We start from the raw sequence: 72089 nt of genomic DNA on the forward strand, positions 1-72089 counted from the left end.
TAATCTTTCAAAACATGGAAATGAAGAGTGATAAGATCAAAGGGAGTGATGTGAAAGATAGTGAAGGAAATTGTGCATATATATAAAAAAAAATAGAAGTGTAGATGGTTACACATAAAGGGCAATTTTTGGAGGGCCTCATCTTATGCGACCTTTATCATTTTCACCCAATCATAAATAATGCTTCCCAAAGTTCTTGTTTTTATAAAACTAGTATTTAACAAAATCCTCAAATGACTATTGGTAGTACTAACTCTACTTTTGGATTGGCACCCAAACATATTACTAAACCAATGAGTAACCAAAGTGGGCCAAAAAATGATAATGGAAAATTGCCTATTGCCATTCCTAATCTCTTGCCTTTGCTTGTTAAAAATTAGTATCTCATGCCTACACCAATGAAAATGGCTCCAAATCAATTAGTAGGAAGTTATGATCCCAATGGTAAATTGCTTATCACATAGGGGCAATTGGCCATTCAACAAAAAAATGTGGATAGTTGAAGGAAAAGATTGATGATCTCATCAAGAATGATATTTTGACTTTGGAAATCATGGAGCAATGAAGGTCAATTTTATTTAGTAAGAGTTAATGGCTATGATAGTTGGATAATGAAAGAGTTAAGGATCAAAGTTCTAAGGATTGGAACATCAAATAAGACTTTTTTTTATGATTGTTAAAATGGGTTTGAATGTTTGCATTAAATGAATAGACTTTAAGTTTCAGTTATTGTGCATCATATTATCTTAAGAATTTATGAATATTGTCATTGGCAGTTTTTAATTTCTTTTAAGTTTTGGATTTTTAAAATTTTTCTTGAAAGAAAAAAAAGTAAAACATAAAATTGTTGGATTTGAATAAAATCCCACATAATTAATTTTCAAAGTCATAAAAAGAAAAATGTTTGGAAAGAAGAAAGAAAGAAAGAAAAAAGAAAAAGAGAGAAGAGAAAATGAAAAAGAAAAATGGAAGAAAAGAGAAAAAAAAGAAAAAAAGAGAAAAAGAAAGGTTTCTTTTGTAATAAAGGGTAAAAAGAGTTGAAAAAAAATCAGCAATCTTTATTAGAAGTAAACTCATTAAATGCCTTCACACCTTTTTCAAATTACTCAAATGATTTCACTTACCAGCCATAACCCTTTAAGAGCTATGAACTTGAATCCATGAAACCTTGCCTTCGTTTGATAATATTATGGTATCAAAGCGTGATAATATTTTTCTAGGCAATGAATAATGAGACAACCAATTTCAAAATGAAAAAATAAAATTTGGGATTCTTAGAATATCAAGCAAAAATGACATTTTTTTTTAGAATTTGGTTGTGATAATTTAATAAGTTAAGGCTATGCTATAGCTCTAAAAAAATTTCAAAAATCAAAGCCATTCAAATCCTTTAAACTAACCACAAACATACAAGTCTTTTAGTTTTTTACCCCAAAATTATCTTTGTCCAATATCTGGGGGCACATTGACAAAGAAAGACCTCATTGCCTTTAAGTTAACTTGGGTTATAGGAACCCATTTTTTTTTTTTTTTTTGGAATTACATGAACCATTTGACACCTTAAACGATTTCATTCCATTGATCCTTTTTTCACACTAACCTTTATTAAGGGTAGTTTGCCAAAATAATGCTTCTTTTTTGAATTATGGTGAGATCATGTAAAAAAAAAGAAAAAACAAAGCGAAGTGAAATAAAAAGAAATGAAAAGAAAGAGAAAGAAAAATTTTGATTTTGACATCATATACTAAGGATATTCTAATGAATGCAATAATATAAAGATGTCAATAAATTTACAAAGAAACCAATAAGAGAAAATTAGAGAGTTCAAGGAGAGATGAAGTCTAGGGAAATCTCAAATAAAGGAAATTTTAAAAGAAAAAGAGAGAGAAAGAGAAAAACTTTTCTTTAAACCTTTTTTTCGTAAAGAATTGCTCTTCAAAATTGAATAACTATGCTTGAGATTATAAATGATCATATTTCATCATCCTTTCACAAATATAAAAATATATCCTTTGTTACCCTTTTGAGCTTGATAAATTTTTTTCAAAATAAACCTTGACTAAGGATTAAAAAGCCTTCACTCTGGTGGGGCAAAAAGGGATGCATTTGGAAGTTAAGTCTAGTAATGTCTAAGAGGGAACTTTATATGTCAAGAGCAAAATGTCCAATAAGAAGTTGCCAAAAATTTTAAATCCACTTAAAGAAAAGGAAAAAAAAGTAAAAAAAAATAAAATGTAAGAAAAGGGAAAGGAAATGAAGGAAAGAAGAAAAAGAAAAAAAAAAGAAAAAATAGAAGAACAAAAGAAAAGAAAAAAAAGAAGAAAAGAAAAAGAAATAAATTATTGAGTGGAAGGCATAGGAAAATGAAAAGACAAATGCCCCTAAAGTGTATCCTTCAAATGAAAGAATGATCCTTCGTTTAGATCATCCTTAAAGCTTATTTTGGGCTTAACTATCCCTTTTTTTGAAAACCTTGAACCTTGAGTGGAAAGAATGGGAAAATGAAAAGACAAATGCGCCTAAAGTGAATCCTTTAAATGAAAGAATGATCCTTGATTTAGATCACCTTTAAATGCTTATTTGGGCCTATTTATCTTTTTTTAAAAAACCCCAAACCGTAGCCTACATTACGTCATTAGAAACGTCCATATTGGATCAAGTATGGATACTTAAAATTGAAGAGTTTTTTTCAAGGAAAGGCTAGAAAAGCTACAAACCTTTTAGTATTCCTTTACTACCTAATTACCTATTTGGACTATTAACTCGCTTTGGATAAGTTTGAATTCTTAAGTGCATGGTATAATAATCTAAAAAAAAAGAGACAAAAAAAGAAGGCAAAAAAGAAAAAAAGAGATAAATGTGGCTCTAAGGTGAAACTTGCAAAAAGGGTAGTTTAGAACAGACCATGAAGGCTTTAAAAACATTTTTTATACTAAGTGAGATAGATGCTAATTAAAGATAACCTAGACCTTTTGAAAGATAAAAAATTTCAAGGTAACCAAAAGTCTAAAATGCATAAAAATATGATTGATTTTGAAAATTTGAGCCTTTTTTCCTCATCCCTACATGACCTACCAAAAATTTGACCCTATCACAACTGACCTTGATGTTTATCAAAAGGCCACATATGAAAGCTAAAGAAAGTGTCGAATATGTTTGGTTTTTAATGGATTTATGCTTTTTAGAAAAATTTATGTTTCATGTATGAGCTTACATGAAAAGTATATGCCTTTTTTATTCATTTCAAATGGTAAAGTTTTTTTGAATAAATTGAAACCTGTACATGCTAAACCATTCAATCCATTAAAAAAGAAAACTTTCACCTCTAATAAGGAATACCAATTTTTAAAAGACTCCCAAAGTCATAGTTTGTTTTGATATTTCATTCTCTTTGATTAATGAATTTAATTATGTATGGCAATTTTTATTGACCATTTTAAAACATTTTGAATAGTCAGTTATGCATTTTTATGTAAAATAAGGAAACAATGATTGGTACAAAAGAAAATTATTGAATTATGAATCTTTAGACCAGTTCGGGTTTAAAAAAAAGATAAAAAGAAAAAATGTATTTTTTCATTGTGAAATTAATGGTGTTGAAAACAAAAGAGAAAAGAAAAGAAAAAATATTTTCAAGAATGATAATGTGTCTTTTTTGTTTTCACAATCAAGTCCAAAACACATGTTGCATGTTACATGTTGCATATTGCATGATTGTGTGTTAAAACTGAAAAAAAAAAAAAGCATATTGAAAATAAAAGGAAGATCAAAAGAATCTATTTGGAAGCAAGGAAGGTAGAACTGGTAAACAAATAAGATCAAATAGTGAAGGAATAAGAAAATGGTAAGTTGAGATAGTTTTGGAAAGAAATTGAAGATTTAATTGGATGGGGAACAGGAGATAAATAGAATTGAGAAAGAATTTTCTTTTGAAAAAAAGGTATTTTTAGTGTTTATATTCATGTTGGGGCACATACATCCTAAAGTTCTTGCATTTGCATGGGCATTTGTGAAACAAAGTTCTATGGTTGCAAAGAGTACTTGCAAAAAAATTTTGAATTTTGAATTTGCATTTATATCTTTGAGACATCCATATCATGTGTGAACATCGACATTTACATAATGGAAAAGAAATTTGCTACTAGGAAATTTGTTATACATTTTCTTAGGTACATTTGTGTCATAAAAAAGAGAAAATTCGCTTTCGCATCTCATCTATATAAAAGGAACATTGGCATCTGCATCATGAAAAAGTCATTTGCATTTGCATGATGAAAAAGTTTTGTCATAACATAAATTTTTGCATTTGAATTTGCACTTTGTTAGAAATAGACATTTATGTCATGATTGCATTTGTCAACTTTGTAAATATTAGAAAAAAAGAAAAAGAGAGGAAACATAAACATTTTAGGTAGTAAAAAAGAAAAAAAAGTTTTCAAAAAAAGAGTTTGAAAGAAAAAAAATAAAAACAAAAAACAAAAAAATGGGGAGTTTGTCAAAGAAAAAACTTAAAAAGAAAAAGAATCTCCAAGTTCGATACACCAAAAAAAAAATGAAAAATTTGCCAAGAAAAAAAAGAAAGAAAACAGTTTAGAAAAAAGAGAAAAGAAAATAAAAATGAAAAAGAAAAAATATTTTGATGAAAGGCAAAGATGAAAAAAAAATTTTAAAAATCATAAAGAAATCTAAAGAAATGAAGGGTTGCTGAAGAAATGAATTAAAAAGATGAGATATGACAACAAGTTGAGTTTTTAGAAAAAATAAATATCAAGAAGTTTTGAAAAGAATGAGACTTAAGCTCAATCTAGCTAGCACCGAGGAGAATTAAGCGTAGTTTAACTAGCATTAAGGATTTGCACCGAGGAAAATCAAGCCAAGTTTAGTTGGCATCTATAAAGATCAAGCTAGTCTAGCTGACATCGAGGATGATGAACCCTAGGTAATTGGCACCAAGGAGAATTAAGCCTAGTTTAGCTAGCTCCTATGAAAATTTAAGCTAGTTTAGCTAGCACCAAGGAGAATTAAGCCCAATTTAACTGGCACCGAGGAGAATTAAGCCTAGTTTAGCTAGCATTGATGAGATTTAAGTCTGGAATAGCTAGCACCTAGATTAGTTGGCACCAAGATGAAATGTTAGCCCAGCTTAACTGGTATCATTGATATTTAAGCCTAATTTAACTGCCACCTAGATTTGCTAGTGCCAATATGAGATTAGTAAGCCTAATAAAGTTGGCACCAATTAAGAAAAAGTTTCAATTAGATACGAATACTATTCGATTATCAAGAACTTACTTAGAACCAAGAACTTGAAAATCAATTATGGTTACAAAAGTCTTATTACCATAAGTATGAGTGCATGATATAAACAAAGTTGCTTGAATCACATGTATTGTGTCATTGCATTCACTAAATACATGCATGCAGAATAAACTTGATTTCAGAAAAGTAAATATGTCATTTGGAAGATGAACACTTTTCAAGATAAAACCAAAGAGAAGCAACAATTTTTAAGGTTAAGAAATCCTTTCTAAAGGCCTTAGATACAACCAAACTTTCCAAAAATGAGATTTTTTAAAAGCTTTCTAGTCTCTTTGTAGAAAAGCTTTTCAAATTTGAGATTTTTAAAGTTTCCTAGCCTTTCTTTAAACGAGCTTTTCAAATTTGGGATTTTTAAAGTTTTCTAACCTTTGTTTAAAAGAGCTTTTCAAAGGTGGGATTTTTATAGTTTCCTATCCTTCTTTTAAAGAAGCTTTTCAAAGTTAGGATTTTTAAAGTTTAATAGCCTCTCTTTAGAAGAGTTTTTCAAATTTAAGATTTTAAAGTTTAAAAGCCTTTGTTTAAAGGAGTTTCTCAAAAGTTAAGATTGTTTTTGAAGTTTTAGAGCCTTTACTTAAATGAGTTTTTCAAAATTGAAGTCTTTAGAGTTTTTAAAAATTTTGATGGCCTAAAAACATGATAAAAAAAAAAAAACAAAAAAGTAAAAACCTTTAAAACCTTGGTCTTAGACAAAATTGATGTATTTGTCTTTGCATTATTTTTAATTCTCAGAAATATGTAAAGAAAGGTAGCTATAGAAACTTAATTTTGTTTATGCAGAATCTAGCCAATTATGAGACCTTTAAAATTCAACTCAGTTCGAATCCAATATTTTTTTTAATTTTGACAAGTTTTTAAAATCAATTTTGGGATCAATTTGACCAAAATGGCCCAATGTTAAACTTGGTCAAACCTTATCAAACAAAATCAAACTTGGTCAAAATTTATCAGAATTAATCAAGTCGGATTGAACTCAGGTTAATTTTTAAAATTCACAACCAAATGGGATTAATTAGGCTTGAGAATGATATTTGTGATTTTAAAGCATTAAAAACCCTGACGTACTTTGAGAGGGGTAAAATTACTAAAATGCTATTCAAGAGTATTTTTGTAATTTGACTTTCTCAAACTTGGATTGTTGTGAAAACTACTAGATCATGGTTATACATCAATTGATGAATTTTTATACATTGAAAACCTTAATTGCACCTTGAGAGGTGTGATATTACCAAAATACATTTTTAAAATAATTTCATAAATTGACCTCCCTAGATTAATTTTTTTAGAAAACCTCCAGATCATGACTTGATATTATTTGATGATTTTTAGTGTATTAAAAATCTTGATCGCACCTTGATAGGTGTGAAATTACTAAAATGCTCATTTGGAGTATTTTTGTAATTTGACCTTTTTGAGGTTGATTTTTTATGAAACACTCTAAATCATGTTTTGAAATTATTTTATGATTTTTTGTGCATTAAAAACTTTGATTGCACCTTGGAAGGTTTGAAATTACCAAAATACTCTTTAGGAGTATTTTTATAATTTGACCTTCTCAAGGTCAGTTTTTTATGAAAACTTTTATATCATAATTTTAACTTATTTTAAGATTTTTAGCGCTTTCAAATAACCAAAAAAAAAAAAAAATAGAACATTGTTTTCCAAGAAGTTTGCATAAAAATGTTAAAACTTTCAAAAGGACAAATTGGTCATTTCACACTGTTCCAGCTTCACTTAGAGCCTCATTTTCTATTAGATTCATCATGAACCATTGATCATTCAATGACCTAAATTTATGGGTAAAAGGTGATTACTTGAAAAATAAACCAAGGTATATTAGCCTTAGGATGAAAATTTGATCAAAGGCCATCATGCATTTGCATGGCCTTTATATTCATCATTTAAGGTTGAGAATAGGGAAGGGGGTAGCTTGAAAGTGATGTGGGAAAAAAGAAGGAAAGGAAAAAATTGAAAAATTTTGTAAGGCTTTTTGGGGGGGTGTAATTTTTACTATATCTTTCATTGCAATTCATACCATTTCATAACATTCTCCATAGTTTCATATTGTTTATCCATTATTTTTTTTTTATTTTTTTAGAGAAAACAATTTTTTCCATAATTGTTTACCTCTATAACTCTAAGCTTGATCCAAAAATTCAACCAACTAATCAATAATTTAGTTTGAAATGAAAGAGATCAAGATAAATATTCCCAAAGCTCCATTCCACCATGTCTGAACCTCTTTTGGGTTGTTTCCTATGTTTTTCTTGCTTTGAATAATGAATTTGGATGATTTGAATGTTATACTACTTGTTATTTACATGATTGTTGATTATGTTAGTAGTTTATGTGATGTGTTTAACTAGAATTTGTGTTTTTTTATGGTTTCTTCTTTAGGTAGTTTATTACGTGTTTGACTAGAAGAAGTCCACAAGAGGATTTGTGGAACACATGCCAATGGGCATATGACTGCCAAATAGATAATGAAGGCAACTTATTATTAGTCTACATTGGAAAATGACTGCATCAATTATGCTAGAAAATGCCACAAGTGCCAAATTTATGTAGATAAAATTCATTCCCATCTAGTTTCACTATATGTATTAGCACCTTCATGGCCATTTGCTATGTAGGAAATGGATGTGTCAGGCCTATAACTCTAAAAGCTTCAAATGGGCATCGTTTCATCTTAATGATAATTAATTACTTTACCAAATGGTGGAAGCAGTCTCTATGCTAGTGTTTTATGATCAGTGGTATGCAAATTTATAAAAAAAGAGATAGTATATATTGGATGAGGTCCCATAAAGGATTATCTTTGATAATGCTAGTAACTTGAATAGTAAAATGATGACAGATGTGTGTGAATAGTTCAAAATAAAGCATTATCATTCAGCACCATATCGCTCGAATATGAACGATGCGATAGAGGTTGTAAATAAAAACATAAAAAGGATATTAGAAAAGATGACTGGTACATATAGAGACTAGAATGATAAATTACCTTTGCCTTACTTGTCTATAGGACATTAGTCTAAGCTTCAACAAGAGCCACCCCATTTTCACTAGTATACAGGATAGAGGTAGTGTTACCAATTAAGCTAAAAATTCTTTCTCTAAGAGTTTTGATGGAAGTGAAGTTGGATCAGGTAGATTGGATTCAAGATTACTTTGAACAGTTAAACCTCATAGAGGAAAAGAAGCTTTCAGCATTTTGTCATAAGCAAATTTACCAAAAGAAGATAATGTGGGTGCATGATAAGAAATTGCAACCCCAATATTTTCATAAGAGAGAAATGATTCCAAAGAAGATCTTGCTAAATCAATAAGATAATAGAAAAAAGTGGGCACCTAATTAGGAAAGCCTATATGTAGTGAAGAAGGCATTCTCTGGTAAAACATAATCTTAGTATAAATAGATAGTGATGAATTGCCAAATCTAGTAAACTTTAATGCTGTAAAGAAATATTTCGCTTGAAAAAAAAAGAAAAAAACATAAAACATAAAAAAAAAAGATAAAAAATAAAAAAGAAAAAAAAGAGAAATGATTCAACCAGAAAACCTATAAAGGGTAGTTTGAACCAAAAGGGGGTTGCTTAAGCTGAAAACCTAAAAAAGCTACTTAAATGAAGGAAAAGCTAAAAGGAAATCCTTCTAAGTACAAAGTAAAATAGTGCAAAGCTAGATAGATTTGATATAGGGAAAAAAAAAGAAGACTGAGTTTGGGGCAAGCTTTCATCAGCTATAAGTCATCGAGCAAAGGTTAGTCATAAAAGTTCAAATATAGCAAGAAGGCAAATGTAATGAGTTTTTAAAAAAGGATTTCATCTGAATTGACTTGGTTTATCAAATGTTCATTATTTAAAGAAATGATATTTGATTCCCTAAGTACCTTTTGAATTTTCTAATCCTTTGTGTTCCAATAAACTTATCTTTTCCTTTCTAAACCAAAATAAATATCCCATCATTGATTAAAGCTCGTATTCAACTTTGGACATGAAAATCATTGCATTTGTCACTAGAAATTGGGATAATTGTTGATAGTGTTCATAATAGACCTACGTGTCTATTAAAAGGAACAATGGAAGGATAACGGGAGATAAAAGTGCAAGAAAGAAAGAATCAATTGACTGGTAAAAAGGGTGAATAAAGAAAGAATTTGGTTGAAGCTTTCAGATAAGTAAGGGTTACATAAGGCATTTATCTGATATAAAAAAAAAAAAGAAAGAAGAAAGAAAAAAAAAGAAAAAAGAGATAGAAAACATATAGGGAAGATATTAGGGGCAACCTCTAGAATTTAAAAGAGCTGAACTAATCTTGAACTTTGAATTGACATGATCAAGAAACTTATGGTATAAATCATTGATTGCATCTCTACCATCTAGATCTATTATAGTAGTCGCATGCATTCCATACATTCTTTTGATAAATTATGTTGAAAGTCTTTCTGGAGAAAACGTTAAATGAAACTAAAATGTTTTTTTTCAAAACAAGGTTTCATTAGCCTGGGGAAAAATTTTGCTCTCGATCGTCCTTATTTCATGACTTGTAGTTCAATCCCATTCATTTTTATTTTTTTAACTTATTGCTTAGTCTTGATCATCTTTATTTTTTGACTTGCAATTCAGTCTCGGTTATCCTTATTTTTTAACTTACTAGTCTAGTCCCTATCATCCTTATTTTTCTAACTTATGGTTCAGTCCTAGTCATCTTTATTTTTTGACTTGTCGGTTCAATCCCAATCATCCTTATTTTTGACTTGCAATTTAATCTTGGGGATTATTATTTTCTGACCTATGGTTAATCTCAATTATCTTTATTTTTTAACTTGTGGCTCAGTCCTTGTTGTCTTTTATTTCCAACTTGTTGTTCAATTTCGATCATCTTTATTTTTTGACTTGAAGCTCAATCCAACTCGTCTTTTTATTCCCCAACTTACGATTCAATCCTAGTCATCTTTATTTCCTAACTTGCAGTTTAGTTTTGATCATCCTTTTTTTCTCGACTTGCGGTTCGGTCTCAATCATCTTTATATTAAAAAAATAAAAACAAAAAAATAAAAAAATGAATGAAAAACAAAAAAAAATTCTTCTTAGGAAGGAGCATCCGAACAAATTGTTGTTTATGTTTTAAAATTATTTTTGATCTTCAGAAATATGAAAAGAGTGGTAACTGTAAACATCTAATTTTGTTCAAGATATTTTATTATTTTAATCAGAGCTCATTTTTGCAATTAGACATTGACCATCATTTTTAGAACGGCTGCATGAAAAATCGATGAAGACGTGAAATAAGAAGCTGCAAAAAAAAAAAAGAAAAAAAAAGGAAACTGCATGGGTTTCGTGGCCTGGGCATGAAATTGGCAATGTGGGGACGGGCAGAAACGACTGCTAACAAACTGAAGAGGAATGTGAAGTAGTGGCAGAATACCAGAGGGAAAAAAGGTAAGTAAAAAAAATGAAAACAAAGAGAGGCATTGGCGGAAGAAAAGGGATGGAAAACTAAGAAGAAACAAGCAGACAGTGGTGAACCGAGCAGAAAAGAAGGAAAAAACAACAAAAAAAACTGGGCAGAAAAAGAAGAAGAAGGGAAGCATTCGGGCAAAAAAAAAAAAAAAAAGAAATGAAAAGCAAGCAAAAACGAGCAGAAAAGAGAAACGTGAACCCAGTAGCATGTAAAAAAAATTGAGCATAAAAAAAAACTGTGGTAGAAAAGAAGAGAAGACAAGAAAAAAAAGAGAAGGAACCGGTAGCAGAATACCAGGGAAAAAAAAACTGGCAGCAAAAAGAAACCAGCAGAAGAAAGGAAACTAGTAGCTAGGGAAAAAAAGAAGCATTTGTGAAAACCAACCAGAAAAACCATAAGCCAAAAAGAAAACCAGAAGCAGGAAACCATAGGTAGCTCTTCTTTTTTCCTTTTCTTCTTAACGACATAAATTTGTTTAATGTATGTAGGTCTTGGGTGCATTATTTGAACTGGTATTTCTCTGTTTGTGACGCTAGAAGAAGATTTTATTCTTTAGACAAAGTAAAACACCTTCAAAACAGAAAAAGGGGGGTGACTATTTATGGAGCTTCAAAGTCTCAAAACCGATTTTGAATGTAGGATCGGTTCTTTTTTTTTTTTTTTGTATATGGTTTGTTTATTGGACAGCTTAAGGTTTTTTATGTGTCCTATGTGGTTTCTTCTTGTATGTGGCATGTGTGTTAAAGATTCATCCCTCAATGCTTGGTGACCTCTTTCTGCGTGGGATCTGTAGAAGGAAGCTTAAAGCTTCATTTTTTTTTCCATGTCTATTATTTTATTGTTTTTGCCTTAAGTGAACTGTTATGAAGCCTAAAGCTTTATCTTCATGCTATGCTGGCTAGTCTGTTATCCACGCGTATTGTTCTTTCCTCTCTTCCCCTTTGTATGTGGTATGTATAATGTATGTTGTTTTATTGGTCCATAGAAGCTTGAGGTCTCAACTTTTCATGGGTGTTGGGTCTGCTTATGACACCATGTTTCTTGGTTTTATTTTTATTTTTTTATCATGTCATTTAGTTATTATTTATGTCTTTATGGGTGTTTGCTGCTTTTTTTTTTTAAAAGGCTAAGGTAGGAAAAAGAGCTTGAGGATAATAAAAAAAATAAAAATGATAATTATTATCATTTGTTCGTGGATCTTGAATGTGCAAAGTTTGCTCATTAATTTTCATTACTTATGCGTTCATGTGCCATTACTTGTTTAAGTTCTTGCTATCATTTAATCTCATAGCATGGCAATACGCCTAATATCAATTAATTTTGGTTCATCTGCTCCATCAATATTTTGCCTCATATATCATAACTATTGGTTTCTAACTCTCATGCGTTCATTATTTATATTGTTTTGAAATCAATTTTTTAAAAGATACCTTCTAAAAGACAAAAATTAAAAAAATATATTTTGAGAAAAAAAAGAAAAAAGATTTTGAAAACCTTGCTTAGATGTTGGAAACGATTCAAAATCGTATTTTGAAAATTTTAATTTCGCTTAAATGTTAGGGAATTAAACAAGGAATTAAACAAAAATAATAAATAAAAAAATTTAGGTTATATGAATATTTAAATATCTTTTTTGCATAATTATCATCACTAATTCTATTATTATAATCATGCTTATTTTGATTTATGTTTGATTTTAACTGTTTAAATAACTTTGCACATGAATTAGCCTTTTAATTGGTATGCTTATGTTATCTTAAATTATATTTATGCATCTTAGTTGTTATTTGCATTTTTTAAATCTTTAAAAGCTTACCGGTCCTTGACTCTTGCAAATATGTGAAAATTGTGAACCTTTGACTCTTGTGATACCCTTCTCGTGAAATCTCAAATTTTACAGGCCTTTGACTTTTGTGAATCTTTGAAAATTGAAATCATTGACTTTATTGTGAATCCAGAGTTTTTCAAAATATAAATCATATACTCTACTGTGCATCTAGAGTCTTTCAACTGTGAATCATTTACTTTGTTGTGAATTCAGAGTTTTTCAAATTGTGAACTGTTTCTCTTTTGTGAATCCAAAGTCATACAAATTATCAATTTTTTCTGAATCCAAAGTCCTTCAAATTATGAACCCTTTCTCTGTTGTGAATCCAAAATCATCCAAACTGTGAATCATTTTTTCTGTTATGAATCTGGAATCCTCCAAACTCTAAACTGTTTACCTTGGTGTGAATCCTAGCCTTTCGGTGTGAATTTGAACCTTTTGAACAAGCCTTTCAGTATGTATCCCAAAACTTTGAAAAATCCTTATGTGAATCCCAACCCTTTTGGTGTGAATCAAAAACTTTTGAAAAATCATAATGTGAACCCCAGCCTTTTTAGTGTGAATCCCAAACCTTCAAAAAATCTTAGTGTGAACCATAGCCTTTTTGGTGTGAATCTCGAACTTTTGAAAAATCCTGGTATGAATCTCAAACCTTTTAAAGAAACTTTTTATGAATCTAGCCTTTCGGTGTGAATCTTAAAAACCTTTGATACAACCTCGATGTGAATTTCAAGAAATTTTCAAAGTGAATCTTGAATATTCAATGAGAATCTCGAAAAGCTTTGGTATGAATCCCAAACCTTTAAAACAACTCTCGATACAAATCTTAAAAAGAAAAAAAAAATAAAACAAAAGAGATTTCCTCTAACACGCAAGCAAAACCTTCTCAGCCCTTGGTGCCAGACAAAATTAGTGTCTCTGGTCATTGCATTATTTTTTATTTTCAAAATTATGTAAAAAGGGATAGTTATGACACTTAATTTTATCTGAACAAAATCTCAGTCATTGGTGAAACTTTTAAAAATATAACCTAGCTCAAATCCAACTTTTTTTTTTTTTAATTTTTACAAGTTTCTAAAATTGAAATTTGAATCAATTTGACTCAAATGCTCCAAGGTCAACTATGGTCAAATTTGATCAAACTTAGTCAATAAAGTCAAAATTAGTCAAACAAAGTCAAAATTGGATAAAACTTTGTCAAAATGGATAGAACCCAAGTCAACATTCAAAATTTATAATTATGTTGGAATCAATGTGGATTAAAATTGGAATTGGTGATTTTTGAAGCACTAAAAATTTTGATTCTACTTCGAAAAGTGTAAAATTACCGAAACACCCTTAGGAGTATTTTCGTAATTAGATTTTCTTAAAGAAAAAATTTTTAATATTTTTTATGCATTAAAAACCCATATCACATTTTAAGATATGTGAAATTATAAAAATACCTTTAGGTGGCATTTGGTTCAGGAGAATCCACTAATTTTCCCTCGAAATCTTAATAGTGGGCATTTGATTCCCACCTTTGGTTCAAAGTAATCCAATTACGAGGAAAATATTAGATTTTTGACAATACTTAAATTCTTAGAATAAAAAATCCACCTCTTCTTGTGGTATACTAAGATTCTAGGAAAAAGTTGTCTTATTTCCAAATTTGACTTGAATAAAAAATGATGAAATAGTCGTTACCTTTTTTAAAACATGTCTAAAAGTGACTGAAACTCAGTTGTAGGTTTTTGTATAAAATAAAAATATTTTTATATTGTAGTTAAGACATTTAGCATTAAAAAACACCTTAAATAATCCTTTTATAATTTTATAAATGGATTATGTAAGGCGTTTATATATAGAAAATGCCTTAAATAATCTATTTATATTTGCATAAATAGATTATTTAAGGTGTTTTTGTACAAAAAAATACCTTAAATAATCATTTTATATTTTAAAGTTTAGGGTTTAGGGTTAATATTTTTATAAAAAGATTATTTAAGGTATTTTTTGTACAGAAGCATCTTAAATAACCCTTTTATATTTTTATAAATGGATTATTTAAGGCATTTTTGTACAAAAATACCTTAAATAATCTTTTTATATTTTAGGGTCTAGGGTTTAGAGTTAATATTTTTATAAAATGATTATTTAAGGCATTTCTGTCTAGAAAATGTCTTAAATAATCATTTTATATTTTTATAAAAGTATTATTTAAGGCATTTTCTGTACAGAAATGTCTTAAATAATCCCCTTATAAATTAAAAGATAATTATTAAATTATCCATAATATAAAAAATAAAAAGATTATTTATAACATTTTTATATAGAAAACACCTTAAATAATCTTTTTATTTTTTTTATAAAAGGATTATTTAAGATGTTTTCTGTATAGAAACGCCTTAAATAGTCCTTTTATAAATAAATTAAAGAAAAAATTTTAATTTTTTTCATGATATAAAAAATGTGGCAAACACATTAATTGATATTTTTTCTAACAAATTTTCCAATAAATTTTAATTACTCAAAAAAGTGCCAAATGCCTAAATTGATGATATTTTATAAATAAAAATAGCAATCAAATAAAATATTTGTCTTTTTTTGCTACTAAAGGTATCATTTGTCGTTTGGGTATTTATTATTAATAAAACAAAATGAAAAGTTACCATTATATATGCGAAGGAGATTATGGTAATTATATAAGAATTAATATACGTGAATTTTTCTCAACTAAACGAGTTAATCTAAATAAATGGTACCCTAAAAATATAAAAAAATCCCAAGTATCGCACTTTCTCAGGGATCATTTTTCCTCCAAAATCTAAGATTTTACGAACTAAATGCCCCTTTAGGAGTATTTTCATAATTTGACTTTTAAAAGTCAGAATTTTACAAAAAACTCCAGATCATGGTTTGAAATTATTTTATGAATTTTGGAATTTTGGAAACCTTGATTGTACGTTAATAGGTATGAAATTATCAAAATGCCCTTTAGGAGTAATTTCATAATTTGACCTTCGTAAGGTCAATTTTTTGTAAAAATTTTTGGATCATGATTTTATAATATTTGATAATTTATGGTGTATTCGAAATCATAGCAGTACCTTGAAAGGTGTAAAATTATCAAAATATCCCTTTAAGGATAATTTCGTAATTTGACCTTCCTAAGGTTAGATTTTTACGAAAATTTTCAAACCTTAATTTCACAATATTTCATTATTTTTAGTGATTTAAAATCACAAAAACGAGCACGAGAACATTAATTTCTAAAAAAAAGCCTAAAAATTGAAAACTTTGTATTAAGGGCAAAATAATATTTTCACATGGTTTAATGGTTGTAAAAATCCAACCTTTATAGTGAACAATGTGAACCATTAGATCTTATGAGGAGTCCTAATCCAATGGCTAAGGTTTGCTCACTAGATTAAAAACAGGGGGAAAATTTTGGTTATTTGATGAGTTTTTATCTTATGGCTTCACTCAAGAGAGACATTTTTGCTACATGAAAACCAGAGGAGAAAAAGAGAAGGAAAAATGTGAGGAAAATGAGATGAAAAAAATTCTTTGTTGCTTGTTTGCTTGAACGTAGCCTTTCTTAACCTTCACCCTTGCATTTTTTACGTCCTTATCACATTTTGCATTGCATTTTTATTGTATTTCATCCATTTCTTTATTAATTTTCTTAAAAGTTTTTAGTTTTTTTTCTTACTCAAAGTTTGAATAAATTATCATCCAACTAATCAATAGTTGTATGGAAGTTGAAATCCAAACAAAAACAACACAAAGCCACCATTGTATAACCAAGTTGAATGTTTGGCTATGGTGTCCCTCTTGTTGGCCAAACCTTCTTTTATCTTCTTTAATGTTTTATTTGCTTTCCAATCTTGCTTATGATGGTTAGATGACTAGTATGCTTATATTTTGTATAAACTTTGCCTGGTCAATGATATATGATGGTGTTTGGTTCATGATCTCTTTGTTATTTTAAGTTTGTTTATGTTTAATGAAAGTTTTCTTGAGATATGAATACTTTGCATTATGATTTGGAAGGTAAATGAGGTAAGCTTGGCTTGAATGAATTGAAAATGCTATGATAAGATGATGAGAAAGGTTCGACCATGGTGGACTTTGGTTGGCTGAACCATACTCTTTGTTTTATGAATATTTAATGCTTTGATTCTTGTATTAGATTATGTTTTTAGGGTGGTTTGTAAGTTTTTAACATGTTTGAGCAAAAGTTTCATTAAAAAGATGTTGTTTAATGGTGGTTTTAGGTGAATTTTTTATGTTGTTTGATGTTGGTTTTTGGCGAATTTTTAAAGTTGTTTGGTTGCGTTTAATGATGAACAAATGGTAGAATATTCAAACCAAATTCAAAGTTTTTTCATATTTAGTCCATTTTCCTCTTGTATTTTCATGCATAACATGTTTGTGATTTAATTTTGAAAATCTCTTGGTTTATAATTATTTTTCAAGGTCAAATGGTGGAATATTCAAACCAAATTCAAAGTTTTTTCATATTTAATCCATTTTCCTCTTGTATTTTCATGCATAACATGTTTGTGATTTAATTTTGAAAATCCTTTAGTTTATAATTATTTTTCACGATCATGCTTTGGGCACATACATTCATTATTGGTAATTTTGTAAATTGCTTTTGTCATATGTCCATTTCCATGAAACCTTAAATTCGAAACCCTAAATTTTTAAACCTTAAATTAAAACCCTAAATCAAAACCCTAAAATGAAACCTTAACCCTAAACCCTAAACCCTAACCCTAAACCCAAAAACCTAAAACTATAACCTAGACCCCAAACTAACCCTAAACCCTAAATCTTAAATTAATCATGCATTTGCAATTCATTTTATCTTATCATTACATGCATTTTTATATTATCATGTATTCGCTCTCTGTCAGTCATAATATATTATCATGCATTCTTATTATATCTCAAGCATTCATCATTTTATTATGTTCATGCAACTCACATATTTGTTTTTAAAAATTAGTTTTCAAAAGTAAAATGTTTTAAAGCAAGATAATTTCTCAAATAATTATAGTTGTCAAGATCTTACCTAACTCTAAGAGTACTCTCGGTGATTATTATTTATAAGAGGTGTTATCTCGATTTTCATAGAAAAATTTGAAAACCTTTAAATTAGAAATATTGTTTAGCTCTACTTAGTTATAAGAGAGTGAAAAAAGTGTTTCGATATTTAAAGTGTTTTCATTTTAATAAAAAAAAAAGTTTTGTTTTAAATTTGATTTGTTTTTGTTTCAAAAAAAAAAAAAGGAAGAGATGGAATTAATTTTAAACATTAAGAAAAATAGGCCATTTTAATCCAAATTAAGAGATAACATGCAATCAATTAGTACTGTCTTTGACATGCGCTGTGGGGATGGTAAACTTTCCTCACATATAATTAACTCCCAAACTCAACTCTGATTTCACAAACTGCAAATTTGTTCTTTTTTTTCTAAAACTTTTTAAACCCATTTTAAAATGTTTTATTAAAAGGACAAAAGTTTTTGGGTGGCCAATCGCACCTTAAAAAAGATTGGTAGTGACTTATTCGGTTTTGTTTTTATCCAAAAAAATTTTAATCCTTCCATTTTTTTCAAAATTTTTCCCATTCGTTCGGCTTTCGAATCAGGCCCCCTCTTGTTGCAAGATGTCGCAACATTGGGTTAAGCTACTAGTATTATTGAATTTTGGGTTTCTTAAGAGAATTTGAGGAGAAGCTTCCGAGAAAAAGAAGAAAGGAACATGAGGGTGGAATTTTGTGTCAAAATGACGTAATGGCAGCACCAAACCATAACTTGATTCTAGATTCCTTTAAACATTTTTTTTAGGTTTCTATGAGTTTTCCAGAAAGAAAAGAAGTAACGAACATAAGAGAAAGCAGAGAGGGAAAGGCAAACAAAAAGGCTTGATAATTTTAACCAAACAATTATGTTTTGTAACTAAAGGAAAAAGTTTGACCCATAATAACTTGTGCAGCAGGTGACCCGATTGCTTTGGTAAATTTTATAATTTTTTATTTTCTTTTCAATTTTTTATCTATTTGGGTCATTCATATTTTGATTTTTTTTCTTGTAATTGATTAAAAATAATAATGAAAAAGAACCCTTAATTTTTGCGTGGTTTAACTATTAATATTTTATTTGCATGATTATTTATATTATTGCATGATAATGTATTTGCATGATTATTATATATTATTGCATTATAATTAATAATTTTTGCATGATATTTTATTGTATGATTTATTGCATGGTATGATTTTATATTTTATTACATGATTTATTGTATGGTATGATATTTATTATACGGTATAATTTCATATTTATTGCATGATATTTTTAATAAGTGCATGAGTGCATGATATGATTTCTTGATAGAATTTTTGTATCACCATGTTGTGTAAATAAATAAAATGATTGGAACTAATTTATTTGCATGATAAAAAATCATCTTTGATAAGGCTTAGGTAAGATAACACATAATTAACTTGGTACAAATTTTAGGCATAAAGAGTGCTAATCATTTTTTGCACGTAATCAACTCTTGAACCTTAGTTCTATTGATGCAGACCAAACTTATTCTTTTTAGGGACCCTTAGCTTACACTTAGGATAACCTTAAAAATGATAAATTCGCTTAGGTGGTCAATCACACCTAGATAAAAAAGATTGGTGGCGACTCTATAAACTTTGTATCTAAAAAAGATTGGTGGCAACTCTATAGAATTTGTGTCTAATAGGTAGGTTCTAAAACCTAAACATCATGATAGTTTGGTAACTCCACTAGGAAACATTAGAAAGTTAAGCCATTAGTTAGTTATGTGTTATCTTAAGCCTAGCTTTGATGGTTTTTATTATGTAATTTTCATGTGGATTAACCTCTTTATTTATGATTTCTTATTTGTTTGTTTTGCATATTTTAATTTTTATGTGCACCAATTTATTAGATTATATGGCATGTCCTTTTAAACACACCACTTTTGCATTCATGCATAAGCTCTAGACCTTGGCTTCATTTTTTATTAAGAGAGAGCAAGTATCTATACTCTCGTGAGGTGATAACATCAATGTAAACTAGCAAAAACTTTCACTTAAATTGAACACTTTTTATTTGAGCCTATAATGGTAGGCGAGGATTAGGGTGCCTTACTAGTCTATAATTGATGATAATGTAGGAAACAATTTGGGAGCCTTTAAATTGTCAAGACCTTTGAACCCAACATGTAAATAAAACCCTAAAGATCTGAATCCAAGTTAGAGCCCTACCTTTCCCTTTGCTAGAAAACTCTTAGTAAGAGGCATGATGGGACATTTATTACTATTTTACTTGTAAATATATTGTTCCTTGTATATATTATGTTTACTAAATATTTTCTTTTACTACGTATGTATGCATTTACATCATTAAATTCTCTTTATAGCATTCATGCATACATGCAGTCATTCATGTAGAAGATATGAGGGTTTCATGAACATCTCTCTAAATATGCACCATAATTATGGTCAATCAAGGTTCAAAGATAGATCAAACTTCAAATAATCTGAGGCATTATAACACTAGATACCAAGCAAGGATCATGGAAGAAGAAAACACTCTTCATTTCTAAAAGTTAGAAAAGTCATAAAAAAAACTAAAGGGATAACGACAGACTATTTCTAAGTTGCTGAAGAACATGAACAAGGGAAAGAAAGTAGTGGAAGAGGTGGTAGTCCAAAATGAAACCAATCCATTATATCCTCTTAGTTTTGGCCTATATTCAGCACATACATCTTAAAAGGCCTAAAATCAAATGCCATTTACTACAAGCTACCCCTACGTGCATACTAACATGCCATCAACTACTTCTCCTACTCCCATTACCCTTGTTCTCGACATCAAAATATCTAATCCTACATAAGTTCCAAATTTTGATGACCTAAAAGAGTAAGAAAAACTAAAGATAGGCCTTGTAGATGTTAAAAAAAACTCTAGTTCTCAAAATATAGATCTCATATAAGAGAGGCTTAAAGTTATTGTAGGGATAAATTTCTATGGGTCAATGGATGTTGCTAGATTAATTTTGGCTCCTGATATCATGATTTCACCAAAGTTCAAGGTGCTTGAGTTTACAAAGTATGATAGTCCAAGTGCCCTGTTACATATGTGACTATGTATTGTAGCAAGTTAGTTGCATACGCATACAGTGAGAAATTACTCATTCATATCTTCTAAGACAGTCTCACTGGTTCAGTTGCTAGATGGTATGTGTAATTGGATAAGACTTGAGTTTGTGTTTTAAAAAAGCTAGCAAGGGCCTTTGTTGCATAATAAAAGTTCATTATCGATATGGCAGTAGACCATATATCTATACAAAGTATGAAAAAAAAAGATTCCAAGAGCATCAAAGAGTATACTTGGAGATGAAAAGATGATGCTGCCCAAGTTTAACCCCTATTGACTGAAACTATAGTTCTATTTGTCAACACTTTTAAAGCTCCCTACTATGAGATAATGATTGGTAATGCTACAAAGAACTTTATTGATATAGTAATTTCTAGGGAAATCAATGACAATGCTATCAAGAATGGCAGCTTGAAGGTGATGAGTCATCTAATGCAAAGAAATGGGATGTACTAAAGAATAAAGAAGGAAATGCTCAAACTATAATTCATAAAGGGCAACAAGTGGGAGACTTTAATCCATATTATCCTTATTCGATGTACTAGCCCTCTTACCTAACGATAAAAAATATTTTCCAAGTCCTTATGCTTATCAACCAATCATGCAGCCGCCTAAATTTACACTTATAAATAAGCTAGTTGCTCAACCTAAAAATCAGATGAAGAAAGAAAGAGCTCCTATAGATCCAATTCCTATTACATACATTAAGCTGCTTCTTCAACTCATTGAGAACAATTTGGTCACACCAATTTATTCAGAACCTATAAAGCCTTCCTACCTCAAACGGTATAATACTAATGCTATTTGTGACTATCATTTTGGGATTGCTAGCCATTCTATAGAATATTGCACAGCATTGAAGTATAAAGTAAAAAGTTTGGTCAAAACTAGATTGGTGAATTTTGATCAAGAAGTAGGAACATATGTCATTAATAACCTTTTCCTTAACCACACTAAGGTATAATCTTGAGAAAGTCTTTATGAATGCCGGTCACTTTAGGAACTTTAGGAAATAATACAAGTCTTTATGAACATTTAAGAGTCTTTTATGTTAGTGTTTTTATTTATCTTTCATCATTTCAATAAAATGACAAATGTATTTTCATTACATTTCTTATTTTATTCAATTGCTTTCTTATATGCCTTTCATATTTCACCCACTCTCATGTTTTAAATAATGAATGTTTAGACAATCATGATAATAATTTAAGATTCAATTTTGAAAAGATTATTCATGTTGATATGATTGATAAGTTGAAACTCCTACTGTATTGGGATTTTTGAAGTAAAAAAAGACAGATTTCATGAAATGAGCAAAGAGTTTCGATCATTAAAAAATGAGAGTGATATAGTTTGTGATCTATTGCAATATGATGAGGATAAAGCTCAGTATGATAAAGATAAAGTTTAGTTTGATGAAGATAAAGATGGTATTGATTCTGATATATTTTAGTATGATGAAGATAAAGTTCAGTATGACGAAGATAAAGTTTAGTATGACAAAGATTAAGATGGTATTGATTTTTATCCATTTTAGTATGACGAAGATGGTATTGATTTTGATCCATTTGAGTATGACAAAGAGCCTTATAAAGATCTTTTTTATTCTTATCAAAGAGAGACAGAATTAACTGAGGTTATTCAAACAGGTATAGGTCAACTAAATGGTATTCCTATATCAATTGGGATTATGGATTTTTAGTTTATAGGAGGTAGTATGAGATTTGTACTAGGCGAAAAAATCACTTGTTTAATCAACTATGCTACCAATAATTTTTTGCCTCTTATTTTAGTGTGCTTTCGGAAGAGTACGCATGCAAGAAGAAAGTTTAAGTTTGATGCAAATGGCTAAAATATCTTCTACTTTATATGATTATCAATTAAATAAAAAGTTAATTTATATATCAATTCTTACATCTTCTATTACTGGTAATGATTCATTCATAAGTTTACTTTTAGTTAATAAATATTATTCATTGAGAGTATTCATGTTTAATATAAGAAATAACCATATTTCTTCTACCTTTCACACAAAGAGTAAAATTATCCATTTGCTACCCTATTTAAGCCTATTAAATTTTTTTTTTGGAAAATACCTTAATCAAGGATAATCCCAACACTAAAAGGCAAAGTTTGAAAAGTTTGTCCACAAAAAGAAAGGTGAAGGTCCTTAATGATTTTAAGGGCAAAGCTCTTTTTTGCTTAGATCTGTTTTGAAAAATGATGAAAAAAAAAAAAAAGAAAGTATGATGAAAAAAAGAGAGAGAAATGAAAAGAAAAAAATATGGGAGAAGAAAAAGAAATTGATAAGGTAAAATATCAAAGTGTGTTATATGAAAAAAAATAATTCTTGGCTTGATTACCCTTTAAATACATTTTAGGCCTATTTTATCTATTTTTTTTTATAACCCCTCACCTTAGTGAACATTATGTCCCTTAAAAGTCAATTTTAATCAAATGGGAATTCTCGAATTGGAAAATCATTAATTGGACTAAGGTAAACTTGTGATGGGATTGTTTGAGATTTTGATTGAAATGTCATTAATGGATCAGAGGGAAAGGAAATGAGAAGAAAAAAATGTGGAAAAAAAGAGAAAAAGATAAAAGATAAAAAAATAAAAAAATGATAAAAAAAATGAGAACAAAGAAAAATTTAAACTGAAAATCTGAAAGGGTAGTTTAAGTAAAAAAGAGGATATTTTTTAGATGAAAACTTAGGAAAATAACTTTAATAAGGATCCTATGAGATATGCCTAGATTGATAAGCTCAAAGATAAAGAATATTAATAAATTGAGCTTTTCAAAAAGAATTTAGAATTGATTTGGCTAAAATTATCTGAATATTCATTATCTTAGATGTTGTGAACCCTTCCTTACATTTATCATAATGATTTACTTTAAAATGGTTTCTTTGCCTATTTACTCTTTGCCAGACTTGTCCTTACGAATTTCCTTTCTTCAATTTTCCATGTTTTTCACCATTTATTCATTATGGAAGTGTGATGGATTACATTTATAATTGAATTGGAATAATGATGAATGAATAAATGACTTATTGAAAGGTCCTTGCATTATTTTGAAAAAGTTAAAAGTGACTAGGGCAAATAAAAAATGAAGGGTAAATGATGAAAGACATTTAAAAGATTTTGGTCCTTGGCACTTACAAATGAAAAGAAAAAGTTAAAAATGACTAGGGTAGATTGAAAATGAAATGCAGATAAAAAAAGTTTACAAGGATGTTGATCTTTATGGCTTATAAATGAAAAGAAACATTCTAAATATTAAGATCAAATGATGAAATTAGAGAATTTTGGATCACAAATTGGTTGATACATTTGCTGATTAGTTTTAAAAAGTTGAACAAGAACATGATGGGAAGCTGAAAAAGAGAGAAAACATGAAGCAGAGTTTTGAGAACCATTTACCACAATTAGAAATACATGATATTGACTTTTACATCGCATTCATTGTATGCATTATAGTCATTGCATTCATGCATCATGATAAGATTTTTGCATTTTATGCATTGCATTCGCTGCATTTATTGCATCCATTACATGTTGTATGTATCATGTTGAGAACATTACATTCATCATATTTATTCCAAGCATCATTGAAAAGACATGAAAACTACAGTTTGAATCTTAAAATTAAATTTGAGAATTTTAGAAAATCTTTCTATTCATTGTATACATTCATTGCATATGTTTGGAAAGTAGGAAGAAAAATCGGATGTTGATATAATTTTAGAAAGGGATATTGAAAGATGATTAATAAAGATCCAATTAGAATGAAAGAATTTGAGGTAAGAATTTTAAAGTTTCAAACTTTTGTTGAGAAGAAGCTTTCATGGACATGAATTTTAAATTTTCAAATTTTTGTTAAAAGAAGCTTTCTTAGTCATGAATTTTAAAGTTTCAAGCCTTTGTTAAGAAAGAGCTTTCTTGGTCATGAATTTTATTTAAAGTTTCAAGCCTCAATTGTAGGGGAGTATTTATTTAAAGTTGAAGCCTCGATGGAAAAGTACTTTTATTTTTTAAAAAAGTTCAAGCCTCAGTGGAGGAGTGCTTTATTTTTCAAAGTTGAAGCCTCGGTGGAAGAGTATTTATTTTTTTTTTAAAAAAGGTGAACCCTCGATGGAAGAGCATTTTAAGTTTTTGAAAGTTTTTAAGACTCAGTTGTAGGGTAACTTTCGTAATATTCTTTTTTGATTTTTTATGGATTCGAATAAAATGGATATCTTTTGTCTTTGTACAATTCTTGTTTCATAAAAAGTACACAAAAGGAGCATTTGCAGACACCTTATTTTGTTGAAGATTTCTTCAAAATTCATTGGACTTTGAATTTTGATTTAATTGTACAATTAGCCCTTAATACAAAAATGAATTTTAGGCCAAGGATTAAAAGCCCAAATTTTCAATTTGTAATTTTTAATTTTCAATTTCAATTGTAATTTTTTATTTTTGATTTTAATTTTGATTTTAATGTATTGATCAAAAGTAAAAAAAAAAAAAAAAAAAGAGTCAAGAAATCAAATAAGAAAGCATGGGATTTTACAGGAAAAATCTTGGATTCAATTAAACTTTTGGATTCTATCTCAGACTTTAACTTTAATGGTTAAATAATTTTAAAAAGATTTGAAGCTCCATCTATTGAAAAAAAAAACATTACACAGAGAGTAAAATTTAGAAAGAAATCTTAAATTCAGTTGAATTAATTTCTTTCTAATTGAAAGGGATTCAATCCTTATATAAAAAGACCTTCATAAAACCAAGAAAAAAGCAACAAGTAATATAGAAAGCAATCAAAACCAATAAGCAATTCAAAGCCAAATTCCACAACACAAATAGCAAGATCATTCAGTGCAAAAGCAGTTTTTCAACAAAAAACAAACAGTAATCAAGAAGCAATTCGACAATAAAAAGAGTAATCTAGTAGTAACCAAATTAAGCAATCCTAATGCAATTAACAGAAGCAATTCAAACAAGAAGAATCAATAGACACACAGTCAACAATTAAGCCCACTAAACCCAGAAACAACCTTGCAAGTCTAAAACCAATAGAGAGCAATTTCAATAGCTTCAAAACCCTGAAGAAAGTTATCCCACAATTCCCAGTCAACCAGAACTCAACAAAGCCATAACAAACAAAAATAGAAACAATTTATAGTGGGATTTTTTTGTTTCTTTTTGGGTTTTAAAATAGAGACAAAAAATGGAGAAAGGAGGCACTGCTGGCAGTACAAGGGATGGTGGCAACTGTCGATTGGTGATTTCTTAGGTGAAAACAAACATGACGGGCAACAAGATCGATGGTGAAAGGTGGTTTCTAGGTTAGGCTTCTAGTATTCTTGAGTTTGGAATTTTTTAAGAGAATTTGAGGAAAAGCTTTTAGGAAAAAAAAGAGAGGAACACGAGGGTGGAATTTTGTGGCGAAATGATGTGGTAGCAACACTGGACCATTATCGGATTCTAGATTCTTTTAAACTTTTCAGTTAGGTTTTTAGAGAGAAAAGAGATAAAGAACACAAGAGAGAGTGGTGAGGCAAAGGTAGAAGAAAAGGCATGATAATTTTAACCAAATGGCGCCATTTTGTAAGTAAATGAAGAAGTTTGACCCATAATGACCCATGTATAAGGTGACCTGATTGCTTTAGTAAATTTTAAAATCTTTTATTTTCTTTTCATTTTTTTATCTATTTAGGTCATTCATATTTTGATTTTTTTTCTTTTAATTGATTAAAAATAATAATAATAAAGAACTCTTAATTTTTGCATGGTTTGACTATTAATATTTTATTTGCATGATTATTTATATTATTGCATGATAGTTAATATATTTGCATGATATTTTATATTATTACATGATAATATATTTGTATGATTATTATAAACTATTGCATGATAATTAATAATTTTTGCATAATATTTTATTGTATGATTTATTGCATGGTATGACATTTATTACATGGTATGATTTCATATTTATTACATGATATTTTTAATTAGTGCATGATTGCATGATATGATTTTTTGATAGAATTTTTGTATTACTGTGTTGTGTAAATAAATAAAAGGATTGGAACTAATTTATTTGCATGATAAAAAATTATCTTTTATAAGGCTTAGGTAAGATAACACATAATTAATTTAGTACTAATTTTAGGCATAAAAGGGAGCTAATACCTTCCCTGTACGTAACCAACTCCTAAACTTTAGTTCTGTTGATGTAGACCAGAACTTTTTTTTTTTTAGAGATCCTTAGTTTACACTTAGGATAACCTTAAAAAAGATAAATTCATATAGGTGGCCAATCACACTTAGATAAAAAATATTAGAGCAACTTCATAGATTTTGTGTCTAATGGGTTGGTTCTTGGACATAAATATCATGACAGTTATCAAAAGCTTAAACTAAAATCTATAAAAAGAATAGATTTTAGTTAATATAAATAGAATTACGTTCAAGAGTCGATTACATATAGGAAAAGTTATAACACCCTCACAATACTCAAAAATTGGTACCAAATTAGTCTTATATTATCTTACCTAAGCCTTAACTAAAATAATTTTTATTAATTTCGATATTTAAATTTTAGAAAAAAGTTTTTATGCTTTTACCTAAACAGAAATTTTCTTTATTTCAAGAGTATTTAAGATAAATTCATTATTTACTTGAAGAAGCTCCGTCATTGGATTTATAAAATATCTTATAACAAAGAAATCAATTTATCCTTTTTATTTATTTACAAAATCATACAATATATTACAAAACTAATCACACAAAATATTACAAAAAAATCCTATAATCATAATAAAATCATACAATACTAGAATAAAAAGTGTCATAAAAATCATGCAAAAATATCATAGCTTAAAAATTATTTCAAATTTCTTTTTTTTCTTTTACTCATTATTTCCAATTAAGTCAAATTTTAAATTAAAGGAATGAAAATAAATTAAAGGAAAAAATAACAAGAAAATAGAAAATAGAAAACAAATTAAAAAACCCATGATCGAATTAGGTTGGAAATCAGGTTGACATACAAGTCACATCGGGTTGAGGTGTAAATCTACCCTTCCTAAAACAACATTGTCTCGGCTTTGGTTTAAATAGACCAAATCTTTTTTTTTTTAAATTACAGTTCTTCTTTCTCTCTTTTCAACAAAACTCTCTAGCTTCTTTCTAAGCGCCTTACCGAAAACTTCAACAAATTCCAAATCCTAACCAAAATTCTAAATTTTGGTGTTAAAAATTTTAATTAGTCACCAAAAAGTTGAACAAACCAAAAAATCTCCACAAATTCCAAAAATCGGTCACCTCAAATTCCCTTCAACCACGACACACCTTGTCAAAAAATTCAAATTAGCCATCAAAAAATAAAAAAAAATAAATCAAAAACCTAAAAATTCAACCAAAATAATCTGAAATTAAAAAAAAAAACCCAAAAATATCCTTAAAATTCTTTTTACCAAAAAACCAGAGAAAAAAAAATCCTAAACAAAACTCAAATCTCGATATCAAAGTAGAACCCAAAGTTTTTTCTTTTGCTTGCTTGATTACTTTACTGCTTGATTATTGCTGTGTAATTGCTTGATTACTCTTTTCTATCTTTGTGTGCTCATGAATTATTCTTGTGATTATGGTTTTTATATAGGGATTAAACCTATTTCAATTTGAAAAATCCTGATTGATCGAATCTAGCTTTTGATATTTTCAAAATTCTTTTTCTTTTTTCAATAATTAAAGCGTCCAAATATTTCCTAAACAAATTTAGCCTTTAAATTGTTAATCTAAACAAAATCACAATATTTGGATTCCTGATTACCCTTTCCCATATTTTCAATTCTGGTTTTCTATTTTTTACCAAAAATAAAGAAAATAAATGAATTAAAAACTTTTTTTGTTACCTTGCCTTGGACTCTTTTAACTTTTTTTACCAAATAATAATGATAATAATAAAATTAAAATTGAAATAAAAAATAAAAATGAAATACAATAATAATAAAAACATGAATAACAGTACTTAGGCTTTTAATTTTTAGGTTAAACGTTTAGCTCACAATTAAACTTCAATTGAATAATTTCATAACGCATTATCAAAATAAAATTCAAAATTTATTAAATATTGAAAATTTTTTTAACAAAATAAAGTGCCTATAATGGTTATTGTACCATTTTTTACATTGATAGCCTTTTCAACCATGATGCATGTGTTAATTTTTTTTTCTTCGGTCAGGCTCAAAATTTTAATTGGATCTTTGTACTCTTTTTTCCCTTGTCCATTTATGTTTTATGGGCCCAACTCTCATACTCTTAATTAAGCTTTTCTACCTTGAATGGATTATTCCGGCCACGTGGAGCAGCCATTATTGGATCAGTCTCAGGCATGTACATTGAAGTTATGGACACAAAGCAAGATCATATTTAGGAGTGTAACTTGGGAGGCATAAAACGAAATTAACATTAACAAATTTTGTTACATTTAATATTAGTTTATATAATTAATAAATTTTAAATTTTTATTTGCAATCATTTATTAAATTTAATAAATAAATATAAATAAATGCAAATTAAATATATTTATAAATTATTTGATTTAAATAAACTTTTATCATATTTATAATATGTTTATTTAATTAATAAATTACAAATTATTATTTATATTCATTTATTAAATTTATTAAATATAAACATAAACAAATAAAAATTAAATTCATTTATGAATACAACTGTTCATAGAATGTTATTTATTATACCTCTATGCGAAAATATGAGAACTATTGGATCAGATCAGGTAAGACTTTTTTTTTTTTACCAATTTCAGGTAGCATGATTGCTTTTCACGGGTCAATGGCAAGTTGGGTTAAATCATGAATAGGAGTGTAAATGATACATTAGTATTTGTAAGCTACTTGGGTTTGATTCGATTAAAACTCGAATTCGATTCGATATTTGTCGAGCTGAGCTCGAGCTCGAGTAGTTCGATTTATCAAACGAGCCGAATTTGAGTATATTATTATCCAACTCGAATAACTCGTAAGCCTAATTGAACTTTTATATTATATATATTTTTTATTATTTTATTTATAAACTTACTATTTTACCCTTAACCTAAAAACCCTAAACTTTTATTTTCTTCTTTCCCTCTTTTTCCTCGTCTTTCTCATTTCACAGAAAAACCCTCTACGGTAACCTGTCCTTGGTTTAGACCAGAGCCAACTCAAATCTAAGACAAATCAAAGTTGGAATATCCAAGACAAATCGATTCCACCTAGCGTTAACGGTGGATTATTAATCATTTTGGTAGGTTGCATTTTTACCCAGCTTTAACAATTGGTTGTTTGATAGTCATTATGGTATGTTTTTTGCTAGAAAAATAAAATTTTATTTCTGGTATGATCTTGTTTTTAGTTTTCTATCAAGCTGAATTGTGTTATAGTTGCTAGTAGTGTTTTGGTGAGGAACATAAGTTTTTCTCGTTACACTATTCTATAATATGAGGAAAAAGGAAAGGAGTGTCATTGGAGCTCACAACAAGTAACCATAAGCAATTTAGATGAATTTGAAATATTAGGCTTATTGGAGAAGAAAAGATGAAAAGTTGTTATTGAAGTTTATATCTTTTGTTTCATGTCCGTAGCATTTATAGGTCTTTTATGTTTCTATATCCACCTGTTATAGATGCTACTATCAGAAAAGTTCTGGTCACTCATCACTTATTATTAGTTTGATTTACCATATGCAGTTAACAACTTGAAGGTATCACACATTGCTAATTAGCAACTCATAAGTGCTCTCTTATGGTTCCAATTTGTGTGGTGTCCTCGGACATGGTCTTGCAATAACACAATGTGTAGCATTTATGAGGATTAACTTCTCTTATCCACCCAGTGTGATCCAGGTGTCAGCTTCTCAGAATCATGCTGCATTTATTTTATAGTCTGGAGAGGTTTGTTACTCATTTCAGTTTGCCATGTTTTTAGTTGACAATAGCATACTTAGGGTGCATTTTGTCTATGATCCACACATTATCTTTCACTAGTAGGTGATGTCAATTCTTTGTAATTTTTTATGCATGCTAGTGATTGATGTGGTTGTGAACGTTTGATCTAGCTGCCTTTGAAAAAGTTAAATGTTACCTTACTTGAATGCTGATAACAACAGTAAGTGTTATGATTAATGGCAAGCTTGCATTCTTTACCTTTGAGTAAATATATTCAGAGATAACTATTTAGAGCTGCATCCAGTGAATACTATTTGTCATTGACATGGTATCAAATGTGAATTGCAAATACATAAATAACATACCATGTAGCAGGTTGGCATGCTTTTGTAATGCATAGTTTGGTTGTTTGGGTTCTTAATGCATTGACTAAACAATTAGTGCTGTCTAATGAGAGATTTAACTAAAATACGAGTACCTAAGATGTATATTTTTGAAGTCTAGACTTAATCACTCTAGTTCTTATTTATTAAACAGCAGAAGTCTTTTAGTGTATTAAGTGCTGGATCAATTGCTAATATCTTGATTTAAATGAAATTCGATAATTCATTTATGAAAATGTGGACCTTACTGAATATTTTCTTGGGATTTGAAGGAGAAGGATTTTTAACAATGGCAAGCTCTTTATGACCTTCATATATTAAATTAAGGGCAAAAACGAGCTGAATCTAGGCTAGAAAGCAAAGTATATGAATTTATGAATCTGACTTGGTTATATAACGAGCTATGTTAGAGTATGGAAAGCCATCTATAAGCTTGCATTGCTGGCTCTGATGACTGATTAGTTGAGCAGGCCTTTGGTTGAAGTCGATTTGCTTAAGTGAAAAGCTTGAAATTGGCAGACTTGAACCAATCTTCATGCTTTGTTGAATGAGCTCAAGTGAGTTCTAGTCAAACTTGGCATGAAACAAGATCATGTTGCTTGATTGTTATACAGCTCTATAAACATGTTTCCTCATCCTTGAACATGCTTTGTGATCATTGCATTTAAGGTATATAAAGTTGTACTGTTTTGGGAAATGTTAGATGTTATACACCCAAATTCCTTGGTGTCACAAGTTTGTGGATGCATGCATATTTTATAGTTTGTCAATAATGAAATACATGTGTGATCAGGTTATCAAGTGGTTGCCATAATCATATATTGTTTTATGAATTACTTATATAGGTTTTCACATGTGGAGACAATTCATTTTTTTGTTGTGAACACAAAGCATGCTGCTGTGGTGCTGCCTTTTTGCATAACTACAAAATGTTTTTTCATAGTAAGTGAACTTTATAGTTGTAGCCATGATTCTTTTTTGTGTCTGATTATGTAACCATCCATGTAATTTCGTACAAAAACTTGATGATGATAAAGTCTTTGAGCATGGTCCACTTCCTATGTTTGTCCTATAGTTCTCTAGTCTCTATAACTGTTCTTAATTTGTCTAATGAAGCCCCAAAACACAATTTAAGGAAATGTCTAAACTGTTTAGTTTTGTTGGTTTCAAGTTGTACAAAACTTGCTATCATTTGAAAAGAGGCGATGGTTTTTAAGATAAGGACAGTGTATATTTCGCTTGGCTTGATTGAGTAAAGGAGAATGGCCTTCTATCTTATTTTCATCTATGATTTTTTCATGTATGATACTGAAACTAATATTTTCTCTTCATTGATAAAGAAACCTTGGAACTAGTCCCCTCCTTTTGATGTATTAAAGTTCAACGTTGATGGTTCAGTGAGTGGGGTAATGTGCTGCTGGAGTTCTTGATGAGAAGAACCAAAAGCTTAGTTTATTGCAAATTTGAAGGCTATTATGACAATGTTTTTGGATTCTCAATGTATCTATTCCTATGCCTTAATAATCAAAACTGATTATAGTAATTATGAATTCTCTTAAGAATCTTGAGTTCAAATTCGAACTCGAGCACAAATAATCGAGCGTTTATCGAGTATAAGAATTGAGGTTATTTTTATATATTAATTGAGCCAATTAAGCAAGCTCGAGCAGCTTGATTTCGATCACAAATCGAGCTCAAACTAAGAAAATTAAACTCGATCGAATTCGAGTCGAGTATCGAATCACGAGTTGGGAGTCGAGCTCAAACTCGAACTTTTCACTGTATCGGTTTGACTCGGTTCGATTACACTCCTAATCACGAATCTTGTCATGGTTTACCACTTTCCAACCCGACTCACATTGAAAGAGGTAAACTTTTGTTTTAAAAAAATAATAAAAAAAAAACCTGACTTAGCCTGCCAAACGTGACGCCCTCGTGACTCCAACGCTCAAGTATTGCGGCACTGATTTTTCAGTCTTTTTAACTACAAAAAACTTGATCGGTAAAAGAAAAGGAGAAACTACAAGTCAAAAAAACTTGTGTATATGGTGCGTGAATGACATTCTTTAATGTAAGATGCACATGGATTCTAAGGTGCCTCAACAATTAGTTAATTTTCAAGTGGGTGACTTACACTAACGAGCATTTTTACATTTGAATTATATAACTTAAAGAAGTGAATATGGGTTTGCAATTAGTTAAAGTAATATTACACATGTAACAGACATGCATATCCAAAACTGTGGATTGCAAGAAGTCCGCAACTGAATAAGAGGAACCCATAAAAGAAAGGAAGAATTTTTTTCCAAGAAAAGAAGAAAGGAAGAAATTAAGTTAGCTAAATATGCAACTTAACAATTTTATTCTGATTTAAATATCAAAAGTGTAATTAATTCATCAATAATCATATTTTTTATTGATAAAATATTATACTTTTGATTTTAATGATTAAAATTTGAATCTCAATAACCTCTACTATTAAAAAAAAAGGTGTAATTAATTCATTTTTAGAGGACACCAAGGCAGTTCATCTAAAACTGTTAAAATCAAATCACCCAATTAATTTTAGTATTGTGAACTCCAAGCATGTTGCTTTAAAATCATCAAAAGTGATTAAGAATATTTTTTTAGTTAAAGTATTTAACTAGGGTTTTTTTGGGCCAAATTTAACTGGGGTTTAGTGTACTGATCAAATGTACAATTTCTATTGTGCAAGTGGGAAATAAAAATTAATATTGTATATGTGTTTCAACATTTCCTCATCCCAAAAAGAAAAATCAAAGTTCAATTAATCTCTCATCTTAATTTTTGCAATAAAGAGGCAAGTTAAAAGAGGCCGGCGGCTGATAGAAGCGGTTTTATTTCCTGAACAGATATATATTATATATATATATATATATATTTATGTTTGTTATGTTGCTATTGAAGAATCAAAATAATTGCACCAGTTCTATCATGAATTTAAGTGCACAGTTCCATGACAAACTATACTAAAAGCAATTAACTAACTACGTGAAGCAAGAAAGACCATACTGTGGACTCACTGGTTTTTTTTAGGTATCTTTGAACCAAGAAATTAAAAGTATATCCTTTCCTTAAAATCTGGTCACTGAATCCAGTGCACTTAAACAGTGTGATTTATAAATAGGACAAACAAGAAAGGTTCTTATCTTTAGCATATTAATACTGAACTTTAACAATGACTTTGCACTTAATTGTTATTAAACAAAAAACACCATTAATACCCATAATAATATTGAAACATTAATCATTGGTGTATTTACAGTCTCCTTCTTTATTAATATATTATCCTCTTGGGTTTAAAACTGATGCTAAAACAAACAAAATTCTTCTCTCCATCGTCTATCATCACAAGTTCTACCCCCCCTTGGAGAATTCAGAAAAGCCATAATATTTTGATAATGTAATTACTAAGTGTTTTTAAGAGGCGATCAAAACTTGATTTATATTTCCGCCAACAAAATTATGTTTCTCGAGATCATCACTACACAACTTCGACGGCAGTGTAATGAAAGCCAGGCAAATTCTCTTGCAGATCAAAGGTTAGCATGGAAGCCTTGGGCTTTTGTGGCCGGTCTGAATATCCCACCGGCAAAAGTGCCGGCGTTGTTCTCTCGTATGTTCCCAGCCACTTCGCTTGCATGTACTTGTGCTTTCTCCATGGAGCCAAGTGCATTTTTTTCTCTTTCATGCATTTTTTGGCTGCACCACATAAAATCTTGATCAATGCTTTCAGCCTCTCTGCTTTGCCAACCAATAGTTCCGGTAGCCGGGCGATTAACTTGTTGTAATCTTCGTTGGCCCTGGCCATTTCGAATTGAGCTCGGAAATTCAACTCGATCACGACCCTTACCTCTCCCTTTTTGCCGTTCGATTTGTCCAACACTTCTAAATACGTGTGCTCCCCTGAGGGAATTTCCGAGGAGCTCCTCCACTTGGACTTGCGTATGTAACAATTGAAACCTATGTTTTGGAGACGAATCGAGAGCTCCCTTTGAAAACAGTTCCGACAACCTCCAGCCACCGGTCTCCGACAAGCGCATTGCACTCCCACCACATCTAATTCCGTCAATGCTTCTTTTGTAGCTTGTCGAATTCTTGATTCTAGAGAAGTAGTTCGGTACAATGCTGCCTACATGAACATTAATCACAAAAATGTTAATACTTAATCTTTAAATTCTCCAAGTATATGTTTTTATGTTTAAATATTCGACAACCTTTACCTGAAGAAGCTGTTCTTGGGCTTCCCAGAAAATCTTGTTCTGTTCAACCTGGATAGCATCCTCATCATCGTTAGGATTCTCATCACGGTCAACAAAGTCCCTCAAATTTTCCTCTGAATCATTGCTTCCGTCCAAGAACCCAAACATCATATCGGCAAAACTCGCCGCTCCCTCAAGGAACCTGTCAATTTCCTCTGAATTCTGTCGTGTCACCGGGATCTTTTCCATTTATCCGACCACCTCGAAATTTGTTGGTTTCCTTTGTTAGGAATTTGCAAATTTTAAGGTGGTTACGAGTTTTGGTTCCCACCAAATTTATAGCAAGGCAGCTGCCAAAGCCTGTTGGGTCCTACGGGGGACCGAATTGTCCCAGGTGGACGAACGAACCACCGCTGACAGGGAAGGGTGGGGGGGCATTGCTTACGTGGCAAGTGATTATTGGGTGATGAGTTATTTACGGTGGACTAACGATTGACAGTTGCCATTCACGTCCGACTAACCAATAATTCAGCAGGGGAAGCAGTGTGGATAGGCTTGATATATACGAATGTTAGCTTTTTTATTTGGATTATTTTAATTCAACTGATTACTATTTCTTAATAGCAATGATTAGAGCTGGAAATTGTTGTTGGGTTATCCCAATCCCATCAGGTGGTGGGACCGTGAAAATGGAAATCAAGATAGATCAGCTAGTTATCACGTTGCAATGAGATGCAGAGTACACGTGGCTTTGTCTGGGACGTTGATGAGAAAGCTTATCCATTTTGAGTGGAACCTAGACCTTATTAAGGTTATTTCAAAGTTACTAAAAACGGCCAAAATAGTTAATGAAAATTGGTGCTTCGTGTCATAATTTTTAAAATAAAAATTAATTTGTTTAATTTTAAAAAATTCAAAATTTATTTATTAAAAAATAAAATATGAATTTATTTAAAAAATTAAAAAAGTAACCAAAAAAAAAAAGAAATAGAAAAGGTTGCTTGCCTGTCTATCGGGAGAGAGAGGGAAAAAAAGAGGGAAAGGAAAAAAAAGAGGATAGGGGGATTGGTGTCGGTCAATCGATATGGGGTGAATCGAGTAGAATGGCAATGGGTCAGGTCGGGGTGAGTTTTTGTTCGTCTCGAATCGATCTGATTTTAAACATGTAAAACTCGAATCTAATTTTATCTGATAATTTTTTATTATTTTTATATTCGAACTCGTCTTGATTCGATATTATATAAAATTATATCTGATTCGATTCGATTTGAAATTAATAAAATATTATTTTTAATATAAATATAAAATTAAATATATATAAAAATATATATAAATAATTATAAAATTAAATAATTAATTAAAAAAATTATTTATATATATTGGGTCGGGTTTATCTAAAACCCGACCCTAACCCAATATCGATTTTTTTTTCATACCACCCGACCCGATACTCGATTTAAAAAAAAAAATAACCCTAAAAGCTCAGGTCGGATCGAAATGAAGTATTGAATATTCCAATTTTCAAGTTAAGGTTTGATTTATGTTCGCTTTATTAGACGTAAATGCCCCCCTAAGTATAATTATTCATGAGTTAGGTTGGGTCAAGCTCGAATGATTTTTTGAAATTTTTTAAAAATTATTAAAATATATTAAAATTTAAATATTTTCATACTTGTTTATATATCTTAAAATTAAATTTTAATAAAAATAATAATTTAACGAGTTAGACTCGAGCTTTGAAATCTTTGTCCCCTAGGGATGAGCCCACTGAACAAGTTTACCCCCTAGTATGGGCAAGGTAAAATACCTTTTTCAATATTTTCAAAATTATTTTTTGAATTCTTAATCAACCTTTAACCCATCTTCTTAACTTATTTAAGGAGAATATTATGCTTTTAAGTCTTCTATAACTTATAACCTTTAGGAGTTTGGCCAGCATTCATGCCTTATCAAATTATTTTTAATTATTTTTAATTTCTTTTAATTGTTTATGGTCCTTTTAAATACTCTAATAATGTATTAAAAATTTTATAAAAGTATATATTTTTAAAAAAGACCCCGATTCAAATTCCAATAAAAAATATTTCAATAATTAATCAATAATAATGTGTTTGATCAAATAAAAAATTATAATAAATTTCAAATAAAACAATACTCCAACTCAATTAAAAATTTTTATTTTATTTTTCAAAACACGTTTTTGATATTTTTGTGTAAAACAAAATTATATATTTTATTTTATTATATTTAAAATCTTATCGTTATGAAATATTTAATATTTTGTTAAATGTGGTTAGCTTAAAAAGTTTATTTGAATATTTTTTCTTTAAAGTAAAGACATTAAAATTAAAAGGGTTAAATATTCATTTGTTTCTGAACATATTTATTTTTGTCACATTAATATTTATAAAACTTTTATTCACAACTAGGCACCTACAGTTCTTTTTCAACAAGTATTTTACCCCAAAATATAACAATGTTAACTTGAATCATGACATGGCATCGAGGACCAATCATACATTGCCACGTTATTTTCGGAACATATTGCCATGGCATTACTTAAAAAAATAAAAATATGAAAAAATTTAAGAAATTCAAATAATGTGAAATTTTAGTTTTGAACCTAAAAGTACATAACAAAAAAATGAAGGTAAAGGAGAGAAAAAATGGTGGAGAGGAAAGAAATGAAAGAAAATGAGAGAAAGAGAGAGAGGAGAGAGGGTTGGTGTCGGCTAGAGTAGAGTGAGGTGGAGAAAAATGAGGTGGAAAGGGGAGGAGAGGTTGGCCGAACGTAAATCTGATCAGGTTGAAGTAAATTGGCCAACCGACTTTGGATCGACTAGATTCGCCTTTTGGCTGCCTAGATGCGATCACTAGTAGGTTGCCCCTCCCTTCCCCTTCCCTTCCCTTCCCATCTCTTCCCTATTTTCTTTCTTCGACCTATTTCACTCTTTTGTTTTTCATTTTTAAATTTTTTATTTTTTATTTTTATTTCAAAAAAGAAAATTAAAATTTTTTTATATTTTTATATTTTATATTTTTATTTTGACAGATAAAATAAATAGTATTTTTTATTTTTTTCAAAAATAAAAACTTTAATTATGAATTTTTATTTAAATTTTTAAAATTCCTATTTTTTATTTTTAAATTAAAAATAAAAATAAAATAATAACACATGGTATGCTTGTATTGACTAAAATTTACCACATCATCATTTAAGTAACACCATTTGTCAAAATCTTTTCCATTTTGGATGAAACCTTCTACCTTGTTAATATATTTGAATTTCCATCAACCTAAAGTCATTAACAAAAATTGATAATGTGATAGTCGATAAATAAAAATTTGATGCACGTGTAAATATTACTTGTATAGATGACAAATAAGGATGGTAGTTTAATGCAAAAGTGATGAGTTTTTACTCGATTCGATATGATAGCACTAAAATTTTTTTTTGAAAAATCAAATTTGAATCAAGTTAGAGTGATTTTTATAAAAAATGTTTGGAGTTGAGTTAAGGTCAGATTTAGATGGAACCCGACCTGACCCAAGATAATTACGAAAATACCATTGATATATATAGCTTATTTTAAGGTTTACAACACACTTTTACCTTTGGTTTTCTTTTAACAGTTTCTTCACCTTCAATATTCATCTCTTATTTCTTCTTTTGCCTCCCTTTCTCAATCTTTATTTTTTTCATCTTGCATTTTTGCTTCTTCTCCCTCTCACTCTCACTCTCCATATCCCAACCAAAACCAAGTACCCTCATCCTCTCTCTCCTAGACCCATCCAACTAAGCCAAGCACCCTCATCCTCTCTTTCCTAAACCTATCCAACCAATGGTGCGTCGATTCTCATAGTCACAGGTTATCCACTTTTTTGGTCATTGCTAGACGCACTCTCACTACTATTCCATTTCAGTTTGTTACTTTATTCGGTCGCCTTCAAATCTATAGTGTTTCTATATTAGTATGCTTCTTTATAAAAAATTTTTAGTTAATTTCACCTCTAAGAATTGGTAAGATTTTCTTTTTTTTGAAAATAAGAATTGGCAAGATTTTAAATTTTAATTATTAAATTTTAGGTATTAAGTTTGAACTTCTAGATGATTTTATATAAATTTTTTGATTTTTTTATATTTATATCATATTTTGCTAAGTTTTATGAAGTAATTTAGAATTTGTAACAATTTGTCAAATTTGATTTGGGACAGGACATGTCATAATCAGGTTAACCTCTTTTCTTAACGGGTTGGAGTTGGGTTTAAAAAAAGTAAAAACCCGAGCAAGGATGGGTCAGGGATCGGGTAGAACTTACGAAAGTTGGGTTGGAGGCAAGGCATATAAAAATCCATCCCCCACCCAAACCTGTTATGATCCTTAATGACATGAAATTTATGTAATAATAATATGATAGTCACATGTCATAATTTTTAACAACAAATATTATTTTTTCTAAAATCGAGAAAATTTTTAAAATTTTTTACAATTTAAGAAAAATTTTTAAAATAAATTTAAAATAAATAACAAAAAAATAAGAAAAAAAAAAAGAGAAGAGAGAGAGAGAGAGAGAGAGAGAGAGATTATCAATGTTAGTCAGCCATACAGGGCATATCAAGGCTAATTTACTTCGAATCTAGTAGATCTACTTCAATCTATCATGAAGCAGTCAATCGGCACTTGTCACCACTCCCTCCCTATCTTTCCCCTATCTTCTCTTTCCCCCATTTCCATTATCTCCACCAGATTCCTTTTTCTTTTTCTTTTTTTAAATATTTCTTTTTTATTTTTAAAATATTACTTTTTAAAAAAATCTAGATTTTTATTTCAATCTATCATGAAGCAATCAATCGGCACTTGTCACCACTCCCTATCTTTCCCCTATCTTCTCTTTCCCCCATTTCCATTATCTCCAGATTCCCTTTTCTTTTTCTTTTTTTAAATATTTCTTTTTTATTTTTAAAATATTATTTTTTTAAAAAAAAATCTAGATTTTTTTGTTAAAAAATCATTATTTTGCTTTTTGGATTCTTATTGCAATTCTTTAGCTTTTTATGAATTTAAAAAAATTTTAAAACTTTTTAAAATTTTTATTTTAATTTTTTTAAAAAAATTATGACATGTGACAATCACATGTTAATCACTTGTCATCCATGTATATAATATCTTTACACATGTCTAATTTTTATTGGTTGATGGCCACTGAGGATTTTTTGTTAATGATGTTATAGATTATGGTTACTTGATAGTGGAATAAAAAGTTAAGATAATCAATTAGATATTTTTTAATTAAACCATCATATTAGATTTTTTTTAATAGATCTAAGTCATAGAGGGCATTATCTCATGTAAGAATAATGAAAGATTGATTATTTTAGTTTCCCAAGTTGAGGTTTGGTTTTTGTTTGGCTTTATTATATGTATATGCCCTTTTAAGTAGACATGTTTACGAGTCTAATCAAAATAAGCCATACTTGATTAACTTTTAATATCAAAGGCCTATATTTTTTTATAAAAAAATTATTAAAATAATTAAAATATATTAAAATAAAATTATTTTAATATTTTTTAAATTAAATTAAATTAAATATTTTTTATTAATTAAATAATAATTAAGGACATATCAAGCCTTAGCTTCAAAATCTTTTACTACTTGAGCCTATCGAATAGGTCTACCCTAAGTATGGATCAAGTGAAATACTCTTTTCAATCTTGTTAACTTTTTTTAAAAAATTAATTTACCTTTAACCTTTCAACTTCTATATATTTAACTTATTAGAAGATGATATTATGTATCTAAGTCTTCTAACTCATAATCTTTAAGAATCTAACCAGTATACATGTTAATTGAATTAATACTTAATTGACTCCTCTTAACTACTTTTAATTTGACTATTTCTATTGTTGGAATATAATGGCCATTCATGGGAAGATAAATCCCACATGACTAATAACTACATGCAGTAGTTATATTCTTAGTTTTAAACCAAGAAAAGGAAACTGCCATGGGCAATTAATGTGTGTTAGTTTTTTAATTAAACTTCCTTCTAAACTTCATTTAATATGGCAATCGACCATAGTAAAATATGAAGGAAAATGGCATTCGACCATTTTCTATATTAGGATGAAAGATGAAATTGTCTCCTCCTTTTTCAATATTTAGCTTAGAATTCGACTATGCTAAAAAGGATTAATATGTTCATCCAAACCAAGAATGAGATAAGTCTCATTTATGTGTATGACTAAGTGATGAGTCACGTAGAGAGCAAGAGAGGAAAAGAGAGAAATTAGCAAAGCAAAGGAATAAGACATTTCTTACCAACTTTTTGAGCAATCTCATGCTTTGGTGTTAAGGACTTATGCTATGGATAGTTGACAATTTTCAAATGTATAATCTTGTCTTTGACTAGTGAATTAAGTCAGTGTTGCTTATGCAATAGTTTCGCAACAATGCTTTCGCTATGCTTCCGCAAATCAAGCAAGTCTTTCGCATTATTTTGATAAATGATCTTGTTCAATATATTATTACATTATCCTTCACTGGTATCAAAGCCAAGTTGGTATGATTCCTAGTTATCTCAATGTTTGTCTTAAAACACTAAAATTATAGACATGTTCTTGAGTTCTTATCGAAATGTGTCTAGAAATCTATGGAAGTATTACACAAAAGTGTGTAATTTTGTTGTACAAAGTTGTTGTGAATGTTTTGAAACATTCAAATACAAGTTGCCATTGTCGTTTGGATTATTTTAGATCATGTTTTTAGTTTTCCAAACTCAAGCATTAGAATGCTCGATAGGGCATTTAAATGCCCTAAGCAAAATGTCAATTTTTAACCTATTTTTTGCATAGGCACTCGAATACCTTTTTAGAGAATTCAAATGCCATACATGATTTTTCAACAAATTGAAAAATAAAGAAAAATGTTTTAAAATAAATGTTTAAAAAATTTTCTTTAATGGTTCTTAGTTAACTTTAGAAGGATGAAAATATAAGAATGATTAAAATACGTTTTAATCATTATAAGACTTGTGTATGTTCATAAAATTTGTTGTATATATGTTACATAAAATTGTGACAATGATTGTGAGAACTCCTATTATTATAAGGACTTGAGCACAATTGCTTAGAGTCATAATGTTGCTAATTGAATTAGTGCAGCATTGAATGAATCCAAATGATGATGTTATTATGTCTCATATCATTAAGGGTTAATGACAAGATTAAAGAGTTAATCTTGTGAGGCAACATGCATGTAAGAAGGATTTAAATATATACATGAAGCTGAATAGATACGATCCTTACACTAAGATAAAAGAATCTTTTCAAAGATCTTTAGATGTTAGTGAGAGGAAAGTCCAAATGTTACAACTTTAATAAAGAATTTTGTGATTTTGTGAGAAAAAGACAAAGAAGAATGTTACCTTGTTTATTAGCCTAAGTTTCCATAATGGCACATACAAAATCCTTGGATCTTCATGGATGGCTAATAAGAATGTAAACTTGTCATACGAATTTATGGATTTCATCCTAGTCACTAAACAAGTGACACGTATGATTGAGAACACAGTTGAATAAGCAATGCATATGTTTAATGATAAAATTTGTTCATGTGTTCCATATGCATATGTTATATAAGCCTTGTCTATATGAATTTCAATCAATGTATGTCATTGATTAAAGGTAACTTTATGGCTAGTAGAAGTTCTAAGATAATTGATTTGTTCTATCTTAGAATGGTTGATTTTGCACAACAAAACAAATTAGTGGTAATCACACATTAAAAATTGAATTTGATTGCAAACATAGTGACTTTTTGGTTTCATTTTTATGTGAATGATTGAAATTGTTTTATTTATGACATTGTGGCAAAATAGATGTGTATAATGCTTGGTTTTAATTCGTGCATAAGTCTCTTAATATTGAATTATCCTTTGAATATGGCTTTTATTTTTAAGTATGTGTTTACTAAATGGGGATAATTATAGAATTTGATATATTAAAATCCAGTATGCGTTAGAAGAACAATAGGTTCTTGAAATTCTAAACATTATCTAGTGAGCTTAAGTATAAGAATATGTCCTAACATAAAAAAACCAAGGGCTTGTGAAACTTGGATAAAAAAAATTCTACTGTTCGCATTACATTGCTAAACAGTATGGAGAATGATATCATCATGAGTTTAGGTAGGTATCACGATATTGCTAAAAGAGATGTGAAGTGCCTTGACAACAAAATTTGTTTAAAAAAGAAGCCGATCATACTCTAACAAATGAATAAGAGGATCAAACTATAATTCATTCTTTGTTACATAATTAAGAGTACATTAAGGTACACTTAAGTCACAATGAGAGTATAAAGACTCTTAATGATGCTTATTGTCATCTTCAATTAGAGGAAGATCATATACGAAGCATATAAACCTAGTGTTGATATGTATATGACATATACATGTTCAAATGAAGTTATGGGCTTCAAACGCAGGCCATATGGTAGGAACAAGGAGAAAGCTTCTAATAGATCAAAAAGTGGTCAAAGTGACAAGGAGAATGGTCATTAAGCTCAGTTTAAGAAAAACAAAGCTAAAGTCAAGTGTGTTAGTTATGGCCAAGAATGCCACTTTGCTTGTGAATGTAATAAGAAAAAAAAGACTCATGAGCCATAAACTATATAGCATGAGACATGAGAAGAATGTATTATGTACGAAACAATCAAATGATTGAAGTAAAGACAGTTGATACTTACAAGTTAAGTGTTTAAGGTGGAAAAACTCTCATCCTACATAATATCTTGTTTGTTTTTTATATTTGATGGAATTTAATTTCTGTCACTATTCTTCTTTAGAATTTGTTATAAATTTAATAAAACTAATATGAATTTGTTTTTGAAAACAAATCGTTATGGATTTAAATGTTTATTAAATTGTTTTGTGATGTCAATATTAATGTGAATATTCAGCAAGCTAGACTTGGCCATATAGGTCAACAAAAAATGGATAAATTAGTAAAAGAGATATTACAATACCCTATATGATAAGGTTAATCCACCAATTGTGTAAAAAAGAAATTGATAAGAAAATCATTTGATAAAAAGACTAGAGTTAAAGTTCCATACATTCCTACATTTATGTCCTAACATATGTAAAGACACACAGTGAAAATTAATATTTCATCACATTTATTGATGATAAAACATGTTTTAATTTTGTCTATTTGATAGTCTAAAGCTTTAAAGTGCTTTAGAAAATATGTTTACTTAGTGAAAATTCAATTAGATAAAAGTATTAAGATGTTACGAATTGATTATAGATGTGAGTACTTGCTTGATTAGTTCAAACAAGTATACAATGAAAATGGTATTGATAGGCAGTTAACCATTTCAATGACTTCATAACAAAATGATATTGTAGAGAGAAGAAATAATAATCTTCTAGAACTAGTTAAGTCATTATTAGGTTAAGTGATTTTGCAAATAACTTTTGAGGTGAAGTATTGTTATGAACTGTCTATATATTCAATTGAGCATTCTCCAAGTCAATTACAACCACTTTCTATGAATTGAGGATTGGTAAAAAAACCTATATCAATAACTTAAAAACTTAAGGTTGTATTGTCTATGTGTTTATAAGTGAACAATCGAATGAGAGTGTAATTAAATTTTGAATCTCGGAATGCCACCTTTCTAAAAAATGTGTTTCCGAAATAAAGGTGAGTTGAGTCAGAAAATGTCTCTTTATGAGATTAATGATGCAAATGATTTGATAAGTTGCAAATCAATTAATGCATATTCTTGATTAATAACCAATAGTGTATCATCCAAGTGAGAGTATAACTAAAGTTGATGAATTTATTGAATTTATTTCACATGAATCACAAGTAAGGCAAAAGAAGAGTGGATAAAAGCAATGAAAGAAAAAAAAATGGAGTCTAAGATCAAATAATGTATGGGAATTGATTGATTTACCCAAAGGATGCAATTCTAGCCATGGCATGTTTAGATTTAGAGTTACACCAAATGGATGTGACAAGTGCCTTTCTAAATGGAGAATTAGAAAAAAAAATCTAAATGGAATGACTTATATGTTTCGTTAACAAGGCTTAATAGTAAAAAAGTGTTCAGATGATTAAGATTATTTTATGGTTTTAAAGAATTTTCCAAGCAATGATACATTAGTATTCATTAAGCGATAATTTCATATGATTTTATTATGATTAATGAAAATCACTGCATATATGTCAACAGAGTTATAGATAAGCCTGTGATCTTATCACTCTATTTGGATAACATACTATTGGTTAGAAATGATAAGTATTATTCCACTATTGAGAAAATTGGTTATCCTTAAATTTGAAATAAAGAACGTGTGAAGTAGTTTACATACTTGGTTTAATAATCAAGAGAGATCATTTCAAGAAATTGTTTTCTTTCACAAGAGTAATCTATTAAAAAAATTTTGAATGCTTTAGTATGCAAGCCTATAAATCAATTGATACGTCTATGGCAAAAGGTGAAGGCTTGAGCTAAAGAATGTTTCCTGGGACTCCACAAGATGAAAGAATAAATGACAAAAGTTCTTTACTCTAGTGCTATTAGAAGCTTTATGTATGCTATGATGTACAAAAGATTGAACATCTGCTATGCCATGAGCATAGTAAGTAGATATCAATCCAATCTAAATCAATCTTATTAGAAAACCATGAAAGGGATATTAAGGTATCATAAAAGCACGATGGATTATTTGGTGTGCTATCAAGAAAGTGGTATATATCTAATTGGCTATATAGATGCCAATTGGATAAGAGATTTAAATGAAAGAAAAATTTACTTTTAGCTATGTTTTTTACTGAATATTAGGCTATATTCTAGATTAGAAAAAAAAAGACTTGAATATCACCATCCACAATGAAAGCTGAATTTGTAGCATTTTTAATGATAATGGAAGAAGTTGTTTGGCTTATGAGATTTTTGAAGCATTTGGAAATTGAAAAAGATGAGTCTAACTTAATGTTTGTGAATTGCAATAGTCAAGCAATAATAGCATTCATAAACAGATCTTAAAAACCAACACAAATATACCAATTATAACTTCATAAAAGACATGATTGTACCAAAAAAAGTCAATAAGAAGTATATTTTTACACATGAGATAAGAAGTATATTTTTACACATGAGATAAATGTAGATCCATTAGCTTAGCCCATGCTAAAAGATATGTTTCATAACTACATAAAATCTCTAGAGTTACATAGATAAGGATATATTGATTAAGATGTTCCATATGAACGGTTTATGTTTTTCCCATTTGAGTTAACTTATAAATTAATGCCATTAAAGTTTAGTACTTTATTTTGTGAAGCATTCACATATGTAAATGTATATGTACATATACGATATAATTTGAAATGTATATCAGACATATGATTGGCATTCTTTAAAAGCAATTACCTTAATGGTTTGGTACCATAGAAATGAGATTATTTTTAAGTTATGGATTAAGAGCCCAAGCTTAAGATGGAATCACCTTGATAAAGGATCAAGATGTGGTCACTTGTTAGTGAGATTTTTGATCGAAAGTGACTAATCCCTAGTTCACTTTGTCTGTCTTAAATGTTAAGTGGAAGTTTGGTTAATTATGTGAAATTGAGTTATGGACTCAAATTAGATACTAGGAGGATTTGAATTATCACTTGTATGGTATTGATATCTAATGATAAAGACACACACTCCATGAGAAAAGGAGATTAACACCATAACATGTATTTCATATCACATGTGCATTGTTCGACCAGTAAAGAAATAAAAGAATAGATATTTACTTCTTGTTGTGTGAGACCTTTGATATCAGAGAATTTTATATTTAGTACCTTTAAGGACTTTCATTTGTTTTTTAAAGTTTCAATTCAATGTTAACTATTTTGGAATGTTGCCAATGATCATAGATGATTCAATCTAATGGGACATATTTAGATAGTGATTGAATTGAAATAGAGAAATTGTAGATGAAATGAAGATCATTCTAGTGTTGCATTTTGTTGTATTCATAGGCTAGCCAATTATGTTTAAGACGTTAAACATAATTATAAATACACAAGTATATCATGCAATATGATAAAAGAGAAATCGTGAGGAACCTAAAATGTGACTAAATGAATCTAGGGTATTGCATACTATATGAGTAACTAGATGTGATTTTGAACTGTTATATACACCTAACAGTTTTATGGTAACTAAGCTCTCGAAGTATACTGGTCGCATGACTTATTTTTTTTGTATGAAACTATTACAAATAGTAGAGAAAACATTCTCTTGATTATTAGAGTTTGCCACCCACTTTATAAGAGTGGGAGATGTTGGAATATAATGCACATTCATGGGTGGATAAATCCTACATGACTAATAACTGTATGTAGTAGTTATATTATTGGTTTGAACCAAGAAAAGGAAATTATCATGGGCAATTAATGTGTGTTGCTTTTTTAATTAAAACCATGAATACAAACTACCTTTCCTTCCCTGCATCTTTTAATATGGCAACCAACCATAGCAAAATATGAAGAAAAATGGCATTCGATCATTTTCTACATGTGGGATGAAAATTGAAATTGTCTCTTCCTTTCTCAGTATTTAGTTTGGAATTCAACCATGCTGAAAAAGATGAATGTATTCATTCAAACCAAGAATGAGATAAGTGTCATTTATGTATGAGACTATGTGATGACTCACATAGAGAACAAGAAAGGAAAAGAGGGAGATTGACAAAGTAAAAGAATAAGACATTCTTTGCGAACTCTTTGAGGAATCTCATACTTCAATGTTTAAGGACTTATGCTATGGGTAGCAGACAATTTCCAAATGTGTGATTTTTTCTCTAACAAGTGAATCAAGTCAGTATCGCTTATGTAACACTTTCGCAACAATACTTTTGCTGTGTGTCTGCAAATTAAATAAGTCTTCTGCATTATTTTGATAAATAATCTTGTTCATCATATTATTACATTATCCTTCACTAATTTTTTTAATTTGTCTATTATTGTTTCAAATACTCTAGTATTGCATTAAAATTTAACAAAAGTCTAAAAAGAAAAAACTTTGATTCAAATTCCATTAAAAAATATTTTTCAAAATTTAATCAGTAATAATCCATTTGATCGAATAAAAAGTTATAATAAAATTAACAAAAACACTTCTACTCAAATAAAATTTTTAATTTTACCAAAAATTGAAAATTTTTTTGATTTTTTATTATATAAAATTAAAAATTAAAAATTTTATTTTATTATAATTAAAATCTTAATGTTACAAATTATTTTTTATTTTGCAAAATATCGATGACTTATATATTAAATACGAAAAGTTTATTTGAATATATTTCCCCAAAATGAAAACATCAAAGTCAATATAAAATAAAACAGAGAAGAAAGGAGTAACTTCGATGAAAGATAGTAAATAAAAAAAAAACTTAAGGGCTTTATTGTCATTTGAAGAGGAGCATGGTGTTTGCTTGTATTATCAATTTTTGCCAACTCTAACTGAAATTGTAATTGTTCATATTTTTTGTCTTTTTAGAGGGTGAGTAATGGGTTAAAAGCTTAATGGCTAACACTATATAATTTAGATATGATGATTTATGTATTTTTATTGTATAAAATATTAAAATTTATATATTTATAACGTATTTTACATAAAAGTTACGTATTGCAATTCATGTTAACATGAAAACATGAAAGATATTTTTTTGATTTGTTGAACCCATAAATAATTATTGTTAAAATTTTAAATCGTATCATTTTTATATTTTATTTTTACATTATGTTTGTATTATGTTATGATATCTTATTTTAAATTATCATGTCTACTAGATGTTACTAGCACTAAAGGGAGTAACTAACATAAATTAGCGCACTTGAAATTTACCTTTTTGAAAGAATCAATATTCTATTAAAATTGATATCACTTTAGGAAATGGTTTGTTTTATCTTTGCAAAAAAAGACTCAACATTATACAATAAGGTAGTACACATTACAAATTGTGAAGCAGGTACTAATTATAGTACACAATGTACTTTTGAATTCTGTGACTAAATTTACTATATTCTTAAGTTAGCAATTTGTTTAGTAGTAAATAAAACTCATGATTTCTAAATTTTAAATTGAATATCATTTTGATTCTATATTTTAAAAAATTATTTGTTACTTCTTGTACTTTTAATATTATGTTGTAGATGGTGTTCGATTAATGCCCTTTTTTTGAAAAAGATATTTGGGTAAGGTACTTTTAAAAAGTTATTTTAAGGATAATTGTTTTCCATTATGTTGCAAAAATGAAATCCTAGAAATATTATTTTCAGGATACACTACCCAAATGAAAAAAAAAATTACATTTCAAATTCAATTTTAGGTGATTTTTTATTTTGATAATCAAAACTATTAAAAGTCATTATAAGGTCACTAAGATTTATAAAATTGTTTTTCTGTTCACCTAACCTTTAGAAAATGGCATTGTGATATAGACTTGTTGATTCGTGTATTTGCGTTGTGTAGAATATTGAAATTCTATATTCGTGTTGTGTTTTGCATGAAAATTGTGTCATAATTTGTATTGACACAAAAATATGAAATGTATTTTTTTGGTTTTGTACCCATATATAATTATCGTTAAAATTTTAAACTGTCACTTTCGTATTATTTTTTCATATCATGTCATCATGTCGTGTTTTAAAATTGCCAATTTTAACATGGTTGATTTGATGCCTCAAGTGCATAGATCATAACAATTAATATAGTAGAGAGTAAAGTTCGTTCATATGAAGATTCTAAATAGAGTTAATACTAAGTACCAAAATTAACACCCTAACTATATTTTGACTAATAAAAAAGTATATGAAATAATTAAATGAACTAGTTAACTAATCAAAACAGAAAATTAACTTAAGGAAAAATCAAAGCAAACTAGCAACCAAAAACCAAAATTAAATAAGAAAAATAGAAAATTAATTTAAATAGTAACTTATTAACTTAAAACAACAATTAAGATGGAAACTTAGACATGCAATAACAATAAATTGAAATTGAGTAACAACCTAATCAATTAATATAAAAATATGAATGATTAAACTAAAACAAAAATTTGAAACTGAATATAAGTTTGAGTCGAATTAGATGAACTTTAACATCAACAAGTTAAACTTAATTTAACAAGCTTGAAACTTAAACAAAGCAAATAAACTTAAATTGCATTAAGCAGAATTTAACTTATGCTAACTTAAACTTAAAACAAGCAATAATGTAAACCCTAATCTAACAAACTTAAAATCAAAATTTAGGATGCTTAATTAAACTTAAATTGCATGAATAAAATCGAAACTTTTTAAATTAACTCAAAACAACAAGTCAAAGTGAACTAAAAAGCAAGGAAACATATTGAAAAGTTTTTGAACTTGCATTAAATTGAAATAGAATTTAAATTGCTTGAAAAACTTAAATTAGAGTGCAAAAATTTTAAAAAGCTTCAAAGAACTTTATTAACTTGAAACTTAAGAAAACAAAATAAGAAAGCATAAAAGAATAATGGTTGGTTTGTGACACCAAACCTTAAATTGAATCAAGAATAGTTAAAAAAACCTTAAGACTAAAGATTGGTCTATCACTCCAAGTCCAAGCCTTTTCCTAAAGATAAGCTAGCTTATTTATAATAAAAGATTACAAAAAAAAAAAAAAATGACCCTAGACTAGTTGTTGCAGCACTATTCTTGAACTTTAAATTCGCTTGAATCCTTGAATGGGAGTTGATGTCTTAAAGGGATCTCAGTTGGATTGAAGTGAATCTCCTCTAAAAACTAAACTTGGATAGAATCTTGGCTTGATTTAAAAGGAGAACTTCTGTCTTAAATCTTTTTGGTGAATTGAACTTCTTAAAAGAATAAAAGAAGATGAAATTATTTTTTTCTCTCTTAAAGCAGCTTAAAATTTGAAAGTTTCAACTTCTTAAGGACTTTCTCTTGAATAAATTCATATTCTTTAGTTTTAGTGGAAGAATAGCATGCAATTCTATTTATAATCCTTTTTTTTTGCTATCGTTAGGATTCTATATGATTGGTGCTTTTTACATAGCTTGCAAGTGCATAGATCGCATCAAGTAATAAAATGAGTAAGTGAAGTAATTTTTCTATGAGGATTATGATTTGTGTGTTGGGTTGCAAAATCAAGTACCAAAGGGGATTTTATTGGCCTTATATTTAAACAAATTGCAAGAATGGTTGACTTAAAGTAAAATAATGAAAACAAAGAAATTGTAAAACCAAAATTGTGTAGGCCAAGAACCAACTAACCAACTATCAGTTGGTAGTTTCAATGGATGGTTGAGTATAGTTGAAAGCAAAAGAAAACAATAAACTTATAAAGATTTGAATGTTTGTTGAATATAAAGAATGTATAAAACTAAAATCTTGAAAGCTTGTAACAAAAAAAAAATTATGCATGAAAAATAAATAAAGAGAGCTTGTATGAAAGAATGCAAATAGAACATTGTATTGAGAAAAAGCTTGAGAAAACAAGATTGTTATGCTATGGCAAATTATGGCTAGTTTGTCACAATAGCCAAACTAGATAAAACTATAATGAAAACTATAAGAAAAGCGAAATTACAAGAGAAAAAATGCAGAAGTCTTCCTCTAATTCTAACTCTTAAAAGATTAAAATCTATCTTGATCTTGAAAGTGGTTTGACCAGACATGAAGTCTTCAAAGATGAGTGTGTTGGCCTAATGTATTCTTGGATTGGTCTTCAATGCATAAGTGTCATGCCATGTCATTATCTTGAATCTTGAATGGGAATTTTGGCTAAGGTTAAATATCCAAAATGAGTCTTCATGATGTGGTCGAGTTAAGTTCAAACTTTTGAAATAAAATCTTCAAAAGTCCTTCTTGAATAAAAATTCTAGTCTTTATCTCTTGTAAAGTGTTCATCTTGCATTTAAATTCTTTTAAATTTTATCAAAGAGTCATTGTGCATGTATAACTCTTCAATAGCCAAAGGCATGTAGGAATCCTTGTTCTAGATGGATTTGGTTATAACTCTTCCATCATGTATGGCTGAATATTCCTTGTCTTTGTCTTAGCTGAATTTTGCATGGCATTGCATGGATTTCATGTTCCATATGTGTCAAACCCTAAAAATCAAGAATTCACAATTAAAAGTATCAATTCAAGAAAATTTTCAAAATTTTTGGACTAAAATGGACTTGTAAAACACTATAATTAAATAGTTATCACACCGCCATACTTATCTTTTTACTTGTCCTCAAGCAAAATCCTCAAATCAATAATACTAAACAATCAAAATAAATGCACACAAAGTCAAAGTTTCATAAGTCATCAATAATGTACTATGGTATAATATCAAGATTAGTTATGAATATAGTTAGACAAGAAACTTATTCAAAAGTAAGCTTTCAATTTAATGTAACTTACCTGTAAGTGAAATTAATCTATCTCAATCTATACATACATTTTAAGCATAAAGTAAGCAACATATACCATCACATATCAACTTAAAGATAGAGTACCTTCATATGCTTACTTTCCTTATTCTCTTTCCATTAATGTTGACTTACATACTTGACTCATGATCAATCGGTTTTTATAGGCTTGTAATGTAAGGCTTGGGTCAAGGTAGGAAAAAGGAAAATTTTAGGCTCATCACCCTTTTGTTTTCTTTTTTTTTTGAACTTTTGGACTTGAAATCTTTTGAAACTTTTCAAGGTAGAGGCATCTTTATTTTAATTTAATTTTTTTTTCACATAATCATTTTTAGATTTTTCACTTTCATTTTTTTTTCTTTAGCCAATTTGGATTTTACTTTGCCTTGCCTTATGCTTCATTTCTTCCAAAATATAACCTTGTTTTTTTTATTTTGTCCTTAACATGTATAAGCAATGTAGGTTGGGTAAAAACAATAAGAGAGACAAATCATAGAAAAAGGATTCGGTTTATTAATATGGTTAAATAATAAAGAACAAGAAATTTAAAGGCTCAAGATAAGGTACTAGGGATAATTTATTATAGGTGAGCTTAAAAAGGCTGAAAAATGTCTAAATAATACCTAAATCATTTCTTAAATCAAGTACAGTCTAGGATTTTACCTCAATAGTTAAGTAGATAAATTCTAAAGTTATACTCATGCTTCTAATCTTTATGTAAGTTTATATTTCATAAACTTTTCACAAAAATCAACATATGTCAAATATCAAGATTTAATGCACATGACATAAAAATCATAATCCAAAGAAAAAACTACTTAAAACATTATTTCATGCTTGACTACATTCACACTATCGTAATATCATACATAAGTCATAAATGAACAACTTATGAAAAATTAGCTAAGATAGCATTACAAAGATTGTAAGCATGTTAACTTGGTTTGAAAACAAAGAACTTTAGGGATCTTCGAAAAATTTTTGAAAACATTTTTGCATAAACAAGTTCCCTCTCCTACACTTGCACAATAATTCAAATGAAACATTTTAAGTACTTAGGGAAAAAAGAATACTCCTCTATCTTTGTCTTCATTTGAAATCGAAACATGTAACTTGCTTTAAACATCCTTTTCATTTCATCATTTCTAAAAAACAACTAAAAAAACAAACAAAAAGAATAAAAGCATACTTATCCTAAAAAAAATTAAAACAAATAACAAATGAAATTAAAAAGTTGAAAATGTAAAACTTGGGTTACTTCCTAAGTAGCACTAGTTTTGGTTAAGCTTGACCATACCTAAGTGTCTAAGACTACTACTTTTCTTTAAAAAGGAGTTTCCCTTATTGTTTGTGTTTTGGTAGTATCATATAAATTGACTTGGTTTTAAGAGGTGAACTAACTCTCCTGGTAGGGATAACATACACAAGATTACGGTTTAACATTAGACCTTATGAATTTGGGCTTGTGAAATAGGTCATGGGCTTGGATGGAGTTGGGTTTTATAGGTTGGGTAAGTGGGTTTTTGAAATTGGATTAATGGGTTGGTCTTTATTGGTTAGCCTCCCTAATAATTGGTTTTTCCTTATTTTTTAAACTAGATATTCCTTAAACATCCTCTTTATCTCTAAGGATACCTTGTCCTCTAGTTTTAAAAGTTACTTTTTATCTTTGAATATCAATGTTACCTTATAGTTATAGATATCAATTAAAGCTTAGGAAATCATAAAGAAAGGTTTATCTAAAAGTATAGAGGCCTCACTATCTTCCATATCTAACATAATGAAGTCAATAGGAAAAGCATATTTACCCATTTTAACAAGAACATTATTTAATACTCCTTGTGATTTCTTTACAGATTTATCAGGAAATTTGATATTGAAAATTGGAGGTCTTAATGCACCAGCTCTAAGTTGCATAAAAACATTCAAAGGCATTAAATATATACTAGACCTTAAATCACATAAAGCTTCATCAAATACAAATGACCAATAGAACATGGAATGCTAAAATTTTTTGGGTCATCTTGCTTAGTTTGAAGAAGTTAAAGTGCTAAGCTACGCTCATCAACAAGAGTAACCTTCTTTAACTTGTTGAGTAGCTCTCTCCATTTGGGTGTTGGCATTGATTGGGTTACTTCAAATGTCTTCGTTTGAGTCAATATTCTTGGAGTTATTCTAACCCTTTTTACTTTATGATTTTTTTCTTGCACTTCCTACTTAGGTTCTATACTTTTCAAGAGAGCTCTTCCAACTTGTATGAGTTCTTCATCCTCTCTAGCCAAATCCGTATATTCTTATTTAATTTCTTGTGGATCCTTTTCTTGAATTTCTGTTTTAGGGTCTTTCTCAGTTTTGAAGTTTCTATTCATATCTTTAGGCTCATTTTCCTTAAAATGTTTTCTTAAGCTACAACTACCATTGGGTCAAAACTTTGTAAATTTCTCTTTCAAATTAAAGCAATTCTTTATCTCCAATGGCCAATTCTTCTTCAAGGTATCCCTCTTTAAACCTTTTTACAAACCTTGGCAAATTTGCCACTACATGATCATCCATCAAATCATCCTCATTCTCAGAAAAGTAAGACCTTTTTTTACCACAGGAACATATAACATTGCACAACTTCTTACCTGGTTTCTTAGGGTTGGACTCAATATTGCTAGGCAAGGATCTTAATGGGTGGTTAGCTAAGGCATTGGCTAATTGGCCTATTATAATTTCTAGGTTTTTATGGAGGTGGCTTGGCTTTGGATGGTGATGTTATGGGTTTTGACAAGTCTATTTGATAGGGTTATTTCTAGTCCTTTTATGGTTGATTTTTGCTTAGTTCTTAGCAAAATAATGTTCTTTTTACTCCTAAATGGTTGAATTTTTTGTTTTATAGGTTTTGTTTTTTTAGAAAAGAATGATTCTTGGCAATTTTGAAAATTATTGAAGTTTCTTGAAGTTTCTTTGATGATTCTTAATCATATTATGGATAATTGAGATGTTCTTGGAAGTTCTTAATTTTTTTCAAAATCTTGAAATTCAAGAATAGGAAAAATGTTCAAGATTGGCTTTCGCAAGTGTTATGGAGTTTAACATGATGAATCTTGAAGAAAAAATATGAAAATTCATGCTAAGAATTGAAGTTGGAATTTCATCATAAAATAAGGGTAGAATTGTACTTTCACATTATTAGAAGTCAATGGTAGCTTGTATAGGTGCACATGCATGAGATTCTGATGGGATGATATAGCATTTGAAAGAGATTTTTATTGGTTAAAGAAGATGATGTGGCATGATAAGGTAGCAATTCTATTCTCTTTTCCTATTTAGAGTTGGATTTTTTTTCTTAGTGAAGAAGTATTCCTAATTATACTTGGAATAAGATTTTGTATAGGTTATAAATACAACTTGTATGGGCATTTAGGAATTTTTTTGGATGAAGATAATTTTTTATTTCTCTTCAAGAATTCAAGCCAAGTTATGGAAGAAAAAATCAAGATCAAGATGGAAGGATTTGAAGCAATTTTATGGAAGCTAGGCTAAAAATATACTTTTTTGATTTGGCAAGATTATATTTTTGGTAAGTTTATGTATGGTATAAGTTACTACTGATAAATTATGGTAGAGTAAAAATCTAGAAGCATTTTTTTCGAAAGTCTTTATTGAAGAAGCATTCTAGTATTAAAAAGACCAAGTCCAACTGAAACTATATGAAGTCTTCTTGTAATCCCATTTTTAACGAAACATTCTAGGGGATTTTTTAGCCTATAAATACATAATTTAAGTGTTAGGAAGAGGGTGTAAAAGGGTTTAGGTGACAGACCAATCCATAACTTTCTTGTTTTCAGTTTTCTTTAGCATTTAAACTTTTGATTTTTAAGTTTCTTGTTCTTTTAGTTTTATGCTTTTTCAATTCATTTTATGCACATTACTTTAAGTTTGCTTCAATTGAATTCTAGTTTAAAGCTTTCTTTCTATTATGTTTTACTTAGTTTTTATGCAAATTGGCTTAAAAAGTGTTAGTTACAATTGATTTGGATTTTAATCTTTATAATTTGTGATTCTACCTTTATGTCTTGTTTAATTCATGTCATTCTGTTTTGTTTTGTTTAAGTTCATTCAATTACATGCTTAAACCATCTTTAAGCATTCAATTTACATTGTTAGGGCTAGATTTAAGTTTAATTATCACATGCTTGTATGGTTTGCATGATTTAGGGTTTAATAGACATAATTACAATTTGGGTGTTGTTGTTTTTATTTCAATTGTTTCTGATTTCATTTTTAGTGTAATAATTAGTTAATTCTTCATTTAATTAATCTTGTTTCAATTTAGTTTAGTACTTATTGATTGGGGATTTGCATAAATTGTAGTAGATTAAGGTTTTATATCATTCTGGTTTTGCATATTGAGTGATTTAATTTCTGCTTAAGTTTAATTTGGTTTAATTGCATGTTATTTAATTAAAACAAAGTTATTTGCATCATTTATATTTAATTAAGGTTTTGGTTTACATGGTTTGCATGTTAGTTCATTAGGGTTTATATTTGGCATTGCATATTTGATTCTTATAAGTTTTTTTTTTTTTTTTTGGTTCTTTTGATTAGTATTGCTTAGTTTCTTGCATTATTACTTTTGGTTTATACTATTTATAGTTAATTAGATTTTGATAGTGGTATTTAGTTTTAATTTATTTTAATTTTTAATTTTTTATTATATTGTTTTTTGTTTTGCATGTCTTTAGTTATTTATAGCTTGTTTAGTTTATTTTGGTATTGATTCATAGTATTGCATGTTTTTAGATTTTTATTTGATTAGTTTTCATATCTTTTAATTGATTTTTCTAAGTATAGGTTTAAAAGCATACAATTTTGGGGCTTGAGTTATCTATTTTCCAATTCTCATGGGAATAATACTTTACTTATCATTATATTACTTGTCAATTCTGTGTGCTTGTAGATTACCTATCAAGTTTGCATGAGTTGTGTAAGCATTTTCTTAGTGTTAGATTTCTTTTCTTGGGACAAATTGATAGTATGTTGGATTGGGCGAAAGTTGGATTTTTGGTTGGTGTTTTAGTGGTTGGGTTGGTTTTGGTTCAAAGAAAAGTTTGGGTGGTTCCTCTAGCTAAGGTTGTAAGTGTTGCTATAAGGATTGTAGATGGGTTTGGTTTGTTAAGTATATTGTACAATTTCTACCCTAAATTTGCACCTATTTGAAAAGTGTTGTCCTTTAAAAGTATCACAAGTCATGAATGGGCTTTCGATGGCTTGATAGGGGTGATTAGGGATGAGGTTCCTAAGTCATCAATTTTCTTGGTTAGACTAGATAGTTTGGAAGTGATGGAGGTGAGTGTGTCAAGCTTATATATGCCAACAACTTTCTTGTAAACCTTTCCCTTTGTTCCCCATCAGTAGTTATTTACAACCATCTTCTTAATTAATTCATAAGTTTCTTCTATTGACTTACCTATTATAACTGCTCAAATGGCTGAATCTAAAGTTGTTTTCATTAGTAGTGTTAGCCCATTATAGAAAATTTGTATTTGGAGCTATTGTGGGAGATCATCGTGTGAACATTTGCGTAACAGTTCCTTATACCTCTCCCATACATCATATAATGTTTCGCCATCAAATTGTTGGAAGGTGGTTATTTTGTTCCTCATTTTAGTCATTTTGGCTAGTGGAAAGAATTTAGCATGGAACTTTTAGACTAGATTGTCCCATATAGTGATAAAGCTAGATGGTAATGAAGATAACCAACTTTTTGCTTTATCCTTGAAAGAAAAAAGAAAAAATCTTAGTCGAAAAGCATCATCAAAAACTCCATTATATTTAAATGTATCACATAGCTCAAGAAAGTTAGAAAAATGTAGATTTGGATCATCATTCAGCAATCTTCCAAACTGAAAAGAAGTTTAGACTATTTGGATTATTGAAGGCCTAATCTTGAAATTATTAGTTTGTATTGTCGACCTTCTAATAGATGGTTGGAATCTTTCATGGTTAGGAATTACATAGTTTCTTAAAGTTCTGTGACCTTCATTTACTACATTTTCCATTAGAATTGGAGTGGTTGTTTGCTTTCGCCTTGATTGCCTAAAGGTTCTTTCAATTTCTTTATCGAGTAGAGCTAAACACTTTGAGATTTGCACATACAAATAAAAAAAAAAGATCAAAACAAATTTAAACAAAGTAGTAAAAATCAATATTGATATTGATCTTCTTGCACCAACATAATCCCTAGCAACGACGTCAAAAACTTGATTGTTACTTTTCATATAGCCTATAAGTGCACAGATCATATCAAGTAATAAAGTAAGTAGAGTATTGTTCTCACGAAGATTGATTTGTGTGTTAGGTTACAAAATTAAATACCAAAGGTGATATTTTACTAGCCTCATATTTAAACAGATCACAAGAATGGTTTATTTAGAGTAAAACAATGAAAACAAAGAAATTGTTAAATTAAAATTGTGTAGGCCAAGAACCAACTAACCAATTACCACTTGGTAGTTTCATGAATAGCCAAATATAGTTGAAAGCAAAAAAACCAAAAAACAATAAACTTGTAAAGATTTGAATATTGGTCGAATATAAAGAAAACATAAAAATAAAATCTTGCAGGCTTGTAATGAAAAGAATAATTAAGTGTGAAAAGTAAATAAAGAGAGCTTGTGAATGTAAATACATTTTGCATTGAAAGAAAGCTTGAGAAAACAAGATTGTTATACTATGGTGAACAATGGCTAGTCTATCACCCTAGCCAAACTAAATAAAACTATAAAGAAAACTTTAAGAAAATTGAAACTACAAGAGAAAGAAGGAGAAGAGATGTGAGATTGAATGCTTTTCAAGTGAGGAGAGCCAACCCATTTATAACCATAGGTTTGGCCAAAAGGGGATAGGATTACAAAGTCTTACTCTAATTCTAACTTTTAAAAGATTAAACTCTATCTTGATGTTGAAAATGGTTTGACTCAACATAGAGTCTTTAAGGATCAGTGTGTTGGCCTAATGTCTTCATGGATTGGTCTTTAATGCATGTATCATGCCATGTCATTGTCTTGAATCTTGAATGGGAATTTCAGCTAAGGTTGAATATCCAAGAGCAATTTTCTTGATGTGGTTGAGCTAAGTTCAAACTTTTAAGATAAAATCTTCAAAAGTCTTTCTCGAATAAAAATCTAGCCTTTATCTATTGTAAAGTGTCCATCTTGCATTTAAATTCTTTTAAATTTTATCAAAGAGTCCTTGTGCATGTATAACTCTTCAATAGCTAAATGTATGTAAGAATCCTTCTACTAGTTAGATTCAACTATAACTCTCCCATTATGCATGGCCAAATATTCCTTGTCTTTGTCTGGGCTGGATCTTGCATGGCATTCAATGGATTTCATGTTTTGCATGTACCAAACCCTAAAATCAAGAATTCATAATTAAAAATACCAAATTCAAGCAATTTTTTAAAATTTTGAACTAAAATGGACTTGTAAAACACTATAAATTGAACAATTATCATTATAATTCTTAAATTGAAGACTTTAACATGAATGTGACCTCCTCTTTCAGCTCCAAGGTAACTTCTTCAATCAAGAGACATGTTCTCTTTTAAACTTTCTTAAGCCATTCTAGAAATCTGACTTTAAGTAGCTCATAAACTCCTTTTTGAACAAGAACTTTTTAGAGAATTTTTGACTTTAAACTCTTTTTATGCCATCCTTTTGGTCCTCTTCCTTTTTGAATTTGTTTCATGCAACTCCTGTTATTTATAAATGTAGACATCCCTTTTTATTAGGAGTCTTTCAAACTTCAAAATTCACAAGGTTTGGAAAATTGTCCATTTAATTTGAGTTGCTATTTGGCTTTGGACCATAAACACTTTGGGCTTGAATTTCTTAATTGAACATAGTCTAAATTAGGTCTATTTTTTATTCTTATTTTTGTTTTATTTATTTCTTTTCCTTTTCTTTTATTTTATTTAAAATTTTTTTGTTCAATTATTTATCTTTTGGATATTTTATTTTTATATTTATTTTACATTATTTCTATAAAGAATAAATAATGATTTGGATGAAATTGTTTTTAAAGATTAAGTTTTTTTATATTGAATTCGAAAGGGATTAGATTGAGCCAAAACTTATATGAACTAAAAGTCATTTTTGATTTAAATCCTTGTCTAATTGGGACTAATTCCTTATAAAGTCCATCATGGTAAACATAAAGGGGGTAGCAATAAGGAGTTGATATTAGCCACATTCACATAAAGGCTTAAGTTAATAACACAGAAAACACAAGGGTGAAACTACTATCCTCATACCATTGCCAACTATCTTTATCTCCACTACTTTAACCACTACCACAATTGTAATCCAACAACACCACAATTTGAGCCAAAATTGGAAACACACCTTTACAACTTTCATTGACTAGAACCTCTTCTACTGCCTTAAAACAGTAACCACACAGCATCACCAATCCATCAATACCATATAGCATTACCTATCTAACACTACCATCATAGCCATTACCTCCACCATTACTGCCAAAGCCACGACCTTAATCATATTTGCCTACTGAGCATTAATTATACTATACCACTTTACAAGCCGACCTATAAAGAGATAAGACAAAATAAATTTCAACAAACATTCTCTTCTCAAGCACGTACAAACAAAAGGAAAAATCATGAGCAAAAATTCCCAATTGAAATTCAAAAGCTGAATTACTAAGAGCAAATCAAAAGAACTTTGAAAGAAAAGCTAGTCCCTAAACTTTACAACCACTGAAACCCACACTACTCTCTATCATCCCTCGCCTAAACTTCCTAATCAACAACAACCAGTAAATAGTAAGATCGTTCCAACAAAAAATAAATTTCCAAAAGTAAAAAAATATATGAACACAACCAAAAACCCAAAAATGAAAATGTAAACCCATACATAGAGTAAGCAACCGAGGCAAACATCACAATAGTTATTCACTGCCTTCACCATTACTCCACACCATCAATCTAGCCTAACTCAAAAGCCACAAAGCCAACAACACACCATAATGCGCAACAACAAACACAATTCACAGAGTACAAGTAATTAGGCAAAAGATAAAGAGTAGTAGACATAAAGGAAATACAAGCTTTTGGTTGTGAGATTTTTTAAGATTTTTAGATAAAAAAGAGAGAAAGAAAAGCAAGGTGATAGGGCAACAATGACCAATGAAACTGACAACAATGGTGATCATGACAACATCGAAAATGATGATAACAACATCAATGGCAAGTGACCTTGTAGAGATATGATACAATGGAAATAGAAATTCGAAAGCAAGGACCATATACCATAGGAGATCACCATTAGAATAGTGAAGAAGAGGGAAACTATTGTTGGTATTTACCCTTCAAGCTGAATCATTTTTTGTTAAAATATTATCATATTTGTGATACTTTGATATTTGATATCTAATAAATATCTTGATTGTTTTATCATTAAGCTTGTATACATATATTTTAATGTTGATGCTTACATAATAAAGTCCTTAAAATATAAAAAAGGCTTTACAAGGGAATTACAATGAGATTACAATTATGAGATCATCGTTGCATAAAAGCTATATGTTCCAAAATAATTCCTAGTTAATGCTTTATCAATAAGAGGAGATTGACAAAAGCTGTTGAGGTTAGCACATAGTTATGTTCTTACTTATGAAGTAAGCAATTGTTCTCATAAGTTGAAATTTGGGTAAACTTGAACTAAAATGTGGGTACTTGTTGTAAGAACAAGTTCACTAAGCATAACATGAGATGAGAATGCTATATAGTAGTTCACATAATGTTTATAGCTACATTCTAATGTGATGGTTGTATAAGTGATCCATTGAGTTGAGGTTACTTATGATATTATATGATGAGTGTTATTCTTTGACTTTACTTTACTTATGGTTCTAACCAAGATTACTTCAATTGAGTATTGTTGGGTATAACATGAGGCCTATGAAGATGCATGAAATAATCAAGATGGGATTTATCACCTTACGTGATCAAAAGAGTATCTCAATTAGTCTTCATTGAATTAACTTTAAAATTTTTTTATCAAAGTGAAATAAGAGTTTAGAATTATTCTAATGCTTGTTTGTAAGTTAATGTCAAGAAAAAGACTTAACATGGTTGAACAAGATTGAGTAGACACTAAGCCATACTCGAAGTTTAAGCTGAGATGCTTAGTGATGAAAGAATATTAATTATACATTAAGGCCATGCACAGATAGGTTATGAAGCCATATTGATTTTTTTTAGCAATTGAAGGTAATGACAATGTAGTTAGCATTGATCATGACCTATAAACATAAGATTGGCTAATTAGAGAATTAGTGATGAAGTCAAAAATTTTGATTCATTTTAGCTAAATATAAAGGATTACAATGCTTATACTTGTTGCCAACATGCTAACATGCTAAGGAACCTAATGGGTCACACACAATAGGATAATTGTGAAAGATTAAAATTGAAAAAATTTTAATTGGACGTAATTTGGTTTGGGTTAGACCCAAAAATAAAGGAAATAAATAAAAGACATAATGTTTACTAGTTATGTACATTCAATTAGCATAAAAGGCTAATTGGGCATTATGCAACTTATGCACACCCTATGCTGGCTAAACCCTCTTCTATAAAAGGAATATAAGCCACCCCTTTTGCTACAAGCTAGACACAAAAATAAGCTAAGAGTAACTTAAAAAAAAAAAAATTAAGATACAAGAAAAGAGGGCTTTTCAAATACTCACTAGCTAAAGTATTGGCTTTGTTCCTCCCATCCTTAGAGAAGATTCTTTCACAAAAGTTTGTGTTGATCACCATTAGAAGTTGCACATTTGGACAGCTTTTGGCTTGTAAGAGAATTTGCGTTATCACTAACTTGGAACAAATCATAGTCCACATTAAAGGTAACCTCCTTGGGCAAAGCACATATATGCTATGTTTGTATGATCTTGTTGATTAGTCTTAGCTTTAGAGAATTAAAAATTTTAAAATTTCATTGCTATTAGTTTATATGTTGATAAATAATTCCTTTAAAAAACTACAACTTTGATATCGTTCTATCATGGGAAGTAAAGAGCCAAGGTGAGCTTTTGGTGGAAATTTGGAGTGAAATAGTAGTTGACTGATGGCAGGTAGCGATGGTAGAGATGGTGAAGAATTGTCAATTTCTAGGGAGTCTAAAATTGCTGACCATTACTATTGATTTTTTAGAAGGAAGAAAAGGGAATAAAAATGAAAAAAACATGGAAATAAGATAAGCTTTATATAAATACCAAAACTAAGCCATTTTGGGAAAGACTTGGGTTCTGTACAACTTGCATAACCTGACATAGAATCACTCCAACAATCTTACGACTTATAAGCCCATTATAGACCTTATCAACTTAGCAAACCCGGACCTAAACCCAATGGACTTAGTTATTCAAGACCTAATATGCTTGGCCCACATATGGTTTTGGAGTTATTTTGGTTTGGGTTTTAACTTAAGATTTGGTAAATTTATTTTATTATATCTATCTTTATTTATATATTTGGATAAAAATGTATTTTTTTTGTTTTTTATTTGTTTAAATCATTGATTTTTTTTATTTGATTTGAAAATTAATTTTAGGATAAATCCAACTAACATATTAGAGGATTTCACTTATTTATAAATTTTTTAAAATTAATTTTGGTACAAAATCCTACCAAACTATTAAACGACTTCATAATGCCTTGAAATTTAATTTTTGAAAATTCATTTTAAAGCCATACCTTATCAACATATTGGAAGATTTTAAAATAAAAAACAATTTTGAAAAAATAAATTTTGAAGTAAAACCTTATCAACTTATTCAAACATTTAAGAAAATGATTTTGAAACAATAAAATTTGAAAAATAAGGTCTTATCAATATATTGGAAGGTTTTATGATTTTAAAAATCTAAAATAAGATTTTACCAATATATTTGAAAATTTTATTGGTTTAAAAAAATTTTGAAAAGACAATTTTTATAAATTCCTACTAGCATATTAAAGGATATTCTTGGATAAAATCTTATCAATATATTGGAAAATTTTTTAGTTTTAAATAAATAATCAAATAATGGTAATTCATCATGTTTTTTTTTTTTTATCACATAAAAATTAATTTTGAATCTCCCAATAATGGAATTACTAGAACATTACAAATAACAATTTATGTGTAAATTTCTAGGTGAGGAATTCTTTCTAAATTTTGACCAACATATTAAGCATTTAGAGAAAATTTTTTAATTTGAAAGATTCCCATAAAAATTTATAATAAAGTTTTATAAATTTAAATGAATCCAACGTGAAGCTTTTTTAAACATGAGAAATAGTCTCCTTAAATACTCATAATGTGAAAGAATATTATTAAATTGTTACCAATATATTGGAATAATTTCTAATAATTCTAATAGTTAATTTCTAATAGTTAATTCTTAAATTGTTACAAATATTTTTAAGGCTTTGGATAACAAGGAATCAACTAATAGCATCATTTGTATAGGAGTTGTAGGGGTGCTACAATCTTCCTTGCATGTAACCGTACTCTTAGAATTTATCTATTTTCGTAGAATAGAATCTACTCTTTTTAAGAAACTGAGTCAAGTTTAGGATTTCTCTTTAAAAAGGGATAGATTTAGTTAGGTGGCCAATCTTACTGAAAAGAAAATATTAATGGCAACACTTAAAGTTGTGTCTAGCGATAAGTTTATCGATTTGTACATTATGATAGTTTGGTGACTTTGTTACAGACTATCAAGAGTTAGACCAGTAATAGATTCTATGTTATCCAAGCATTAACAAATTTAATGGCTTTACTTTTTCTTTCTTTTTCTATTTAGTTCTTTTTTATTTTTAAATTTATTAGCATTTAATGGTCTTCTTTGCACACACAGACATATGCATTATTTATAACATGAACTCTATACCTAGGCTCTATCCCTCCAAAAGAGTAATGTACCTATACTTTCATGAGGTTTCATGCCTTTGCATGGGCTAGTGAAATAATCCCACCCAAATTAAACTCTTTTGTTTTTAGCTTATGATCGGTGAGGATTGGAATGACTTATTAGCCCATCATGGACGATAGTAGGGAATAATTTGGAAAACTTTAGTTTGGCCAAACAATCTAACCTTTCATATTGTGAACCATACAGAGCCAACCCTAGGTTAGAACCATATCCACCCATTGTTAGGAATTAACCCAAGATTAAGACATATTGAGGAACATGTTTCGACTTCAATTTGTTCATATTTATTTTTCTTGTTAAAAAATTTTCTTTAGCTAAAAAAAAAAAAACGAAAAAGAGGTAAGATTTTTAGTTAGACCGTATTGTCTTCTTGTATTACATGATCTAGTTTCATATCCATATCATCAAGTATTACATATGAATTTTTTTATCCATGTAGACATATTCATTCAAAGCATTTTTTTTTTTTTCATTTCACTTGTTTATGTAAAAAAGATGTGAATACATAATTATCAATCAAGGGTAATCTATGCTCCCTTTAGGTTTGTACATAATTTAATTGAAAATTAATTTTGTTATTTATACATAGTATTTGTACATACATTTTTTAATTCATGTAAACATCTTTGTATGTGCATTATTGCATGAATTCTTACTTCTCATTATGTATTGTACACATGTAATTATAAATTAGTTTTTTATCCATGTAAACATTTTTATATTTATATTGTTTCATTTGGGGCAATCTTTGTTGTCTTTAGTCTTGTATATAGTTTAATTGAAAATGAATTTTTATTTATTGGTTTGAAATGAGTAGCATTTAGTGTTTAAGAATTATGACAAGGTGCCATGAATTGGTGAGAAAGGATTTTAAATATTGAAACTTCTTTTCTTTTTTCTTTTTCTAGTGTAAGTATTACAACAAGGTGCCATGATTTCTTTCCATGATTGTAAAAAAGAAAAGTTCGTTTAAAAAAAAAAAGAAAAAGCTTTTCTGAAAACAATTTCTAGAAGATTGGTGATTATTGTCAAGAGTGAACATACCTATTCATTTCACTAATCACGTCTTGCTCCAATTCAGTTGAAACCAAATCACTCAAAACCTAAATTCCTATAGGGGCATGAATTTAAGCACCTTATTTTCATTGAACCATGATTGAATATCAAAGTTGATATTCTTCATTAGGGCTATGATCGATAAAATGATTAGGTAATTTACAAATTTTTGGTGAGCCAATACATGAGGCATTCTTCAAAAAATTCTAGATTTTGATAATTTGATGAATGTCAAGATTATTTGAAACACTTTTATGCCCAAGTTCCTTTACAAAACTCAAACACTTTAATCTTTTTTTGGGCATGATTATCGAAAAGGCCATATTTTCTTGATGTCTTTGTTCAATACCTTGAGTTGTTCAACATTCTTTCCCCTTTTCATTCCTTCCTTCAAGGTTGTCCTTCACCCACATTAGGGGATAAATTTACTAAAAATGCCAAATTTACTTGTTCTTAATATCCTTGATCACCACATTAATTGGCATAACATCTTCTTTTTTTTTACTAAATGGGGTGGACTTTAGAAATAAAGATTGTTGCATTCATCATTCATGGTAGTAGATTGAGATTATGCACTTTGAACATGAGTTATAGAAAAAAAAATGAAAAAAAAATTGATTGTGACATCATGCATGTAAAACATTCAAATGATTACAAAAGAAAAATTTTCTCCAAGGATTGCTCTTTAATGGAAGTATCCTATTTAATGTGCTAAATGGCCATTTCTCATTTTTTTCCTTTCAGAAAATAAAAAATTATCCATTTATTATCCTTTTTTAGCCTATTAATTTTTCTTTCCAATTAAATCTAGACCAAGGATCACCTTTCACATTGGGAGCAAGAGCAAATGATGATCTTTTTAAGAAAATTATTGATCTTATATCTAAGAAAGAATACCCATGTCAAGGGGTAAGTTTGAAGTAAGCTGAGTTATAAAAATTTTGAGCTGATTCTATCAAAATGGAAACATGCAAGGAAAAAGAAAAGAAAAATAAATGAAAATGTGAAAAACATGCTTGAGAAGTGGAAAGGACAAATGTCTTTAAAAAAGAATGATCCTTGGTCTAATAACCTTTAAACACATTTTTTAGGCTTGTTATAATTTCTTTTAAAACCCCACACCTTAGCCTACGTTACATCTTTTTAAAAGTTCATTTTGATTAGGTGTGGATATTTAAGTTGGAAAACTCTTCTGTGGGAAATCATAATCATCGTCATTTGATTTTAAATGAATTTAAGTTATTGAATACATGGTGGAACAATCAATTGCAAAAAAAAAAAAGTGAAAAGAAAGAGAAAAGAAAAAAAAAAAGGCTCTAGGGTGAAAACATGAAAAGGTAGTCTAGAGCATTAAAAACAATTCATGTATGACACCAAAGTGAATCAGAAGCCCTAGTAGGAGAGGAACTTGAATGAGTAAATGAGCATTTGAGACCTTTAAAAAATCTAAAGAGAAATATATCATTTTGAAATGTTATGACCTTGTCTCCTTCTTTCTTTTCTATTCCAAAATTTTGAGCTTACCATAGATGGTCTTGAAATTTGTTAAAATGCCACAAATTATGAACTTAAAAGAATGCTAAAATAAATTGTGCTTTAAAAGGGAACTATCATTTGTGAACCTTGAGAATAAGCATTGATTTTCTTTTCTTATCTGTTGTTAAGTCTTTTTTGATAACTAAGATCCCAATATGGCAAACCATCTTATCCATCGAGAAAGATCGAATTGTGATTCATCACATTTATTCTAAGTTGTAATCACCAATTTCAAGATAATTGATCACAGGTAGAAAATTAAGTTTTTTCTTTCTTTTTTCTTTTAAGGAAAAAAAGTTATGTGGGGCAACTTTTGTTGCTTATGGTGAATATTTTGAAGAAAAAAGTGAAGAACATAATGGGATTGTTTTGATTATTTGGGTGTAATTATTGTTGTCATTTTTTTCAAGTTTTAAAAAATATTCAAATCTGAATTGTTGCATTTTAATAAATTCGAGATTATTTTTAGATAAATATGGCAAGAGTTAATTTCTGAGGCAAACAAAATGTGTTGTCTTGATAATTGCATTTGAATTATGATTTGGACATGCCTTTGCATCATTTAGTGAACATTTGAATCATTGCTTTTAATATTTCATTAGCATCATTGTTAGAAAAATACATATGCACCGTTTAGTGAGCATTTGAATCATTGTTTTGAATATTGCATTGGCATCATGACTTGGATCATGCATTTGTATCATTTAGTGAGTATCTAAATTGTTATTTTAGTTGTTGCACTTGTATCATTGTTTAAATATGTATTTGCATTGTTTAGCAAGTATTTAAGTCGTTATTTGGATTATTTGCATTTGTAGTTTTGAAATAAAACATGTCTTTTATCTTGGTGAATAACATTTGAATCTGAGTCATTTGGATAGATATTTCTATTTGCATTTTGTTGAAAAGTATTTGCAATTACATTTGTGAGATAAACATTTGCATTTGCATCTTGGGTGAAAGATATTTGCATTCAGATCATTTTTAGGACATGGCATTTGCATTTTTGCAAGCTTTGAGATAAATAAAAAAATGAGAGATATTTGAAGGAAATATTGAAAATCTTTGAAAAAGATAAGATTTTAAGCCCAGCTTAACTGGCATATAATGAGACTTTTAAGCCTAGTTTCATTAACACATAATGAAGATTTTTAAGTCCAATTTAACTAGCACATGATGAAGATTTTTAAGCTTAGTTTAGCTAGCCCATTAGATGAGAAAATATTTTTCAAAGATGTTAATAATTTTTAAGACCTTTGGGCATGATTTGTAAAACCTCCGAACATAATCTCAAAGATTTTCTATCATAACCTAAAAAACCTTCATTCATGATCTATAAGACCTCTAGGCATGATTTTTAAAAACCATCAGTACCTTTTTTTCAAAATTTTAAAGTTGTGGAGCATTTGATTTAAATGAGCATTTTCAATAATAAGAGAAATGGTTTGTAAGACCTCCAAGCATAATCTCTAAGACTTCTAGGCATAATCTTTAAAACCTTTGAGTATTATTTTCAAGATCTTTTGATTTCATATTTTGACTTAGGCTTAAACTAAATCATATCACTTTTTGACCTTAGTTTGGTTTGATTACCTTCATTTTCGACCTTAGTTCAGTTTGATCACCTTTATTTTTACTTTGGCTCATCACTTTCATTTTTGACCTTGACTTAATTTGGTCACTTTCATTTTTTACCTTGGTTTAGTCTAGTCACCTTCATTATCAATCTTCTTTCAATCCAGTCACCTTCATTTTGATTCAATCCAAGTCATTTTATTTTTTTACTTTGGCTCAATCCAAGTCATATCATTTTTTGACTTTGGCTTGATCCAAGTCATATCATTTTTCACACTTTGACTTAGTTTAAGTCATTTCATTTTCATACTTCAATTTAATCCAAGTCATTATGTTTTTAGAATTTGCCTTGATTTAAATCATTTCATTTTTTTTTTTGGCTCAGTCCAAGTAATCTTATTTTTCAACTTTGGTTTAATCCAAGTCATTTTACTTTTTGACTTTAGCTTAGTTTAAGTCATTTTATTTTTTAGCTTTAGTTCAATACAGGTCATTTTATTTTAGACTTTTGTTTAGTCTAGATCATTTCATTTTAAAGCTTGGTTCGTTCAAAGTCATTTCATTTTCAGACTTCGACTTAGTCCAGGTCATGGTTTCAATCTTTAAATTTATCAAAGTGGTTTGCCTTTATTTAGAAGGACCTTAAATCTTTCTTGGTTTGTTTTTAGGCAAATTAGGCCCAGACGTAATAATTATCTTTTAGTCTTTGCACAATTATTGTTTCACAAAAAGTGCACAAAAAAGGACAACTGTAAATATCTCATGTTGTCAAGGATCTTTCAAACTTTGGAATTCATTAAATTTAGCAAATGGCACATTTGATTTAAGTTGCTATTTGGCTTTAGGCCACAAATGCTTTAGGCCTGAATTCATTATTTGAGCTTAGTCTATATTAGGTCCATTTTATTTTATTTTTATTTAATTATTTCTTTTTCTTTTCTTTAATGAATTTGATTTTTTTTATTTTAATTTATATTTTTTGTTTTATTATTTATCATTTGGATATTTTATTTTTGTATTCATCTTAAATTATTTCTAAAAAAACCAATAATGATTTGGATGAAATTGTTTTTGAAGATTAAATTTTCTAAGATTGAATTATGAAGGGATTAGATTGAGCCAAAACTTTCATGAACCAAAGTCATCTTCGATGTAGAATCCTTGTTTAATTGGGACTAATTCCTTATAAAATTCATCAAAGTACAAATAGAAAGGGAGACAACAACAAGGAGGTGACAATTAGCAATAGTCATAAAAGGCCCAAGCTAGTAACATAGAAAACACAAAGGCAAAACTACCATCCTTATACAATTGCCAGCTACCTCTATCACTATTATTCCAATCACTACCACTATTGCAATCCAACAACACCACAATTTTAGCCATAATTAGGAACACACTTTCAGAACTTTTCATTGACAATAACCTCCTATGTTGCCTTAGAAACAACTACAATCAACACAAAACTACCACATATCATCACCAATCCCCTACTATTACACAACATCACCCATCTACCATTACCATCATATTCATCCCACCATTATTGCTAGAGCTGTGATCTCAATCATCTTTGTCTAGTCGACCATTGATTATCCTATACCACTTCACAAGCTAACCTACAAAGAAAGAAGATAGAATCAATTTTAGTAAACATTCTCTATTCAAGCACGCACAAATGAAAGGAAAAATCATATGCAAAATTTCTAGTTAAAATCTAAAAGTTGAATTACTTAGAACAAATCACAAGAACTTTAAGAGAAAAACCAATCTCTAAACTCAACAACTATCGAAACGCACACTACTTTCCATTGTCCTCTATCTAAACCACCTAATCAATAACAAATTGCATATAGTAGGCATAATTCCAGCAAAAGATGAATTTCCAAAAGCAAGAAAATATATAAGCGTAATCGAAAACCCAAAAAATGGAAATGTAAACCCATATACAGGGCAAGCAATAGAAAAAAACACCATAATAATCCTTTACTGCCTCAACCACTATACCATACCACTATCAAACCCATCTAGTCTTACTTGAAAGCTACAAAGCCAACAACACACCATAATACACAACAACAAACATAATTTATTTAGTAAAAGCTATCAAGAAAGA

The 72089-nt window shown here is 29.0% G+C and overlaps 1 protein-coding gene, 1 long non-coding RNA gene and 1 other non-coding gene across 4 annotated transcripts; 2 read left to right on the forward strand and 1 right to left on the reverse strand.

Annotated features, from left to right (window-relative positions):
• Positions 1-29947: 29947 nt before the first annotated feature.
• On the forward strand, positions 29948-32652 carry LOC111308464 (uncharacterized). The gene is made up of 3 exons (XR_002692273.2): positions 29948-30086; positions 30529-30732; positions 31955-32652. It is a non-coding gene; the product is annotated as an uncharacterized LOC111308464 (long non-coding RNA).
• A 1588-nt stretch (positions 32653-34240) lies between these two features.
• LOC111308465 (uncharacterized) lies at positions 34241-35905 on the reverse strand. 2 transcript variants are annotated; one of them, XM_022906788.2, is made up of 2 exons: positions 35348-35905; positions 34241-35262 (listed from the first exon to the last, which is right to left on the reverse strand). In XM_022906788.2, the coding sequence occupies exons 1-2, from the start codon at positions 35579-35581 to the stop codon at positions 34615-34617; spliced, it is 882 nt and encodes a 293-aa protein (XP_022762523.2). In that variant the 5' UTR covers positions 35582-35905; the 3' UTR covers positions 34241-34614. The 2 variants fall into 2 exon arrangements, with proteins under 2 accessions (XP_022762523.2, XP_022762524.2); XM_022906789.2 differs by having other exon boundaries at positions 34242-35262; positions 35354-35898.
• A 22452-nt stretch (positions 35906-58357) lies between these two features.
• On the forward strand, positions 58358-58464 carry LOC149520012 (small nucleolar RNA R71). The gene has a single exon (XR_016335665.1). It is a non-coding gene; the product is annotated as a small nucleolar RNA R71 (small nucleolar RNA).
• Positions 58465-72089: the final 13625 nt, after the last annotated feature.

This window comes from Durio zibethinus, chromosome 2 (genome assembly GCF_047325235.1).
Source record: "Durio zibethinus cultivar Kanyao isolate XHJ-2024 chromosome 2, ASM4732523v1, whole genome shotgun sequence".
Taxonomy (NCBI): domain Eukaryota; kingdom Viridiplantae; phylum Streptophyta; class Magnoliopsida; order Malvales; family Malvaceae; genus Durio; species Durio zibethinus.

Bases quoted from the DNA above. Each gene is read 5' to 3' on its own strand.
- LOC111308465 (XM_022906788.2), bottom strand. From the start codon at position 35,581: ATGGAAAAGATCCCGGTGACACGACAGAATTCAGAGGAAATTGACAGG. The intron at 35,263-35,347 runs GTTGTCGAATAT...ATGTTCATGTAG, and splicing joins AACAGCTTCTTCAGGTAAAG to GCAGCATTGTACCGAACTAC.